The 58,898-nt window shown below is 29.5% G+C and overlaps 12 non-coding genes across 12 annotated transcripts; all 12 read left to right on the top strand.

Moving 5' to 3' along the window:
* The first annotated feature begins 2,168 nt into the window (after window positions 1–2,168).
* Window positions 2,169–2,241, top strand: TRNAR-UCG (transfer RNA arginine (anticodon UCG)). The gene has a single exon. It is a non-coding gene; the product is annotated as a tRNA-Arg (tRNA).
* Window positions 2,242–9,779: 7,538 nt separating this feature from the next.
* Window positions 9,780–9,852, top strand: TRNAR-UCG (transfer RNA arginine (anticodon UCG)). The gene has a single exon. It is a non-coding gene; the product is annotated as a tRNA-Arg (tRNA).
* An 8,472-nt stretch (window positions 9,853–18,324) lies between these two features.
* On the top strand, window positions 18,325–18,397 carry TRNAR-UCG (transfer RNA arginine (anticodon UCG)). Its single transcript has one exon. It is a non-coding gene; the product is annotated as a tRNA-Arg (tRNA).
* Window positions 18,398–23,476: 5,079 nt separating this feature from the next.
* TRNAR-UCG (transfer RNA arginine (anticodon UCG)) lies at window positions 23,477–23,549 on the top strand. Its single transcript has one exon. It is a non-coding gene; the product is annotated as a tRNA-Arg (tRNA).
* A 4,853-nt stretch (window positions 23,550–28,402) lies between these two features.
* TRNAR-UCG (transfer RNA arginine (anticodon UCG)) lies at window positions 28,403–28,475 on the top strand. Its single transcript has one exon. It is a non-coding gene; the product is annotated as a tRNA-Arg (tRNA).
* Window positions 28,476–31,525: 3,050 nt separating this feature from the next.
* Window positions 31,526–31,598, top strand: TRNAR-UCG (transfer RNA arginine (anticodon UCG)). The gene has a single exon. It is a non-coding gene; the product is annotated as a tRNA-Arg (tRNA).
* A 653-nt stretch (window positions 31,599–32,251) lies between these two features.
* On the top strand, window positions 32,252–32,324 carry TRNAR-UCG (transfer RNA arginine (anticodon UCG)). Its single transcript has one exon. It is a non-coding gene; the product is annotated as a tRNA-Arg (tRNA).
* Window positions 32,325–35,168: 2,844 nt separating this feature from the next.
* Window positions 35,169–35,241, top strand: TRNAR-UCG (transfer RNA arginine (anticodon UCG)). Its single transcript has one exon. It is a non-coding gene; the product is annotated as a tRNA-Arg (tRNA).
* A 5,291-nt stretch (window positions 35,242–40,532) lies between these two features.
* Window positions 40,533–40,605, top strand: TRNAR-UCG (transfer RNA arginine (anticodon UCG)). The gene has a single exon. It is a non-coding gene; the product is annotated as a tRNA-Arg (tRNA).
* A 3,835-nt stretch (window positions 40,606–44,440) lies between these two features.
* Window positions 44,441–44,513, top strand: TRNAR-UCG (transfer RNA arginine (anticodon UCG)). Its single transcript has one exon. It is a non-coding gene; the product is annotated as a tRNA-Arg (tRNA).
* A 5,281-nt stretch (window positions 44,514–49,794) lies between these two features.
* Window positions 49,795–49,867, top strand: TRNAR-UCG (transfer RNA arginine (anticodon UCG)). Its single transcript has one exon. It is a non-coding gene; the product is annotated as a tRNA-Arg (tRNA).
* A 1,858-nt stretch (window positions 49,868–51,725) lies between these two features.
* TRNAR-UCU (transfer RNA arginine (anticodon UCU)) lies at window positions 51,726–51,798 on the top strand. The gene has a single exon. It is a non-coding gene; the product is annotated as a tRNA-Arg (tRNA).
* The last annotated feature ends 7,100 nt before the right edge of the window (window positions 51,799–58,898 follow it).

The raw sequence follows: 58,898 nt of genomic DNA, 5'->3' as shown, positions 1-58,898 counted from the left end.
AGGATTTAACAAAATCTAGGCTATGTGAAAGTTATACTTTGTAATGTTCACTCAAAATAAATCATTAAAATATGTTGTTGGATTTCATTTTGTAATTCATATGCAAGTTTTTCCAAAACATACCTCTAGAAAAAACTTCTCACATGTTTAAAAGGAATCAATGAAATCAGAACACCCATAGTCCAATGAGAAATTGCTATAAAGCCTACATCCCTAATATTTTCATAAAACTTAAAAATTCTTTTGGAAAATGTAAGTATTTACCTGTTAACTTGTTCAATTTTGGTAATCTGTGTTGCAAAAAATTCTTTGACCAAATTGATACAATAAAGGATATTTGCATATCTGCATATAAAAATAACATGTCACATGTTTAGAAGGAATCAATGAAATCAGAACACCCATTGTTCAATGAGAAATTGCTCTAAATCCTACATCCCTAATTTTTTCATAAAACTTTATAGCATGGCTATAGAAAAGTTAAATTATTTCTCAGCTAAATTAAGGATTTAACAAAATCTAGGCTATCTGAAAGGTATACTTTGTAATGTTCACTCAAAATAAATCATTAAAATATGTTGTTGGATTTCATTTTGTAATTCATATGCAAGTTTTTCCAAAACATTCCTCTAGAAAAACTTCTAAATTTTGAATGTTATACTTGAGATTGCTATTACCACACCTTCCACAGGTTCGACATCTTCTACAGAGTTGACTGCGTGGCCTAATGGATAAGGCGTCTGACTTCGAATCGAAGATTGAGGGCTCGAGTCCCTTCGGGGTCGAGGTTTTCTTTTTGATCACTATTTAAACTATTCATGAAATAAATGGATGACAAAGTTGTAAAGAATGTACATTTCTAAATGTAATTCCTATAGGAAAATAAATACAACATAAACAATGATGTGTATGATGTACATATAGTTACAGTTTTTTTAGATTTTAGGTGGATAGTAAATGTTATCCTTTTGGAAAAGATAAGTATTCAACTGTTAACTTGTTCTATTTTGGTAATCTGTGTTGCAAAAAATTATTTGACCAAATTGATACAATAATGGATATTTGCATATCTGCATATAAAAATTATATCTCACATGTTTAAAGGAATCAATGAAATCAGAACACCCATAGTCCAATGAGAAATTGCTATAAAGCCTACATCCCTAATATTTTCATAAAACTTAAAAATCCTTTTGGAAAATGTAAGTGTTTACCTGTTAACTTGTTGGATTTTGGTAATCTGTGTTGCAAAGCAATTCTTTGACCAAATTGATACTATAATGGTTATTTGCATATCTGCATATAAAAAATACATCTCTCATGTTTAGAAGGAATCAATGAAATCAGAACACCCATAGTTCAATGAGAAATTGCTCTAAAGCCTACATCCCTAATCTTTTCGTAAAACTTTATAGCATGCCTATAGAAAAGTTAAGTAATTTCTCAGCTAAGTTAAGGATTTAACAAAATCTAGGCTATGTGAAAGTTATACTTTGTAATGTTCACTCAAAATTAATCATTAAAATATGTTGTTGGATTTCATTTTGTAATTCATATGCAAGTTTTTCCAAAACATACCTCTAGAAATAACTTCTCACATGTTTAAAAGGTATCAATGAAATCAGAACACCCATAGTCCAATGAGAAATTGCTCTAAAGCCTACATCCCTAATATTTTCATAAAACTTAAAAATCCTTTTGGAAAATGTAAGTGTTTACCTGTTAACTTGTTCGATTTTGGAATCTCTGTTGCAAAGCAATTCTTTGACCAAATTGATACTATAATGGTTATTTGCATTTTTGCATATAAAAATAACATGTCACATGTTTAGAAGGAATCAATGAAGTCAGAACACCCATTGTTCAATGAGAAAATGCTCTAAAGCCTACATCCCTAATCTTTTCATAAAACTTTATAGCATGGCTATAGAAAAGTTAAGTTATTTCTCAGCTAAATTAAGGATTTAACAAAATCTAGGCTATCTGAAAGGTATACTTTGTAATGTTCACTCAAAATAAATCATTAAAATATGTTGTTGGATTTCATTTTGTAATTCATATGCAAGTTTTTCCAAAACATTCCTCTAGAAAAACATCTAAATTTTGAATGTTATACTTGAGTTTGCTATTACCACACCTTCCACAGGTTCGACATCTTCTACATAGTTGACTGTGTGGCCTAATGGATAAGGCGTCTGACTTCGGATCAGAAGATTGAGGGTTCGAGTCCCTTTGGGGTCGAGGTTTTCTTTTCGATCACTGTTTAAACTATTCATGAAATAAATGGATGACAATGTTGTAAAGAATGTACATTTCTAAAAGTAATTCCTATAGGAAAATAAATACAACATAAACAATGATGTGTATGATGTACATGTAGTTACAGGTTTTTTAGATTTTAGGTGGATAGTAAAAGTTATCCTTTTGGAAAAGATAAGTATTTACCTGTTAACTTGTTCAATTTTGGTAATCTGTGTTGCAAAAAATTCTTTGACCAAATTGATAGAATAAAGGACATTTGCATATCTGCATATAAAAATTATATCTCACATGTTTAAAAGGAATCAATGAAATCAGAACACCCATAGTCCAATGAGAAATTGCTCTAAAGCCTACATCCCTAATCTTTTCGTAAAACTTTATAGCATGCATATAGAACAAATAAGTTATCTCTCAGCTAAGTTAAGGATTTAACAAAATCTAGGCTATGTGAAAGTTATACTTTGTAATGTTCACTCAAAATAAATCATTAAAATATGTTGTTGGATTTCATTTTGTAATTCATATGCAAATTTTTCCAAAACATACTTCTAGAAAAAACTTCTCACAGGTTTAACGGAATCAATGAAATCAGAACACCCATAGTCCAATGAGAAATTGCTATAAAGCCTACATCCCTAATATTTTCATAAAACGTAAAAATCCTTTTGGAAAATGTAAGTGTTTACCTGTTAACTTGTTGGATTTTGGTAATCTGTGTTGCAAAGCAATTCTTTGACCAAATTGATACTATAATGGTTATTTGCATATCTGCATATAAAAACTACATCTCACATGTTTAGAAGGAATCAATGAAATCAGAACACCCATAGTTCAAGGAGAAATTGCTCTAAAGCCTACATCCCTAATCTTTTCATAAAACTTTATAGCATGCCTATAGAAAAGTTAAGAAATTTCTCAGCTAAATTAAGGATTTAACAAAATCTAGGCTATGTGAAAGTTATACTTTGTAATGTTCACTCAAAATAAATCATTAAAATATGTTGTTGGATTTCATTTTGTAATTCATATGCAAGTTTTTCCAAAACATACCTCTAGAAAAAACTTCTCACATGTTTAAAAGGAATCAATGAAATCAGAACACCCATAGTCCAATGAGAAATTGCTGTAAAGCCTACATCCCTAATATTTTCATAAAACTTAAAAATTCTTTTGGAAAATGTAAGTATTTACCTGTTAACTTGTTCAATTTTGGTAATCTGTGTTGCAAAAAATTCTTTGACCAAATTGATACAATAAAGGATATTTGCATATCTGCATATAAAAATAACATGTCACATGTTTAGAAGGAATCAATGAAATCAGAACACCCATTGTTCAATGAGAAATTGCTCTAAAGCCTACATCCCTAATTTTTTCATAAAACTTTATAGCATGGCTATAGAAAAGTTAAGTTATTTCTCAGCTAAATTAAGGATTTAACAAAATCTAGGCTATCTGAAAGGTATACTTTGTAATGTTCACTCAAAATAAATCATTAAAATATGTTGTTGGATTTCATTTTGAAATTCATATGCAAGTTTTTCCAAAACATTCCTCTAGAAAAAACTTCTAAATTTTGAATGTTATACTTGAGTTTGATATTACCACACCTTCCACAGGTTCGACATCTTCTACATAGTTGACTGCGTGGCCTAATGGGTAAGGCGTCTGACTTCAGATCAGAAGATTGAGGGTTCGAGTCCCTTCGTGGTCGAGGTTTTCTTTTCGATCACTATTTAAACTATTCATGAAATAAATGGATAACAATGTTGTAAAGAATGTACATTTCTAAATGTAATTCCTATAGGAAAATAAATACAACATAAACAATGATGTGTATGATGTACATATAGTTACAGTTTTTTTAGATTTTAGGTGGATAGTAAAAGTTATCCTTTTGGAAAAGATAAGTATTTACCTGTTAACTTGTTCAATTTTGGTAATCTGTGTTGCAAAATATTCTTTGACCAAATTGATAGAATAAAGGACATTTGCATATCTGCATATAAAAATTATATCTCACATGTTTAAAAGGAATCAATGAAATCAGAACACCCATAGTCCAATGAGAAATTGCTCTAAAGCCTACATCCCTAATCTTTTCGTAAAACTTTATAGCATGCATATAGAAAAAATAAGTTATCTCTCAGCTAAGTTAAGGATTTAACAAAATCTAGGCTATGTGAAAGTTATACTTTGTAATGTTCACTCAAAATAAATCATTAAAATATGTTGTTGGATTTCATTTTGTAATTCATCTGCAAATTTTTCCAAAACATACTTCTAGAAAAAACTTCTCACATGTTTAACGGAATCAATGAAATCAGAACACCCATAGTCCAATGAGAAATTGCTATAAAGCCTACATCCCTAATATTTTCATAAAACTTAAAAATCCTTTTGGAAAATGTAAGTATTTACCTGTTAACTTGTTCAATTTTGGTAATCTGTGTTGCAAAAAATTCTTTGACCAAATTGATACAATAAAGGATATTTGCATATCTGCATATAAAAATAACATGTCACATGTTTAGAAGGAATCAATGAAATCAGAACACCCATTGTTCAATGAGAAATTGCTCTAAAGCCTACATCCCTATTTTTTTCATAAAACTTTATAGCATGGCTATAGAAAAGTTAAGTTATTTCTCAGCTAAATTAAGGATTTAACAAAATCTAGGCTATCTGAAAGGTATACTTTGTAATGTTCACTCAAAATAAATCATTAAAATATGTTGTTGGATTTCATTTTGTAATTCATATGCAAGTTTTTCCAAAACATTCCTCTAGAAAAACTTCTAAATTTTGAATGTTATACTTGAGATTGCTATTACCACACCTTCCACAGGTTCGACATCTTCTACAGAGTTGACTGCGTGGCCTAATGGATAAGGCGTCTGACTTCGAATCGAAGATTGAGGGCTCGAGTCCCTTCGGGGTCGAGGTTTTCTTTTTGATCACTATTTAAACTATTCATGAAATAAATGGATGACAAAGTTGTAAAGAATGTACATTTCTAAATGTAATTCCTATAGGAAAATAAATACAACATAAACAATGATGTGTATGATGTACATATAGTTACAGTTTTTTTAGATTTTAGGTGGATAGTAAATGTTATCCTTTTGGAAAAGATAAGTATTCACCTGTTAACTTGTTCTATTTTGGTAATCTGTGTTGCAAAAAATTATTTGACCAAATTGATACAATAATGGATATTTGCATATCTGCATATAAAAATTATATCTCACATGTTTAAAGGAATCAATGAAATCAGAACACCCATAGTCCAATGAGAAATTGCTATAAAGCCTACATCCCTAATATTTTCATAAAACTTAAAAATCCTTTTGGAAAATGTAAGTGTTTACCTGTTAACTTGTTGGATTTTGGTAATCTGTGTTGCAAAGCAATTCTTTGACCAAATTTATACTATAATGGTTATTTGCATATCTGCATATAAAAAATACATCTCTCATGTTTAGAAGGAATCACTGAAATCAGAACACCCATAGTTCAATGAGAAATTGCTCTAAAGCCTACATCCCTAATCTTTTCGTAAAACTTTATAGCATGCCTATAGAAAAGTTAAGTAATTTCTCAGCTAAGTTAAGGATTTAACAAAATCTAGGCTATGTGAAAGTTATACTTTGTAATGTTCACTCAAAATTAATCATTAAAATATGTTGTTGGATTTCATTTTGTAATTCATATGCAAGTTTTTCCAAAACATACCTCTAGAAATAACTTCTCACATGTTTAAAAGGTATCAATGAAATCAGAACACCCATAGTCCAATGAGAAATTGCTCTAAAGCCTACATCCCTAATATTTTCATAAAACTTAAAAATCCTTTTGGAAAATGTAAGTGTTTACCTGTTAACTTGTTCGATTTTGGAATCTCTGTTGCAAAGCAATTCTTTGACCAAATTGATACTATAATGGTTATTTGCATTTTTGCATATAAAAATAACATGTCACATGTTTAGAAGGAATCAATGAAGTCAGAACACCCATTGTTCAATGAGAAAATGCTCTAAAGCCTACATCCCTAATCTTTTCATAAAACTTTATAGCATGGCTATAGAAAAGTTAAGTTATTTCTCAGCTAAATTAAGGATTTAACAAAATCTAGGCTATCTGAAAGGTATACTTTGTAATGTTCACTCAAAATAAATCATTAAAATATGTTGTTGGATTTCATTTTGTAATTCATATGAAAGTTTTTCCAAAACATTCCTCTAGAAAAACTTCTAAATTTTGAATGTTATACTTGAGTTTGCTATTACCACACCTTCCACAGGTTCGACATCTTCTACATAGTTGACTGTGTGGCCTAATGGATAAGGCGTCTGACTTCGGATCAGAAAATTGAGGGTTCGAGTCCCTTTGGGGTCGAGGTTTTCTTTTCGATCACTGTTTAAACTATTCATGAAATAAATGGATGACAATGTTGTAAAGAATGTACATTTCTAAAAGTAATTCCTATAGGAAAATAAATACAACATAAACAATGATGTGTATGATGTACATGTAGTTACAGGTTTTTTAGATTTTAGGTGGATAGTAAAAGTTATCCTTTTGGAAAAGATAAGTATTTACCTGTTAACTTGTTCAATTTTGGTAATCTGTGTTGCAAAAAATTCTTTGACCAAATTGATAGAATAAAGGACATTTGCATATCTGCATATAAAAATTATATCTCACATGTTTAAAAGGAATCAATGAAATCAGAACACCCATAGTCCAATGAGAAATTGCTCTAAAGCCTACATCCCTAATCTTTTCGTAAAACTTTATAGCATGCATATAGAACAAATAAGTTATCTCTCAGCTAAGTTAAGGATTTAACAAAATCTAGGCTATGTGAAAGTTATACTTTGTAATGTTCACTCAAAATAAATCATTAAAATATGTTGTTGGATTTCATTTTGTAATTCATATGCAAATTTTTCCAAAACATACTTCTAGAAAAAACTTCTCACAGGTTTAACGGAATCAATGAAATCAGAACACCCATAGTCCAATGAGAAATTGCTATAAAGCCTACATCCCTAATATTTTCATAAAACTTAAAAATCCTTTTGGAAAATGTAAGTGTTTACCTGTTAACTTGTTAGATTTTGGTAATCTGTGTTGCAAAGCAATTCTTTGACCAAATTGATACTATAATGGTTATTTGCATATCTGCATATAAAAACTACATCTCACATGTTAAGAAGGAATCAATGAAATCAGAACACCCATAGTTCAAGGAGAAATTGCTCTAAAGCCTACATCCCTAATCTTTTCATAAAACTTTATAGTATGCCTATAGAAAAGTTATGAAATTTCTCAGCTAAGTTAAGGATTTAACAAAATCTAGGCTATGTGAAAGTTATACTTTGTAATGTTCACTCAAAATAAATCATTAAAATATGTTGTTGGATTTCATTTTGTAATTCATATGCAAGTTTTTCCAAAACATACCTCTAGAAAAAACTTCTCACATGTTTAAAAGGAATCAATGAAATCAGAACACCCATAGTCCAATGAGAAATTGCTATAAAGCCTACATCCCTAATATTTTCATAAAACTTAAAAATTATTTTGGAAAATGTAAGTATTTACCTGTTAACTTGTTCAATTTTGGTAATCTGTGTTGCAAAAAATTCTTTGACCAAATTGATACAATAAAGGATATTTGCATATCTGCATATAAAAATAACATGTCACATGTTTAGAAGGAATCAATGAAATCAGAACACCCATTGTTCAATGAGAAATTGCTCTAAAGCCTACATCCCTAATTTTTTCATAAAACTTTATAGCATGGCTATAGAAAAGTTAAGTTATTTCTCAGCTAAATTAAGGATTTAACAAAATCTAGGCTATCTGAAAGGTATACTTTGTAATGTTCACTCAAAATAAATCATTAAAATATGTTGTTGGATTTCATTTTGTAATTCATATGCAAGTTTTTCCAAAACATTCCTCTAGAAAAAACTTCTAAATTTTGAATGTTATACTTGAGTTTGCTATTACCACACCTTCCACAGGTTCGACATCTTCTACATAGTTGACTGCGTGGCCTAATGGATAAGGCGTCTGACTTCGAATCGAAGATTGAGGGGTCGAGTCCCTTCGTGGTCGAGGTTTTCTTTTTGATCACTATTTAAACTATTCATGAAATAAATGGATGACAAAGTTGTAAAGAATGTACATTTCTAAATGTAATTCCTATAGGAAAATAAATACAACATAAACAATGATGTGTATGATGTACATATAGTTACAGTTTTTTTAGATTTTAGGTGGATAGTAAATGTTATCCTTTTGGAAAAGATAAGTATTCACCTGTTAACTTGTTCTATTTTGGTAATCTGTGTTGCAAAAAATTCTTTGACCAAATTGATACAATAATGGATATTTGCATATCTGCATATAAAAATTATATCTCACATGTTTAAAGGAATCAATGAAATCAGAACACCCATAGTCCATTTAGAAATTGCTATAAAGCCTACATCCCTAATATTTTCATAAAACTTAAAAATCCTTTTGGAAAATGTAAGTGTTTACCTGTTAACTTGTTGGATTTTGGTATTCTGTGTTGCAAAGCAATTCTTTGACCAAATTGATACTATAATGGTTATTTGCATATCTGCATATAAAAAATACATCTCTCATGTTTAGAAGGAATCAATGAAATCAGAACACCCATAGTTCAATGAGAAATTGCTCTAAAGCCTACATCCCTAATCTTTTCGTAAAACTTTATAGCATGCCTATAGAAAAGTTAAGTAATTTCTCAGCCAAGATAAGGATTTAACAAAATCTAGGCTATGTGAAAGTTATACTTTGCAATGTTCACTCAAAATTAATCATTAAAATATGTTGTTGGATTTCATTTTGTAATTCATATGCAAGTTTTTCCAAAACATACCTCTAGAAATAACTTCTCACATGTTTAAAAGTTATCAATGAAATCAGAACACCCATAGTCCAATGAGAAATTGCTATAAAGCCTACATCCCTAATATTTTCATAAAACTTAAAAATCCTTTTGGAAAATGTAAGTGTTTACCTGTTAACTTGTTCGATTTTGGTAATCTGTGTTGCAAAGCAATTCTTTGACCAAATTGATACTATAATGGTTATTTGCATTTTTGCATATAAAAATAACATCTCACATGTTTAGAAGGAGTCAATGAAATCAGAACACCCATTGTTCAATTAGAAATTGCTCTAAAGCCTACATCCCTAATCTTTTCATAAAACTTTATAGCATGGCTATAGAAAAGTTAAGTTATTTCTCAGCTAAGTTAAGGATTTAACAAAATCTAGGCTATGTGAATGGTATACTTTGCAATGTTCACTCAAAATAAATCATTCAAATATGTTGTTGGATTTCATTTTGTAATTCATATGCAAGTTTTTCCAAAACATTCCTCTAGAAAAAACTTCTAAATTTTGAATGTTATACTTGAGGTTGTTATTACCACACCTTCCACAGCTTTGACATCTTCTACATAGTTGACTGCGTGGCCTAATGGGTAAGGCGTCTGACTTCGGATCAGAAGATTGAGGGTTCGAGTCCCTTCGTGGTCGAGGTTTTCTTTTCGATCATTTTTAAACTATTCATGAAATAAATGGATAACAATGTTGTAAAGAATGTACATTTCTAAATGTAATTCCTGTAGGAAAATAAATACAACATAAACAATGATGTGTATGATGTACATATAGTTACAGTTTTTTTAGATTTTAGGTGGATAGTAAAAGTTATCCTTTTGGAAAAGATAAGTATTTACCTGTTAACTTGTTCAATTTTGGTAATCTGTGTTGCAAAAAATTCTTTGACCAAATTGATACAATAAAGGATATTTGCATATCTGCATATAAAAATTATATCTCACATGTTTAAAGGAATCAATGAAATCAGAACACCCATAGTCCAATGAGAAATTGCTCTAAAGCCTACATCCCTAATCTTTTTGTAAAACTTTATAGCATGCATATAGAACAAATAAGTTATCTCTTAGCTAAGTTAAGGATTTAACAAAATCTAGGCTATGTGAAAGTTATACTTTGTAATGTTCACTCAAAATAAATCATTAAAATATGTTGTTGGATTTCATTTTGTAATTCATGTGCAAGTTTTTCCAAAACATTCCTCTAGAAAAAACTTCTAAATTTTGAATGTTATACTTGAGTTTGCTATTACCACACCTTCCACAGGTTCGACATCTTCTACATAGTTGACTGTGTGGCCTAATGGATAAGGCGTCTGACTTTGGATCAGAAGATTGAGGGTTCGAGTCTCTTCGTGGTTGATGTTTTCTTTTCGATCACTATTTAAACTATTCCTGAAATAAAAGGATGACAATGTTGTAAAGAATGTACATTTCTAAAAGTAATTCCTAAAGGAAAATAAATACAACATAAACAATGATGTGTATGATGTACATATAGTTACAGTTTTTATAGATTTTAGGTGGATAGTAAAAGTTATCCTTTTGGAAAAGATAAGTATTTACCTGTTAACTTGTTCAATTTTGGTAATCTGTGTTGCAAAAAATTCTTTGACCAAATTGATAGAATAAAGGACATTTGCATATCTGCATATAAAAATTATATTTCACATGTTTAAAAGGAATCAATGAAATCAGAACACCCATAGTCCAATGAGAAATTGCTCTAAAGCCTACATCCCTAATCTTTTCGTAAAACTTTATAGCATGCATATAGAAAAAATAAGTTATCTCTCAGCTAAGTTAAGGATTTAACAAAATCTAGGCTATGTGAAAGTTATACTTTGTAATGTTCACTCAAAATAAATCATTAAAATATGTTGTTGGATTTCATTTTGTAATTCATCTGCAAATTTTTCCAAAACATACTTCTAGAAAAAACTTCTCACATGTTTAACGGAATCAATGAAATCAGAACACCCATAGTCCAATGAGAAATTGCTATAAAGCCTACATCCCTAATATTTTCATAAAACTTAAAAATCCTTTTGGAAAATGTAAGTATTTACCTGTTAACTTGTTCAATTTTGGTAATCTGTGTTGCAAAAAATTCTTTGACCAAATTGATACAATAAAGGATATTTGCATATCTGCATATAAAAATAACATGTCACATGTTTAGAAGGAATCAATGAAATCAGAACACCCATTGTTCAATGAGAAATTGCTCTAAAGCCTACATCCCTAATTTTTTCATAAAACTTTATAGCATGGCTATAGAAAAGTTAAGTTATTTCTCAGCTAAATTAAGGATTTAACAAAATCTAGGCTATCTGAAAGGTATACTTTGTAATGTTCACTCAAAATAAATCATTAAAATATGTTGTTGGATTTCATTTTGTAATTCATATGCAAGTTTTTCCAAAACATTCCTCTAGAAAAACTTCTAAATTTTGAATGTTATACTTGAGATTGCTATTACCACACCTTCCACAGGTTCGACATCTTCTACAGAGTTGACTGTGTGGCCTAATGGATAAGGCGTCTGACTTCGAATCGAAGATTGAGGGCTCGAGTCCCTTCGGGGTCGAGGTTTTCTTTTTGATCACTATTTAAACTATTCATGAAATAAATGGATGACAAAGTTGTAAAGAATGTACATTTCTAAATGTAATTCCTATAGGAAAATAAATACAACATAAACAATGATGTGTATGATGTACATATAGTTACAGTTTTTTTAGATTTTAGGTGGATAGTAAATGTTATCCTTTTGGAAAAGATAAGTATTCACCTGTTAACTAGTTCTATTTTGGTAATCTGTGTTGCAAAAAATTCTTTTACCAAATTGATACAATAATGGATATTTGCATATCTGCATATAAAAATTATATCTCACATGTTTAAAGGAATCAATGAAATCAGAACACCCATAGTCCAATGAGAAATTGCTATAAAGCCTACATCCCTAATATTTTCATAAAACTTAAAAATCCTTTTGGAAAATGTAAGTGTTTACCTGTTAACTTGTTGGATTTTGGTAATCTGTGTTGCAAAGCAATTCTTTGACCAAATTGATACTATAATGGTTATTTGCATATCTGCATATAAAAAATACATCTCTCATGTTTAGAAGGAATCAATGAAATCAGAACACCCATAGTTCAATGAGAAATTGCTCTAAAGCCTACATCCCTAATCTTTTCGTAAAACTTTATAGCATGCCTATAGAAAAGTTAAGTAATTTCTCAGCTAAGTTAAGGATTTAACAAAATCTAGGCTATGTGAAAGTTATACTTTGTAATGTTCACTCAAAATTAATCATTAAAATATGTTGTTGGATTTCATTTTGAAATTCATATGCAAGTTTTTCCAAAACATACCTCTAGAAATAACTTCTCACATGTTTAAAAGGTATCAATGAAATCAGAACACCCATAGTCCAATGAGAAATTGCTCTAAAGCCTACATCCCTAATATTTTCATAAAACTTAAAAATCCTTTTGGAAAATGTAAGTGTTTACCTGTTAACTTGTTCGATTTTGGAATCTCTGTTGCAAAGCAATTCTTTGACCAAATTGATACTATAATGGTTATTTGCATTTTTGCATATAAAAATAACATGTCACATGTTTAGAAGGAATCAATGAAGTCAGAACACCCATTGTTCAATGAGAAAATGCTCTAAAGCCTACATCCCTAATCTTTTCATAAAACTTTATAGCATGGCTATAGAAAAGTTAAGTTATTTCTCAGCTAAATTAAGGATTTAACAAAATCTAGGCTATCTGAAAGGTATACTTTGTAATGTTCACTCAAAATAAATCATTAAAATATGTTGTTGGATTTCATTTTGTAATTCATATGCAATTTTTTCCAAAACATTCCTCTAGAAAAAACTTCTAAATTTTGAATGTTATACTTGAGTTTGCTATTACCACACCTTCCACAGGTTCGACATCTTCTACATAGTTGACTGTGTGGCCTAATGGATAAGGTGTCTGACTTCGGATCAGAAGATTGAGGGGTCGAGGTTTTCTTTTCGATCACTGTTTAAACTATTCATGAAATAAATGGATGACAATGTTGTAAAGAATGTACATTTCTAAAAGTAATTCCTATAGGAAAATAAATTCAACATAAACAATGATGTGTATGATGTACATGTAGTTACAGGTTTTTTAGATTTTAGGTGGATAGTAAAAGTTATCCTTTTGGAAAAGATAAGTATTTACCTGTTAACTTGTTCAATTTTGGTAATCTGTGTTGCAAAAAATTCTTTGACCAAATTGATAGAATAAAGGACATTTGCATATCTGCATATAAAAATTATATCTCACATGTTTAAAAGGAATCAATGAAATCAGAACACCCATAGTCCAATGAGAAATTGCTCTAAAGCCTACATCCCTAATCTTTTCGTAAAACTTTATAGCATGCATATAGAAAAAATAAGTTATCTCTCAGCTAAGTTAAGGATTTAACAAAATCTAGGCTATGTGAAAGTTATACTTTGTAATGTTCACTCAAAATAAATCATTAAAATATGTTGTTGGATTTCATTTTGTAATTCATATGCAAATTTTTCCAAAACATACTTCTAGAAAAAACTTCTCACAGGTTTAACGGAATCAATGAAATCAGAACACCCATAGTCCAATGAGAAATTGCTATAAAGCCTACATCCCTAATATTTTCATAAAACTTAAAAATCCTTTTGGAAAATGTAAGTGTTTACCTGTTAACTTGTTGGATTTTGGTAATCTGTGTTGCAAAGCAATTCTTTGACCAAATTGATACTATAATGGTTATTTGCATATCTGCATATAAAAACTACATCTCACATGTTTAGAAGGAATCAATGAAATCAGAACACCCATAGTTCAAGGAGAAATTGCTCTAAAGCCTACATCCCTAATCTTTTCATAAAACTTTATAGCATGCCTATAGAAAAGTTTAGAAATTTCTCAGCTAAGTTAAGGATTTAACAAAATCTAGGCTATGTGAAAGTTATACTTTGTAATGTTCACTCAAAATAAATCATTAAAATATGTTGTTGGATTTCATTTTGTAATTCATATGCAAGTTTTTCCAAAACATACCTCTAGAAAAAACTTCTCACATGTTTAAAAGGAATCAATGAAATCAGAACACCCATAGTCCAATGAGAAATTGCTATAAAGCCTACATCCCTAATATTTTCATAAAACTTAAAAATTCTTTTGGAAAATGTAAGTATTTACCTGTTAACTTGTTCAATTTTGGTAATCTGTGTTGCAAAAAATTCTTTGACCAAATTGATACAATAAAGGATATTTGCATATCTGCATATAAAAATAACATGTCACATGTTTAGAAGGAATCAATGAAATCAGAACACCCATTGTTCAATGAGAAATTGCTCTAAAGCCTACATCCCTAATTTTTTCATAAAACTTTATAGCATGGCTATAGAAAAGTTAAGTTATTTCTCAGCTAAATTAAGGATTTAACAAAATCTAGGCTATCTGAAAGGTATACTTTGTAATGTTCACTCAAAATAAATCATTAAAATATGTTGTTGGATTTCATTTTGTAATTCATATGCAAGTTTTTCCAAAACATACCTCTAGAAAAAACTTCTAAATTTTGAATGTTATACTTGAGTTTGCTATTACCACACCTTCCACAGGTTCGACATCTTCTACATAGTTGACTGCGTGGCCTAATGGATAAGGCGTCTGACTTCGAATCGAAGATTGAGGGGTCGAGTCCCTTCGTGGTCGAGGTTTTCTTTTTGATCACTATTTAAACTATTCATGAAATAAATGGATGACAAAGTTGTAAAGAATGTACATTTCTAAATGTAATTCCTATAGGAAAATAAATACAACATAAACAATGATGTGTATGATGTACATATTGTTACAGTTTTTTTAAATTTTAGGTGGATAGTAAATGTTATCCTTTTGGAAAAGATAAGTATTCACCTGTTAACTTGTTCTATTTTGGTAATCTGTGTTGCAAAAAATTCTTTGACCAAATTGATACAATAATGGATATTTGCATATCTGCATATAAAAATTATATCTCACATGTTTAAAGGAATCAATGAAATCAGAACACCCATAGTCCATTTAGAAATTGCTATAAAGCCTACATCCCTAATATTTTCATAAAACTTAAAAATCCTTTTGGAAAATGTAAGTGTTTACCTGTTAACTTGTTATATTTTGGTATTCTGTGTTGCAAAGCAATTCTTTGACCAAATTGATACTATAATGGTTATTTGCATATCTGCATATAAAAAATACATCTCTCATGTTTAGAAGGAATCAATGAAATCAGAACACCCATAGTTCAATGAGAAATTGCTCTAAAGCCTACATCCCTAATCTTTTCGTAAAACTTTATAGCATGCCTATAGAAAAGTTAAGTAATTTCTCAGCCAAGTTAAGGATTTAACAAAATCTAGGCTATGTGAAAGTTATACTTTGCAATGTTCACTCAAAATTAATCATTAAAATATGTTGTTGGATTTCATTTTGTAATTCATATGCAAGTTTTTCCAAAACATACCTCTAGAAATAACTTCTCACATGTTTAAAAGTTATCAATGAAATCAGAACACCCATAGTCCAATGAGAAATTGCTATAAAGCCTACATCCCTAATATTTTCATAAAACTTAAAAATCCTTTTGGCAAATGTAAGTGTTTACCTGTTAACTTGTTCGATTTTGGTAATCTTTGTTGCAAAGCAATTCTTTGACCAAATTGATACTATAATGGTTATTTGCATATCTGCATATAAAAAATACATCTCACATGTTTAGAAGGAATCTATGAAATCAGAACACCCATAGTTCAAGGAGAAATTGCTCTAAAGCCTACATCCCTAATCTTTTCATAAAACTTTATAGCATGCATATAGAAAAGTTAAGTAATTTCTCAGCTAAGTTAAGGATTTAACAAAATCTAGGCTATGTGAAAGTTATACTTTGTAATGTTCACTCAAAATAAATCATTAAAATATGTTGTTGGATTTCATTTTGTAATTCATATGCAAGTTTTTCCAAAACATACCTCTAGAAAAAACTTCTCACATGTTTAAAAGGAATCAATGAAATCAGAACACCCATAGTCCAATGAGAAATTGCTATAAAGCCTACATCCCTAATATTTTCATAAAACTTAAAAATCCTTTTGGAAAATGTAAGTATTTACCTGTTAACTTGTTCAATTTTGGTAATCTGTGTTGCAAAAAATTCTTTGACCAAATTGATACAATAAAGGATATTTGCATATCTGCATATAAAAATAACATGTCACATGTTTAGAAGGAATCAATGAAATCAGAACACCCATTGTTCATTGAGAAATTGCTCTAAAGCCTACATCCCTATTTTTTTCATAAAACTTTATAGCATGGCTATAGAAAAGTTAAGTTATTTCTCAGCTAAATTAAGGATTTAACAAAATCTAGGCTATCTGAAAGGTATACTTTGTAATGTTCACTCAAAATAAATCATTAAAATATGTTGTTGGATTTCATTTTGTAATTCATATGCAAGTTTTTCCAAAACATTCCTCTAGAAAAACTTCTAAATTTTGAATGTTATACTTGAGATTGCTATTACCACACCTTCCACAGGTTCGACATCTTCTACAGAGTTGACTGCGTGGCCTAATGGATAAGGCGTCTGACTTCGAATCGAAGATTGAGGGCTCGAGTCCCTTCGGGGTTGAGGTTTTCTTTTTGATCACTATTTAAACTATTCATGAAATAAATGGATGACAAAGTTGTAAAGAATGTACATTTCTAAATGTAATTCCTATAGGAAAATAAATACAACATAAACAATGATGTGTATGATGTACATATAGTTACAGTTTTTTTAGATTTTAGGTGGATAGTAAATGTTATCCTTTTGGAAAAGATAAGTATTCACCTGTTAACTTGTTCTATTTTGGTAATCTGTGTTGCAAAAAATTCTTTGACCAAATTGATACAATAATGGATATTTGCATATCTGCATATAAAAATTATATCTCACATGTTTAAAGGAATCAATGAAATCAGAACACCCATAGTCCAATGAGAAATTGCTATAAAGCCTACATCCCTAATATTTTCATAAAACTTAAAAATCCTTTTGGAAAATGTAAGTGTTTACCTGTTAACTTGTTGGATTTTGGTAATCTGTGTTGCAAAGCAATTCTTTGACCAAATTGATACTATAATGGTTATTTGCATATCTGCATATAAAAAATACATCTCTCATGTTTAGAAGGAATCAATGAAATCAGAACACCCATAGTTCAATGAGAAATTGCTCTAAAGCCTACATCCCTAATCTTTTCGTAAAACTTTATAGCATGCCTATAGAAAAGTTAAGTAATTTCTCAGCTAAGTTAAGGATTTAACAAAATCTAGGCTATGTGAAAGTTATACTTTGTAATGTTCACTCAAAATTAATCATTAAAATATGTTGTTGGATTTCATTTTGTAATTCATATGCAAGTTTTTCCAAAACATACCTCTAGAAATAACTTCTCACATGTTTAAAAGGTATCAATGAAATCAGAACACCCATAGTCCAATGAGAAATTGCTCTAAAGCCTACATCCCTAATATTTTCATAAAACTTAAAAATCCTTTTGGAAAATGTAAGTGTTTACCTGTTAACTTGTTCGATTTTGGAATCTCTGTTGCAAAGCAATTCTTTGACCAAATTGATACTATAATGGTTATTTGCATTTTTGCATATAAAAATAACATGTCACATGTTTAGAAGGAATCAATGAAGTCAGAACACCCATTGTTCAATGAGAAAATGCTCTAAAGCCTACATCCCTAATCTTTTCATAAAACTTTATAGCATGGCTATAGAAAAGTTAAGTTATTTCTCAGCTAAATTAAGGATTTAACAAAATCTAGGCTATCTGAAAGGTATACTTTGTAATGTTCACTCAAAATAAATCATTAAAATATGTTGTTGGATTTCATTTTGTAATTCATATGCAAGTTTTTCCAAAATATTCCTCTAGAAAAAACTTCTAAATTTTGAATGTTATACTTGAGTTTGCTATTACCACACCTTCCACAGGTTCGACATCTTCTACATAGTTGACTGTGTGGCCTAATGGATAAGGCGTCTGACTTCGGATCAGAAGATTGAGGGTTCGAGTCCCTTCGGGGTCGAGGTTTTCTTTTCGATCACTGTTTAAACTATTCATGAAATAAATGGATGACAATGTTGTAAAGAATGTACATTTCTAAAAGTAATTCCTATAGGAAAATAAATACAACATAAACAATGATGTGTATGATGTACATGTAGTTACAGGTTTTTTAGATTTTAGGTGGATAGTAAAAGTTATCCTTTTGGAAAAGATAAGTATTTACCTGTTAACTTGTTCAATTTTGGTAATCTGTGTTGCAAAAAATTCTTTGACCAAATTGATAGAATAAAGGACATTTGCATATCTGCATATAAAAATTATATCTCACATGTTTAAAAGGAATCAATGAAATCAGAACACCCATAGTCCAATGAGAAATTGCTCTAAAGCCTACATCCCTAATCTTTTCGTAAAACTTTATAGCATGCATATAGAACAAATAAGTTATCTCTCAGCTAAGTTAAGGATTTAACAAAATCTAGGCTATGTGAAAGTTATACTTTGTAATGTTCACTCAAAATAAATCATTAAAATATGTTGTTGGATTTCATTTTGTAATTCATATGCAAATTTTTCCAAAACATACTTCTAGAAAAAACTTCTCACAGGTTTAACGGAATCAATGAAATCAGAACACCCATAGTCCAATGAGAAATTGCTATAAAGCCTACATCCCTAATATTTTCATAAAACTTAAAAATCCTTTTGGAAAATGTAAGTGTTTACCTGTTAACTTGTTGGATTTTGGTAATCTGTGTTGCAAAGCAATTCTTTGACCAAATTGATACTATTATGGTTATTTGCATATCTGCATATAAAAACTACATCTCACATGTTTAGAAGGAATCAATGAAATCAGAACACCCATAGTTCAAGGAGAAATTGCTCTAAAGCCTACATCCCTAATCTTTTCATAAAACTTTATAGCATGCCTATAGAAAAGTTTAGAAATTTCTCAGCTAAGTTAAGGATTTAACAAAATCTAGGCTATGTGAAAGTTATACTTTGTAATGTTCACTCAAAATAAATCATTAAAATATGTTGTTGGATTTCATTTTGTAATTCATATGCAAGTTTTTCCAAAACATACCTCTAGAAAAAACTTCTCACATGTTTAAAAGGAATCAATGAAATCAGAACACCCATAGTCCAATGAGAAATTGCTATAAAGCCTACATCCCTAATATTTTCATAAAACTTAAAAATTCTTTTGGAAAATGTAAGTATTTACCTGTTAACTTGTTCAATTTTGGTAATCTGTGTTGCAAAAAATTCTTTGACCAAATTGATACAATAAAGGATATTTGCATATCTGCATATAAAAATAACATGTCACATGTTTAGAAGGAATCAATGAAATCAGAACACCCATTGTTCAATGAGAAATTGCTCTAAAGCCTACATCCCTAATTTTTTCATAAAACTTTATAGCATGGCTATAGAAAAGTTAAGTTATTTCTCAGCTAAATTAAGGATTTAACAAAATCTAGGCTATCTGAAAGGTATACTTTGTAATGTTCACTCAAAATAAATCATTAAAATATGTTGTTGGATTTCATTTTGTAATTCATATGCAAGTTTTTCCAAAACATTCCTCTAGAAAAAACTTCTAAATTTTGAATGTTATACTTGAGTTTGCTATTACCACACCTTCCACAGGTTCGACATCTTCTACATAGTTGACTGCGTGGCCTAATGGATAAGGCATCTGACTTCGAATCGAAGATTGAGGGGTCGAGTCCCTTCGTGGTCGAGGTTTTCTTTTTGATCACTATTTAAACTATTCATGAAATAAATGGATGACAAAGTTGTAAAGAATGTACATTTCCAAATGTAATTCCTATAGGAAAATAAATACAACATAAACAATGATGTGTATGATGTACATATAGTTACAGTTTTTTTAGATTTTAGGTGGATAGTAAATGTTATCCTTTTGGAAAAGATAAGTATTCACCTGTTAACTTGTTCTATTTTGGTAATCTGTGTTGCAAAAAATTCTTTGACCAAATTGATACAATAATGGATATTTGCATATCTGCATATAAAAATTATATCTCACATGTTTAAAGGAATCAATGAAAATCAGAACACCCATAGTCCATTTAGAAATTGCTATAAAGCCTACATCCCTAATATTTTCATAAAACTTAAAAATCCTTTTGGAAAATGTAAGTGTTTACCTGTTAACTTGTTATATTTTGGTATTCTGTGTTGCAAAGCAATTCTTTGACCAAATTGATACTATAATGGTTATTTGCATATCTGCATATAAAAAATACATCTCTCATGTTTAGAAGGAATCAATGAAATCAGAACACCCATAGTTCAATGAGAAATTGCTCTAAAGCCTACATCCCTAATCTTTTCGTAAAACTTTATAGCATGCCTATAGAAAAGTTAAGTAATTTCTCAGCCAAGTTAAGGATTTAACAAAATCTAGGCTATGTGAAAGTTATACTTTGCAATGTTCACTCAAAATTAATCATTAAAATATGTTGTTGGATTTCATTTTGTAATTCATATGCAAGTTTTTCCAAAACATACCTTTAGAAATAACTTCTCACATGTTTAAAAGTTATCAATGAAATCAGAACACCCATAGTCCAATGAGAAATTGCTATAAAGCCTACATCCCTAATATTTTCATAAAACTTAAAAATCCTTTTGGCAAATGTAAGTGTTTACCTGTTAACTTGTTCGATTTTGGTAATCTTTGTTGCAAAGCAATTCTTTGACCAAATTGATACTATAATGGTTATTTGCATATCTGCATATAAAAAATACATCTCACATGTTTAGAAGGAATCTATGAAATCAGAACACCCATAGTTCAAGGAGAAATTGCTCTAAAGCCTACATCCCTAATCTTTTCATAAAACTTTATAGCATGCCTATAGAAAAGTTAAGTAATTTCTCAGCTAAGTTAAGGATTTAACAAAATCTAGGCTATGTGAAAGTTATACTTTGTAATGTTCACTCAAAATAAATCATTAAAATATGTTGTTGGATTTCATTTTGTAATTCATATGCAAGTTTTTCCAAAACATACCTCTAGAAAAAACTTCTCACATGTTTAAAAGGAATCAATGAAATCAGAACACCCATAGTCCAATGAGAAATTGCTATAAAGCCTACATCCCTAATATTTTCATAAAACTTAAAAATCCTTTTGGAAAATGTAAGTATTTACCTGTTAACTTGTTCAATTTTGGTAATCTGTGTTGCAAAAAATTCTTTGACCAAATTGATACAATAAAGGATATTTGCATATCTGCATATAAAAATAACATGTCACATGTTTAGAAGGAATCAATGAAATCAGAACACCCATTGTTCATTGAGAAATTGCTCTAAAGCCTACATCCCTATTTTTTTCATAAAACTTTATAGCATGGCTATAGAAAAGTTAAGTTATTTCTCAGCTAAATTAAGGATTTAACAAAATCTAGGCTATCTGAAAGGTATACTTTGTAATGTTCACTCAAAATAAATCATTAAAATATGTTGTTGGATTTCATTTTGTAATTCATATGCAAGTTTTTCCAAAACATTCCTCTAGAAAAACTTCTAAATTTTGAATGTTATACTTGAGATTGCTATTACCACACCTTGCACAGGTTCGACATCTTCTACAGAGTTGACTGCGTGGCCTAATGGATAAGGCGTCTGACTTCGAATCGAAGATTGAGGGCTCGAGTCCCTTCGGGGTTGAGGTTTTCTTTTTGATCACTATTTAAACTATTCATGAAATAAATGGATGACAAAGTTGTAAAGAATGTACATTTCTAAATGTAATTCCTATAGGAAAATAAATACAACATAAACAATGATGTGTATGATGTACATATAGTTACAGTTTTTTTAGATTTTAGGTGGATAGTAAATGTTATCCTTTTGGAAAAGATAAGTATTCACCTGTTAACTTGTTCTATTTTGGTAATCTGTGTTGCAAAAAATTCTTTGACAAAATTGATACAATAATGGATATTTGCATATCTGCATATAAAAATTATATCTCACATGTTTAAAGGAATCAATGAAATCAGAACACCCATAGTCCAATGAGAAATTGCTATAAAGCCTACATCCCTAATATTTTCATAAAACTTAAAAATCCTTTTGGAAAATGTAAGTGTTTACCTGTTAACTTGTTGGATTTTGGTAATCTGTGTTGCAAAGCAATTCTTTGACCAAATTGATACTATAATGGTTATTTGCATATCTGCATATAAAAAATACATCTCTCATGTTTAGAAGGAATCAATGAAATCAGAACACCCATAGTTCAATGAGAAATTGCTCTAAAGCCTACATCCCTAATCTTTTCGTAAAACTTTATAGCATGCCTATAGAAAAGTTAAGTAATTTCTCAGCTAAGTTAAGGATTTAACAAAATCTAGGCTATGTGAAAGTTATACTTTGTAATGTTCACTCAAAATTAATCATTAAAATATGTTGTTGGATTTCATTTTGTAATTCATATGCAAGTTTTTCCAAAACATACCTCTAGAAATAACTTCTCACATGTTTAAAAGGTATCAATGAAATCAGAACACCCATAGTCCAATGAGAAATTGCTCTAAAGCCTACATCCCTAATATTTTCATAAAACTTAAAAATCTTTTTGGAAAATGTAAGTGTTTACCTGTTAACTTGTTCGATTTTGGAATCTCTGTTGCAAAGCAATTCTTTGACCAAATTGATACTATAATGGTTATTTGCATTTTTGCATATAAAAATAACATGTCACATGTTTAGAAGGAATCAATGAAGTCAGAACACCCATTGTTCAATGAGAAAATGCTCTAAAGCCTACATCCCTAATCTTTTCATAAAACTTTATAGCATGGCTATAGAAAAGTTAAGTTATTTCTCAGCTAAATTAAGGATTTAACAAAATCTAGGCTATCTGAAAGGTATACTTTGTAATGTTCACTCAAAATAAATCATTAAAATATGTTGTTGGATTTCATTTTGTAATTCATATGCAAGTTTTTCCAAAATATTCCTCTAGAAAAAACTTCTAAATTTTGAATGTTATACTTGAGTTTGCTATTACCACACCTTCCACAGGTTCGACATCTTCTACATAGTTGACTGTGTGGCCTAATGGATAAGGCGTCTGACTTCGGATCAGAAGATTGAGGGTTCGAGTCCCTTCGGGGTCGAGGTTTTCTTTTCGATCACTGTTTAAACTATTCATGAAATAAATGGATGACAATGTTGTAAAGAATGTACATTTCTAAAAGTAATTCCTATAGGAAAATAAATACAACATAAACAATGATGTGTATGATGTACATGTAGTTACAGGTTTTTTAGATTTTAGGTGGATAGTAAAAGTTATCCCTTTGGAAAAGATAAGTATTTACCTGTTAACTTGTTCAATTTTGGTAATCTGTGTTGCAAAAAATTCTTTGACCAAATTGATAGAATAAAGGACATTTGCATATCTGCATATAAAAATTATATCTCACATGTTTAAAAGGAATCAATGAAATCAGAACACCCATAGTCCAATGAGAAATTGCTCTAAAGCCTACATCCCTAATCTTTTCGTAAAACTTTATAGCATGCATATAGAACAAATAAGTTATCTCTCAGCTAAGTTAAGGATTTAACAAAATCTAGGCTATGTGAAAGTTATACTTTGTAATGTTCACTCAAAATAAATCATTAAAATATGTTGTTGGATTTCATTTTGTAATTCATATGCAAATTTTTCCAAAACATACTTCTAGAAAAAACTTCTCACAGGTTTAACGGAATCAATGAAATCAGAACACCCATAGTCCAATGAGAAATTGCTATAAAGCCTACATCCCTAATATTTTCATAAAACTTAAAAATCCTTTTGGAAAATGTAAGTGTTTACCTGTTAACTTGTTGGATTTTGGTAATCTGTGTTGCAAAGCAATTCTTTGACCAAATTGATACTATTATGGTTATTTGCATATCTGCATATAAAAACTACATCTCACATGTTTAGAAGGAATCAATGAAATCAGAACACCCATAGTTCAAGGAGAAATTGCTCTAAAGCCTACATCCCTAATCTTTTCATAAAACTTTATAGCATGCCTATAGAAAAGTTTAGAAATTTCTCAGCTAAGTTAAGGATTTAACAAAATCTAGGCTATGTGAAAGTTATACTTTGTAATGTTCACTCAAAATAAATCATTAAAATATGTTGTTGGATTTCATTTTGTAATTCATATGCAAGTTTTTCCAAAACATACCTCTAGAAAAAACTTCTCACATGTTTAAAAGGAATCAATGAAATCAGAACACCCATAGTCCAATGAGAAATTGCTATAAAGCCTACATCCCTAATATTTTCATAAAACTTAAAAATTCTTTTGGAAAATGTAAGTATTTACCTGTTAACTTGTTCAATTTTGGTAATCTGTGTTGCAAAAAATTCTTTGACCAAATTGATACAATAAAGGATATTTGCATATCTGCATATAAAAATAACATCTCACATGTTTAGAAGGAATCAATGAAATCAGAACACCCATTGTTCAATGAGAAATTGCTCTAAAGCCTACATCCCTAATTTTTTCATAAAACTTTATAGCATGGCTATAGAAAAGTTAAGTTATTTCTCAGCTAAATTAAGGATTTAACAAAATCTAGGCTATCTGAAAGGTATACTTTGTAATGTTCACTCAAAATAAATCATTAAAATATGTTGTTGGATTTCATTTTGTAATTCATATGCAAGTTTTTCCAAAACATTCCTCTAGAAAAAAATTCTAAATTTTGAATGTTATACTTGAGTTTGCTATTACCACACCTTCCACAGGTTCGACATCTTCTACATAGTTGACTGCGTGGCCTAATGGATAAGGCGTCTGACTTCGAATCGAAGATTGAGGGGTCGAGTCCCTTCGTGGTCGAGGTTTTCTTTTTGATCACTATTTAAACTATTCATGAAATAAATGGATGACAAAGTTGTAAAGAATGTACATTTCCAAATGTAATTCCTATAGGAAAATAAATACAACATAAACAATGATGTGTATGATGTACATATAGTTACAGTTTTTTTAGATTTTAGGTGGATAGTAAATGTTATCCTTTTGGAAAAGATAAGTATTCACCTGTTAACTTGTTCTATTTTGGTAATCTGTGTTGCAAAAAATTCTTTGACCAAATTGATACAATAATGGATATTTGCATATCTGCATATAAAAATTATATCTCACATGTTTAAAGGAATCAATGAAAATCAGAACACCCATAGTCCATTTAGAAATTGCTATAAAGCCTACATCCCTAATATTTTCATAAAACTTAAAAATCCTTTTGGAAAATGTAAGTGTTTACCTGTTAACTTGTTATATTTTGGTATTCTGTGTTGCAAAGCAATTCTTTGACCAAATTGATACTATAATTGTTATTTGCATATCTGCATATAAAAAATACATCTCTCATGTTTAGAAGGAATCAATGAAATCAGAACACCCATAGTTCAATGAGAAATTGCTCTAAAGCCTACATCCCTAATCTTTTCGTAAAACTTTATAGCATGCCTATAGAAAAGTTAAGTAATTTCTCAGCCAAGTTAAGGATTTAACAAAATCTAGGCTATGTGAAAGTTATACTTTGCAATGTTCACTCAAAATTAATCATTAAAATATGTTGTTGGATTTCATTTTGTAATTCATATGCAAGTTTTTCCAAAACATACCTCTAGAAATAACTTCTCACATGTTTAAAAGTTATCAATGAAATCAGAACACCCATAGTCCAATGAGAAATTGCTATAAAGCCTACATCCCTAATATTTTCATAAAACTTAAAAATCCTTTTGGCAAATGTAAGTGTTTACCTGTTAACTTGTTCGATTTTGGTAATCTTTGTTGCAAAGCAATTCTTTGACCAAATTGATACTATAATGGTTATTTGCATATCTGCATATAAAAAATACATCTCACATGTTTAGAAGGAATCTATGAAATCAGAACACCCATAGTTCAAGGAGAAATTGCTCTAAAGCCTACATCCCTAATCTTTTCATAAAACTTTATAGCATGCCTATAGAAAAGTTAAGTAATTTCTCAGCTAAGTTAAGGATTTAACAAAATCTAGGCTATGTGAAAGTTATACTTTGTAATGTTCACTCAAAATAAATCATTAAAATATGTTGTTGGATTTCATTTTGTAATTCATATGCAAGTTTTTCCAAAACATACCTCTAGAAAAAACTTCTCACATGTTTAAAAGGAATCAATGAAATCAGAACACCCATAGTCCAATGAGAAATTGCTATAAAGCCTACATCCCTAACATTTTCATAAAACTTAAAAATCCTTTTGGAAAATGTAAGTGTTTACCTGTTAACTTGTTCGATTTTGGTAATCTGTGTTGCAAAGCAATTCTTTGACCAAATTGATACTATAATGGTTATTTGCATTTTTGCATATAAAAATAACATCTCACATGTTTAGAAGGAGTCAATGAAATCAGAACACCAATTGTTCAATGAGAAAATGTCTAAAGCCTACATCCCTAATCTTTTCATAAAACTTTATAGCATTGCTATAGAAAAGTTAAGTTATTTCTCAGCTAAATTAAGGATTTAACAAAATCTAGGCTATCTGAAAGGTATACTTTGTAATGTTCACTCAAAATAAATCATTAAAATATGTAGTTGGATTTCATTTTGTAATTCATATGCAAGTTTTTCCAAAACATTCCTCTAGAAAAAACTTCTAAATTTTGAATGTTATACTTGAGTTTGCTATTACCACACCTTCCACAGGTTCAACATCTTCTACGTAGTTGACTGTGGGCCTAATGGATAAGGCATCTGACTTCGGATCAGAAGATTGAGGGTTCGAGTCCCTTCGGGGCCGAGGTTTTCTTTTCGATCACTATTTAAACTATTCATGAAATAAATGGATGACAATGTTGTAAAGAATGTACATTTCTAAAAGTAATTCCTATAGGAAAATAAATACAACATAAACAATGATGTGTATGATGTACATATAGTTACAGTTATTTTAGATTTTAGGTGGATAGTCAAAGTTATCCTTTTGGAAAAGATAAGTATTTACCTGTTAACTTGTTCAATTTTGGTAATCTGTGTTGCAAAAAATTCTTTGACCAAATTGATACAATAAAGGATATTTGCATATCTGCATATAAAAATTATATCTCACATGTTTAAAGGAATCAATGAAATCAGAACACCCATAGTCCAATGAGAAATTGCTCTAAAGCCTACATCCCTAATCTTTTCGTAAAACTTTATAGCATGCATATAGAACAAATAAGTTATCTCTCAGCTAAGTTAAGGATTTAACAAAATCTAGGCTATGTGAAAGTTATACTTTGTAATGTTCACTCAAAATAAATCATTAAAATATGTTGTTGGATTTCATTTTGTAATTCATATGCAAATTTTTCCAAAACATACTTCTAGAAAAAACTTCTCACAGGTTTAACGGAATCAATGAAATCAGAACACCCATAGTCCAATGAGAAATTGCTATAAAGCCTACATCCCTAATATTTTCATAAAACTTAAAAACCCTTTTGGAAAATGTAAGTGTTTACCTGTTAACTTGTTGGATTTTGGTAATCTGTGTTGCAAAGCAATTCTTTGACCAAATTGATACTATAATGGTTATTTGCATATCTGCACATAAAAAATACATCTCACATGTTTAGAAGGAATCAATGAAATCAGAACACCCATAGTTCAAGGAGAAATTGCTCTAAAGCCTACATCCCTAATTTTTTCATAAAACTTTATAGCATGGCTATAGAAAAGTTAAGTTATTTCTCAGCTAAGTTAAGGATTTAACAAAATCTAGGCTATGTGAATGGTATACTTTGCAATGTTCACTCAAAATAAATCATTCAAATATGTTGTTGGATTTCATTTTGTAATTCATATGCAAGTTTTTCCAAAACATTCCTCTAGAAAAAACTTCTAAATTTTGAATGTTATACTTGAGGTTGTTATTACCACACCTTCCACAGCTTTGACATCTTCTACATAGTTGACTGCGTGGCCTAATGGGTAAGGCGTCTGACTTCGGATCAGAAGATTGAGGGTTCGAGTCCCTTCGTGGTCGAGGTTTTCTTTTTGATCACTATTTAAACTATTCATGAAATAAATGGATGACAAAGTTGTAAAGAATGTACATTTCTAAATGTAATTCCTATAGGAAAATAAATACAACATAAACAATGATGTGTATGATGTACATATAGTTACAGTTTTTTTAGATTTTAGGTGGATAGTAAATGTTATCCTTTTGGAAAAGATAAGTATTCACCTGTTAACTTGTTCTATTTTGGTAATCTGTGTTGCAAAAAATTCTTTGACCAAATTGATACAATAATGGATATTTGCATATCTGCATATAAAAATTATATCTCACATGTTTAAAGGAATCAATGAAATCAGAACACCCATAGTCCATTTAGAAATTGATATAAAGCCTACATCCCTAATATTTTCATAAAACGTAAAAATCCTTTTGGAAAATGTAAGTGTTTACCTGTTAACTTGTTCGATTTTGGTAATCTGTGTTGCAAAGCAATTCTTTGACCAAATTGATACTATAATGGTTATTTGCATTTTTGCATATAAAAATAACATCTCACATGTTTAGAAGGAGTCAATGAAATCAGAACACCCATTGTTCAATGAGAAAATGTCTAAAGCCTACATCCCTAATCTTTTCATAAAACTTTATAGCATGGCTATAGAAAAGTTAAGTTATTTCTCAGCTAAATTAAGGATTTAACAAAATCTAGGCTATCTGAAAGGTATACTTTGTAATGTTCACTCAAAATAAATCATTAAAATATGTAGTTGGATTTCATTTTGTAATTCATATGCAAGTTTTTCCAAAACATTCCTCTAGAAAAAACTTCTAAATTTTGAATGTTATACTTGAGTTTGCTATTACCACACCTTCCACAGGTTCGACATCTTCTACATAGTTGACTGCGTGGCCTAATGGATAAGGCGTCTGACTTCGAATCGAAGATTGAGGGGTCGAGTCCCTTCGTGGTCGAGGTTTTCTTTTTGATCACTATTTAAACTATTCATGAAATAAATGGATGACAAAGATGTAAAGAATGTACATTTCTAAATGTAATTCCTATAGGAAAATAAATACAACATAAACAATGATGTGTATGATGTACATATAGTTACAGTTTTTTTAGATTTTAGGTTGATAGTAAATGTTATCCTTTTGGAAAAGATAAGTATTCACCTGTTAACTTGTTCTATGTTGGTAATCTGTGTTGCAAAAAATTCTTTGACCAAATTGATACAATAATGGATATTTGCATATCTGCATATAAAAATTATATCTCACATGTTTAAAGGAATCAATGAAATCAGAACACCCATAGTCCATTTAGAAATTGCTATAAAGCCTACATCCCTAATATTTTCATAAAACTTAAAAATCCTTTTGGAAAATGTAAGTGTTTACCTGTTAACTTGTTCGATTTTGGTAATCTGTGTTGCAAAGCAATTCTTTGACCAAATTGATACTATAATGGTTATTTGCATTTTTGCATATAAAAATAACATCTCACATGTTTAGAAGGAGTCAATGAAATCAGAACACCCATTGTTCAATTAGAAATTGCTCTAAAGCCTACATCCCTAATCTTTTCATAAAACTTTATAGCATGGCTATAGAAAAGTTAAGTTATTTCTCAGCTAAATTAAGGATTTAACCAAATCTAGGCTATGTGAAAGGTATACTTTGCAATGCTCACTCAAAATAAATCATTCAAATATGTTGTTGGATTTCATTTTGTAATTCATATGCAAGTTTTTCCAAAACATTCCTCTAGAAAAAACTTCTAAATTTTGAATGTTATACTTGAGGTTGTTATTACCACACCTTCCACAGGTTCGACATCTTCTACATAGTTGACTGCGTGGCCTAACGGATAAGGCGTCTGACTTCGGATCCGAAGATTGAGGGTTCGTGGTCGAGGTTTTCTTTTCGATCACTATTTAAACTATTCATGAAATAAATGGATGACAATGTTGTAAAGAATGTACATTTCTAAATGTAATTCCTATAGGAAAATAAATACAACATAAACAATGATGTGTATGATGTACATATAGTTACATTTTTTTTAGATTTTAGGTGGATAGTAAAAGTTATCCTTTTGGAAAAGATAAGTATTTACCTGTTAACTTGTTCAATTTTGGTAATCTGTGTTGCAAAAAATTCTTTGACCAAACTGATACAATAAAGGATATTTGCATATCTGCATATAAAAATTATATCTCACATGTTTAAAAGGAATCAATGAAATCAGAACACCCATAGTCCAATGAGAAATTGCTCTAAAGCCTACATCCCTAATCTTTTCATAAAACTTTATAGCATGCATATAGAACAAATAAGTTATCTCTCAGCTAAGTTAAGGATTTAACAAAATCTAGGCTATGTGAAAGTTATACTTTGTAATGTTCACTCAAAATAAATCATTAAAATATGTTGTTGGATTTCATTTTGTAATTCATATGCAAATTTTTCCAAAACATACTTCTAGAAAAAACTTCTCACATGTTTAACGGAATCAATGAAATCAGAACACCCATAGTCCAATGAGAAATTGCTATAAAGCCTACATCCCTAATATTTTCATAAAACTTAAAAATCCTTTTGGAAAATATGTGTTTACCTGTTAACTTGTTGGATTTTGGTAATATGTGTTGCAAAGCAATTCTTTGACCAAATTGATACTATAATGGTTATTTGCATATCTGCATATAAAAATTACATCTCACATGTTTAGAAGGAATCAATGAAATGAGAACACCCATAGTTCAATGAGAAATTGCTCTAAAGCCTACATCCCTAATCTTTTCATAAAACTTTATAGCATGCCTATAGAAAAGTTAAGTAATTTCTCAGCTAAGTTAAGGATTTAACAAAATCTAGGCTATGTGAAAGTTATACTTTGTAATGTTCACTCAAAATAAATCATTAAAATATGTTGTTGGATTTCATTTTGTAATTCATATGCAAGTTTTTCCAAAAAATTCCTCTAGAAAAAACTTCTAAATTTTGAAGGTTATACTTGAGTTTGCTATTACCACACCTTCCACAGGTTCGACATCTTCTACATAGTTGACTGCGTGGCCTAATGGATAAGGTGTCTGACTTCGGATCAGAAGATTGAGGGTTCGAGTCCCTTCGTGGTCGAGGTTTTCTTTTCGATCACTATTTAAACTATTTATGAAATAAATGGATGACAATGTTGTAAAGAATGTACATTTCTAAATGTAATTCCTATAGGAAAATAAATACAACATAAACAATGATGTGTATGATGTACATATAGTTACAGTTTTTTTAGATTTTAGGTGGATAGTAAAGTTATCCTTTTGGAAAAGATAAGTATTTACCTGTTAACTTGTTCAATTTTGGTAATCTGTGTTGCAAAAAATTCTTTGACCAAATTGATACAATAAAGGATATTTGCATATCTGCATATAAAAATTATATCTCACATGTTTAAAAGTAATCAATGAAATCAGAACACCCATAGTCCAATGAGAAATTGCTCTAAAGCCTACATCCCTAATCTTTTCATAAAACTTTATAGCATGGCTATAGAAAAGTTAAGTTATTTCTCAGCTAAATTAAGGATTTAACCAAATCTAGGCTATGTGAAAGGTATACTTTGCAATGTTCACTCAAAATAAATCATTCAAATATGTTGTTGGATTTCATTTTGTAATTCATATGCAAGTTTTTCCAAAACATTCCTCTAGTAAAAACTTCTAAATTTTGAAAGTTATACTTGAGGTTGTTATTACCACACCTTCCACAGGTTCGACATCTTCTACATAGTTGACTGCGTGGCCTAATGGATAAGGCGTCTGACTTCGGATCAGAAGATTGAGGGTTCGAGTCCCTTCATGGTCGAGGTTTTCTTTTCGATCACTATTTAAACTATTCATGAAATAAATGGATGACAATGTTGTAAAGAATGTACATTTCTAAATGTAATTCCTATAGGAAAATAAATACAACATAAACAATGATGTGTATGATGTACATATAGTTACATTTTTTTTAGATTTTAGGTGGATAGTAAAAGTTATCCTTTTGGAAAAGATAAGTATTTACCTGTTAACTTGTTCAATTTTGGTAATCTGTGTTGCAAAAAATTCTTTGACCAAACTGATACAATAAAGGATATTTGCATATCTGCATATAAAAATTATATCTCACATGTTTAAAAGGAATCAATGAAATCAGAACACCCATAGTCCAATGAGAAATTGCTCTAAAGCCTACATCCCTAATCTTTTCGTAAAACTTTATAGCATGCATATAGAACAAATAAGTTATCTCTCAGCTAAGTTAAGGATTTAACAAAATCTAGGCTATGTGAAAGTTATACTTTGTAATGTTCACTCAAAATAAATCATTAAAATATGTTGTTGGATTTCATTTTGTAATTCATATGCAAATTTTTCCAAAACATACTTCTAGAAAAAACTTCTCACATGTTTAACGGAATCAATGAAATCAGAACACCCATAGTCCAATGAGAAATTGCTATAAAGCCTACATCCCTAATATTTTCATAAAACTTAAAAATCCTTTTGGAAAATATGTGTTTACCTGTTAACTTGTTGGATTTTGGTAATATGTGTTGCAAAGCAATTCTTTGACCAAATTGATACTATAATGGTTATTTGCATATCTGCATATAAAAAATACATCTCACATGTTTAGAAGGAATCAATGAAATCAGAACACCCATAGTTCAATGAGAAATTGCTCTAAAGCCTACATCCCTAATCTTTTCATAAAACTTTATAGCATGCCTATAGAAAAGTTAAGTAATTTCTCAGCTAAGTTAAGGATTTAACAAAATCTAGGCTATGTGAAAGTTATACTTTGTAATGTTCACTCAAAATAAATCATTAAAATATGTTGTTGGATTTCATTTTGTAATTCATATGCAAGTTTTTCCAAAACATACCTCTAGAAAAAACTTCTCACATGTTTAAAGCCTACATCACTAATATTTTCATAAAACTTAAAAATCCTTTTGGAAAATGTAAGTATTTACCTGTTAACTTGTTCAATTTTGGTAATCTGTGTTGCAAAAAATTCTTTGACCAAATTGATACAATAAAGGATATTTGCATATCTGCTTATAAAAATAACATGTCACAATTTTAGAAGGAATCAATGAAATCAGAAAACCCATTGTTCAATGAGAAATTGCTCTAAAGCCTATATCCCTAATTTTTTCAAAAAACTTTATAGCATGGCCATAGAAAAGTTAAGTTATTTCTCAGCTAAATTAAGGATTTAACAAAATCTAGGCTATCTGAAAGGTATACTTTGTAATGTTCACTCAAAATAAATCATTAAAATATGTTGTTGGATTTCATTTTGTAATTCATATGCAAGTTTTTCCAAAAAATTCCTCTAGAAAAATTATATCTCACATGTTTAAAGGAATCAATGAAATCAGAACACCCATAGTCCAATGAGAAATTGCTATAAAGCCTACATCCCTAATATTTTCATAAAACTTAAAAATCCTTTTGGAAAATGTAAGTGTTTACCTGTTAACTTGTTGGATTTTGGTAATCTGTGTTGCAAAGCAATTCTTTGACCAAATTGATACTATAATGGTTATTTGCATATCTGCATATAAAAAATACATCTCTCATGTTTAGAAGGAATCAATGAAATCAAAACACCCATAGTCCAATGAGAAATTGCTCTAAAGCCTACATCCCTAATCTTTTCGTAAAACTTTATAGCATGCATATAGAAAAAATAAGATATCTCTCAGCTAAGTTAAGGATTTAACAAAATCTAGGCTATGTGAAAGTTATACTTTGTAATGTTCACTCAAAATAAATCATTAAAATATGTTGTTGGATTTCATTTTGTAATTCATATGCAAATTTTTCCAAAACATACTTCTAGAAAAAACTTCTCACATGTTTAACGGAATCAATGAAATCAGAACACCCATAGTCCAATGAGAAATTGCTATAAAGCCTACATCCCTAATATTTTCATAAAACTTAAAAATCCTTTTGGAAAATGTAAGTATTTACCTGTTAACTTGTTCAATTTTGGTAATCTGTGTTGCAAAAAATTCTTTGACCAAATTGATACAATAAAGGATATTTGCATATCTGCATATAAAAATTACATCTCACATGTTTAAAAGGAATCAATGAAATCAGATCACCCATAGTCCAATGAGAAATTGCTATAAAGCCTACATTCCTAATATTTTCATAAAAGTTAAAAATCCTTTTGGAAAATGTTAGTGTTTACCTGTTAACTTGTTTGATTTTGGTAATCTGTGTTGCAAAGCAATTCTTTGACCAAATTGATACTATAATGGTTATTTGCATATTTGCATATAAAAATAACATCTCACATGTTTAGAAGGAATCAATGAATTCAGAAAACCCATAGTTCAATGAGAAATTGCTCTAAAGCCTACATCCCTAATTTTTTCATAAAATTTATAGCATGGCTAGAGAAAAGTTAAGTTATTTCTCAGCTAAATTAAGAATTTAACAAAATCTAGGCTATCTGAAAGGTATACTTTGTAATGTTCACTCAAGATAAATCATTAAAATATGTTGTTGGATTTCATTTTGTAATTCATATGCAAGTTTTTCCAAAAAATTCCTCTAGAAAAAACTTCTAAATTTTGAAGGTTATACTTGAGTTTGCTATTACCACACCTTCCACAGGTTCGACATCTTCTACATAGTTGACTGCGTGGCCTAATGGATAAGGCGTCTGACTTCGGATCAAAAGATTGAGGGTTCGAGTCCCTTCGTGGTCAAGGTTTTCTTTTCGATCACTATTTAAACTATTCATGAAATAAATGGATGACAATGTTGTACAGAATGAACATTTCTAAATGTAATTCCTATAGGAAAATAACAACAACATAAACAATGATGTGTATGATGTACATATAGTTACAGTTTTTTTAGATTTTAGGTGGATAGTAAAAGTTATCCTTTTGGAAAAGATAAGTATTTACCTGTTAACTTGTTCAATTTTGGTAATCTGTGTTGCAAAAAATTCTTTGACCAAATTGATACAATAAAGGATATTTGCATATCTTCATATAAAAATTATATCTCACATGTTTAAAAGGAATCAATGAAATCAGAACACCCATAGTCCAATGAGAAATTGCTCTAAAGCCTACATCCCTAATCTTTTCGTAAAACTTTATAGCATGCATATAGAAAAAATAAGTTATCTCTCAGCTAAGTTAAGGATTTAACAAAATCTAGGCTATGTGAAAGTTATACTTTGTTATGTTCACTCAAAATAAATCATTAAAATATGTTGTTGGATTTCATTTTGTAATTCATATGCAAATTTTTCCAAAACATACTTCTAGAAAAAACTTCTCACATGTTTAAAGGAATCAATGAAATCAGAACACCCATAGTCCAATGAGAAATTGCTATAAAGCCTACATCCCTAATATTTTCATAAAACTTAAAAATCCTTTTGGAAAATGTAAGTGTTTACCGATTAAATTGTTCGATTTTGGTAATCTATGTTGCAAAGCAATTCTTTGACCAAATTGATACTATAATGGTTATTTGCATTTTTGCATATAAAAATAACATCTCACATGTTTAGAAGGAATCAATGAAATCAGAACACCCATAGTTCAATGAGAAATTGCTCTAAAGCCTACATCCCTAATCTTTTCATAAAACTTTATAGCATGGCTATAGAAAAGTTAAGTTATTACTCAGCTAAATTAAGGATTTAACAAAATCTAGGCTATCTGAAAGGTATACTTTGTAATGTTCACTCAAAATAAATCATTAAAATATGTTGTTGGATTTCATTTTGTAATTCATATGCAAGTTTTTCCAAAACATTCCACTAGAAAAACTTCTAAATTTTGAATGTTATACTTGAGTTTGCTATTACCACACCTTCCACAGGTTCGACACCTTCTGCATGGCCTAATGGATAAGGCGTCTGACTTTGAATCAAAAGATTGAGGGTTCGAGTCCCTTCGTGGTTGAGGTTTTCTTTTCGATCACTATTTAAACTATTCATGAAATAAATGGATGACAATGTTGAAAAGAATGTACATTTCTAAATATAATTCCTATAGGAAAATAAATACAACATAAACAATGATGTGTATGATGTACATATAGTTACAGTTTTTTTAGATTTTAGGTGGATAGTAAATGTTATCCTTTTGGAAAAGATAAGTATTTACCTGTTAACTTGTTGGATTTTGGTAATCTGTGTTGCAAAGCAATTCTTTGACCAAATTGATACTATAATGGTTATTTGCATATCTGCATATAAAAAATACATCTCACATGTTTAGAAGGAATCAATGAAATCAGAACACCCATAGTTCAATGAGAAATTGCTCTAATGCCTACATCCCTAATCTTTTCATAAAACTTTATAGCATGCCTATAGAAAAGTTAAGTAATTTCTCAGCTAAGTTAAGGATTTAACAAAATCTAGGCTATGTGAAAGTTATACTTTGTAATGTTCACTCAAAATAAATCATTAAAATATGTTGTTGGATTTAATTTTGTAATTCATATGCAAGTTTTTCCAAAACATACCTCTAGAAAAAACTTCTCACATGTTTAAGAGGAATCAATGAAATCAGAACACCCATAGTCCAATGAGAAATTGCTATAAAGCCTACATCCCTAATATTTTCATAAAACTTAAAAATCCTTTTGGAAAATGTAAGTATTTACCTGTTAACTTGTTCAATTTTGGTAATCTGTGTTGCAAAAAATTCTTTGACCAAATTGATACAATAAAGGATATTTGCATATCTGCATAAAAAAATTACATCTCACATGTTTAAAAGGAATCAATGAAATCAGAACACCCATAGTCCAATGAGAAATTGCTATAAAGCCTACATTCCTAATATTTTCATAAAAGTTAAAAATCCTTTTGGAAAATGTAAGTGTTTACCGATTAAATTGTTCGATTTTGGTAATCTATGTTGCAAAGCAATTCTTTGACCAAATTGATACTATAATGGTTATTTGCATTTTTGCATATAAAAATAACATCTCACATGTTTAGAAGGAGTCAATGAAATCAGAACACCCATTGTTCAATGAGAAATTGCTCTAAAGCCTACATCCCTAATCTTTTCAGAAAACTTTATAGCATGGCTATAGAAAAGTTAAGTTATTTCTCAGTTAAATTAAGGATTTAACAAAATCAAGGCTATCTGAAAGGTATACTTTGTAATGTTCACTCAAAATAAATCATTAAAATATGTTGTTGGATTTCATTTTGTAATTCATATGCAAGTTTTTCCAAAACATTCCTCTAGAAAAAACTTCTAAATTTTGAATGTTATTCTTGAGTTTGCTATTACCACACCTTCCACAGGTTCGACATCTTCTACATTGTTGACTGCGTTGCCTAATGGATAAGGCATCTGACTTCGGATCAGAAGATTGAGTGTTCGAGTCCCTTCGTGGTCGATGTTTTCTTTTCGATCACTATTTAAACTATTCATGAAATAAATAGATGACAATGTTGTAAAGAATGTACATTTCTAAATGTAATTCCTATAGGAAAATAAATACAACATAAACAATGATGTGTATGATGTACATATAGTTACAGTTTTTTTAGATTTTAGGTGGATAGTAAAAGTTATCCTTTTGGAAAAGATAAGTATTTACCTGTTAACTTGTTCAATTTTGGGAATCTGTGTTGCAAAAAATTATTTGACCAAATTGATACAATAAAGGATATTTGCATATCTGCATATAAAAATTATATGTCACATGTTTTAAAAGGAATCAATGAAATCAAAACACCCATAGTCCAATGAGAAATTGCTCTAAAGCCTACATCCCTAATCTTTTCGTAAAACTTTATAGCATGCATATAGAAAAAATAAGATATCTCTCAGCTAAGTTAAGGATTTAACAAAATCTAGGCTATGTGAAAGTTATACTTTGTAATGTTCACTCAAAATAAATCATTAAAATATGTTGTTGGATTTCATTTTGTAATTCATATGCAAATTTTTCCAAAACATACTTCTAGAAAAAACTTCTCACATGTTTAACGGAATGAATGAAATCAGAACACCCATAGTCCAATGAGAAATTGCTATAAAGCCTACATCCCTAATATTTTCATAAAAGTTAAAAATCCTTTTGGAAAATGTAAGTGTTTACCTGTTAACTTGTTGGATTTTGGTAATCTGTGTTGCAAAGCAATTCTTTGACCAAATTGATACTATAATTGTTATTTGCATATCTGCATATAAAAAATATATCTCACATGTTTAGAAGGAATCAATGAAATCAGAACACCCATAGTTCAATGAGAAATTGCTCTAAAGCCTACATCCCTAATTTTTTCATAAAATTTATAGCATGGCTAGAGAAAAGTTAAGTTATTTCTCAGCTAAATTAAGAATTTAACAAAATCTAGGCTATCTGAAAGGTATACTTTGTAATGTTCACTCAAGATAAATCATTAAAATATGTTGTTGGATTTCATTTTGTAATTCATATGCAAGTTTTTCCAAAAAATTCCTCTAGAAAAAACTTCTAAATTTTGAAGGTTATACTTGAGTTTGCTATTACCACACCTTCCACAGGTTCGACATCTTCAACATAGTTGACTGCGTGGCCTAATGGATAAGGCGTCTGACTTCAGATCAAAAGATTGAGGGTTCGAGTCCCTTCGTGGTCAAGGTTTTCTTTTCGATCACTATTTAAACTATTCATGAAATAAATGGATGACAATGTTGTACAGAATGAACATTTCTAAATGTAATTCCTATAGGAAAATAACAACAACATAAACAATGATGTGTATGATGTACATATAGTTACAGTTTTTTTAGATTTTAGGTGGATAGTAAAAGTTATCCTTTTGGAAAAGATAAGTATTTACCTGTTAACTTGTTCAATTTTGGTAATCTGTGTTGCAAAAAATTCTTTGACCAAATTGATACAATAAAGGATATTTGCATATCTTCATATAAAAATTATATCTCACATGTTTAAAAGGAATCAATGAAATCAGAACACCCATAGTCCAATGAGAAATTGCTCTAAAGCCTACATCCCTAATCTTTTCGTAAAACTTTATAGCATGCATATAGAAAAAATAAGTTATCTCTCAGCTAAGTTAAGGATTTAACAAAATCTAGGCTATGTGAAAGTTATACTTTGTTATGTTCACTCAAAATAAATCATTAAAATATGTTGTTGGATTTCATTTTGTAATTCATATGCAAATTTTTCCAAAACATACTTCTAGAAAAAACTTCTCACATGTTTAAAGGAATCAATGAAATCAGAACACCCATAGTCCAATGAGAAATTGCTATAAAGCCTACATCCCTAATATTTTCATAAAACTTAAAAATCCTTTTGGAAAATGTAAGTATTTACCTGTTAACTTGTTCAATTTTGGTAATCTGTGTTGCAAAAAATTCTTTGACCAAATTGATACAATAAAGGATATTTGCATATCTGCATATAAAAATTACATCTCACATGTTTAAAAGGAATCAATGAAATCAGATCACCCATAGTCCAATGAGAAATTGCTATAAAGCCTACATTCCTAATATTTTCATAAAAGTTAAAAATCCTTTTGGAAAATGTTAGTGTTTACCTGTTAACTTGTTTGATTTTGGTAATCTGTGTTGCAAAGCAATTCTTTGACCAAATTGATACTATAATGGTTATTTGCATATTTGCATATAAAAATAACATCTCACATGTTTAGAAGGAATCAATGAATTCAGAAAACCCATAGTTCAATGAGAAATTGCTCTAAAGCCTACATCCCTAATTTTTTCATAAAATTTATAGCATGGCTAGAGAAAAGTTAAGTTATTTCTCAGCTAAATTAAGAATTTAACAAAATCTAGGCTATCTGAAAGGTATACTTTGTAATGTTCACTCAAGATAAATCATTAAAATATGTTGTTGGATTTCATTTTGTAATTCATATGCAAGTTTTTCCAAAAAATTCCTCTAGAAAAAACTTCTAAATTTTGAAGGTTATACTTGAGTTTGCTATTACCACACCTTCCACAGGTTCGACATCTTCTACATAGTTGACTGCGTGGCCTAATGGATAAGGCGTCTGACTTCGGATCAAAAGATTGAGGGTTCGAGTCCCTTCGTGGTCAAGGTTTTCTTTTCGATCACTATTTAAACTATTCATGAAATAAATGGATGACAATGTTGTACAGAATGAACATTTCTAAATGTAATTCCTATAGGAAAATAACAACAACATAAACAATGATGTGTATGATGTACATATAGTTACAGTTTTTTTAGATTTTAGGTGGATAGTAAAAGTTATCCTTTTGGAAAAGATAAGTATTTACCTGTTAACTTGTTCAATTTTGGTAATCTGTGTTGCAAAAAATTCTTTGACCAAATTGATACAATAAAGGATATTTGCATATCTTCATATAAAAATTATATCTCACATGTTTAAAAGGAATCAATGAAATCAGAACACCCATAGTCCAATGAGAAATTGCTCTAAAGCCTACATCCCTAATCTTTTCGTAAAACTTTATAGCATGCATATAGAAAAAATAAGTTATCTCTCAGCTAAGTTAAGGATTTAACAAAATCTAGGCTATGTGAAAGTTATACTTTGTTATGTTCACTCAAAATAAATCATTAAAATATGTTGTTGGATTTCATTTTGTAATTCATATGCAAATTTTTCCAAAACATACTTCTAGAAAAAACTTCTCACATGTTTAAAGGAATCAATGAAATCAGAACACCCATAGTCCAATGAGAAATTGCTATAAAGCCTACATCCCTAATATTTTCATAAAACTTAAAAATCCTTTTGGAAAATGTAAGTGTTTACCGATTAAATTGTTCGATTTTGGTAATCTATGTTGCAAAGCAATTCTTTGACCAAATTGATACTATAATGGTTATTTGCATTTTTGCATATAAAAATAACATCTCACATGTTTAGAAGGAATCAATGAAATCAGAACACCCATAGTTCAATGAGAAATTGCTCTAAAGCCTACATCCCTAATCTTTTCATAAAACTTTATAGCATGGCTATAGAAAAGTTAAGTTATTACTCAGCTAAATTAAGGATTTAACAAAATCTAGGCTATCTGAAAGGTATACTTTGTAATGTTCACTCAAAATAAATCATTAAAATATGTTGTTGGATTTCATTTTGTAATTCATATGCAAGTTTTTCCAAAACATTCCACTAGAAAAACTTCTAAATTTTGAATGTTATACTTGAGTTTGCTATTACCACACCTTCCACAGGTTCGACACCTTCTGCATGGCCTAATGGATAAGGCGTCTGACTTTGAATCAAAAGATTGAGGGTTCGAGTCCCTTCGTGGTTGAGGTTTTCTTTTCGATCACTATTTAAACTATTCATGAAATAAATGGATGACAATGTTGAAAAGAATGTACATTTCTAAATATAATTCCTATAGGAAAATAAATACAACATAAACAATGATGTGTATGATGTACATATAGTTACAGTTTTTTTAGATTTTAGGTGGATAGTAAATGTTATCCTTTTGGAAAAGATAAGTATTTACCTGTTAACTTGTTGGATTTTGGTAATCTGTGTTGCAAAGCAATTCTTTGACCAAATTGATACTATAATGGTTATTTGCATATCTGCATATAAAAAATACATCTCACATGTTTAGAAGGAATCAATGAAATCAGAACACCCATAGTTCAATGAGAAATTGCTCTAATGCCTACATCCCTAATCTTTTCATAAAACTTTATAGCATGCCTATAGAAAAGTTAAGTAATTTCTCAGCTAAGTTAAGGATTTAACAAAATCTAGGCTATGTGAAAGTTATACTTTGTAATGTTCACTCAAAATAAATCATTAAAATATGTTGTTGGATTTAATTTTGTAATTCATATGCAAGTTTTTCCAAAACATACCTCTAGAAAAAACTTCTCACATGTTTAAGAGGAATCAATGAAATCAGAACACCCATAGTCCAATGAGAAATTGCTATAAAGCCTACATCCCTAATATTTTCATAAAACTTAAAAATCCTTTTGGAAAATGTAAGTATTTACCTGTTAACTTGTTCAATTTTGGTAATCTGTGTTGCAAAAAATTCTTTGACCAAATTGATACAATAAAGGATATTTGCATATCTGCATAAAAAAATTACATCTCACATGTTTAAAAGGAATCAATGAAATCAGAACACCCATAGTCCAATGAGAAATTGCTATAAAGCCTACATTCCTAATATTTTCATAAAAGTTAAAAATCCTTTTGGAAAATGTAAGTGTTTACCGATTAAATTGTTCGATTTTGGTAATCTATGTTGCAAAGCAATTCTTTGACCAAATTGATACTATAATGGTTATTTGCATTTTTGCATATAAAAATAACATCTCACATGTTTAGAAGGAGTCAATGAAATCAGAACACCCATTGTTCAATGAGAAATTGCTCTAAAGCCTACATCCCTAATCTTTTCAGAAAACTTTATAGCATGGCTATAGAAAAGTTAAGTTATTTCTCAGTTAAATTAAGGATTTAACAAAATCAAGGCTATCTGAAAGGTATACTTTGTAATGTTCACTCAAAATAAATCATTAAAATATGTTGTTGGATTTCATTTTGTAATTCATATGCAAGTTTTTCCAAAACATTCCTCTAGAAAAAACTTCTAAATTTTGAATGTTATTCTTGAGTTTGCTATTACCACACCTTCCACAGGTTCGACATCTTCTACATTGTTGACTGCGTTGCCTAATGGATAAGGCATCTGACTTCGGATCAGAAGATTGAGTGTTCGAGTCCCTTCGTGGTCGATGTTTTCTTTTCGATCACTATTTAAACTATTCATGAAATAAATAGATGACAATGTTGTAAAGAATGTACATTTCTAAATGTAATTCCTATAGGAAAATAAATACAACATAAACAATGATGTGTATGATGTACATATAGTTACAGTTTTTTTAGATTTTAGGTGGATAGTAAAAGTTATCCTTTTGGAAAAGATAAGTATTTACCTGTTAACTTGTTCAATTTTGGGAATCTGTGTTGCAAAAAATTATTTGACCAAATTGATACAATAAAGGATATTTGCATATCTGCATATAAAAATTATATGTCACATGTTTTAAAAGGAATCAATGAAATCAAAACACCCATAGTCCAATGAGAAATTGCTCTAAAGCCTACATCCCTAATCTTTTCGTAAAACTTTATAGCATGCATATAGAAAAAATAAGATATCTCTCAGCTAAGTTAAGGATTTAACAAAATCTAGGCTATGTGAAAGTTATACTTTGTAATGTTCACTCAAAATAAATCATTAAAATATGTTGTTGGATTTCATTTTGTAATTCATATGCAAATTTTTCCAAAACATACTTCTAGAAAAAACTTCTCACATGTTTAACGGAATGAATGAAATCAGAACACCCATAGTCCAATGAGAAATTGCTATAAAGCCTACATCCCTAATATTTTCATAAAAGTTAAAAATCCTTTTGGAAAATGTAAGTGTTTACCTGTTAACTTGTTGGATTTTGGTAATCTGTGTTGCAAAGCAATTCTTTGACCAAATTGATACTATAATTGTTATTTGCATATCTGCATATAAAAAATATATCTCACATGTTTAGAAGGAATCAATGAAATCAGAACACCCATAGTTCAATGAGAAATTGCTCTAAAGCCTACATCCCTAATTTTTTCATAAAATTTATAGCATGGCTAGAGAAAAGTTAAGTTATTTCTCAGCTAAATTAAGAATTTAACAAAATCTAGGCTATCTGAAAGGTATACTTTGTAATGTTCACTCAAGATAAATCATTAAAATATGTTGTTGGATTTCATTTTGTAATTCATATGCAAGTTTTTCCAAAAAATTCCTCTAGAAAAAACTTCTAAATTTTGAAGGTTATACTTGAGTTTGCTATTACCACACCTTCCACAGGTTCGACATCTTCAACATAGTTGACTGCGTGGCCTAATGGATAAGGCGTCTGACTTCGGATCAAAAGATTGAGGGTTCGAGTCCCTTCGTGGTCAAGGTTTTCTTTTCGATCACTATTTAAACTATTCATGAAATAAATGGATGACAATGTTGTACAGAATGAACATTTCTAAATGTAATTCCTATAGGAAAATAACAACAACATAAACAATGATGTGTATGATGTACATATAGTTACAGTTTTTTTAGATTTTAGGTGGATAGTAAAAGTTATCCTTTTGGAAAAGATAAGTATTTACCTGTTAACTTGTTCAATTTTGGTAATCTGTGTTGCAAAAAATTCTTTGACCAAATTGATACAATAAAGGATATTTGCATATCTTCATATAAAAATTATATCTCACATGTTTAAAAGGAATCAATGAAATCAGAACACCCATAGTCCAATGAGAAATTGCTCTAAAGCCTACATCCCTAATCTTTTCGTAAAACTTTATAGCATGCATATAGAAAAAATAAGTTATCTCTCAGCTAAGTTAAGGATTTAACAAAATCTAGGCTATGTGAAAGTTATACTTTGTTATGTTCACTCAAAATAAATCATTAAAATATGTTGTTGGATTTCATTTTGTAATTCATATGCAAATTTTTCCAAAACATACTTCTAGAAAAAACTTCTCACATGTTTAAAGGAATCAATGAAATCAGAACACCCATAGTCCAATGAGAAATTGCTATAAAGCCTACATCCCTAATATTTTCATAAAACTTAAAAATCCTTTTGGAAAATGTAAGTGTTTACCGATTAAATTGTTCGATTTTGGTAATCTATGTTGCAAAGCAATTCTTTGACCAAATTGATACTATAATGGTTATTTGCATTTTTGCATATAAAAATAACATCTCACATGTTTAGAAGGAATCAATGAAATCAGAACACCCATAGTTCAATGAGAAATTGCTCTAAAGCCTACATCCCTAATCTTTTCATAAAACTTTATAGCATGGCTATAGAAAAGTTAAGTTATTACTCAGCTAAATTAAGGATTTAACAAAATCTAGGCTATCTGAAAGGTATACTTTGTAATGTTCACTCAAAATAAATCATTAAAATATGTTGTTGGATTTCATTTTGTAATTCATATGCAAGTTTTTCCAAAACATTCCACTAGAAAAACTTCTAAATTTTGAATGTTATACTTGAGTTTGCTATTACCACACCTTCCACAGGTTCGACACCTTCTGCATGGCCTAATGGATAAGGCGTCTGACTTTGAATCAAAAGATTGAGGGTTCGAGTCCCTTCGTGGTCGAGGTTTTCTTTTCGATCACTATTTAAACTATTCATGAAATAAATGGATGACAATGTTGAAAAGAATGTACATTTCTAAATATAATTCCTATAGGAAAATAAATACAACATAAACAATGATGTGTATGATGTACATATAGTTACAGTTTTTTTAGATTTTAGGTGGATAGTAAATGTTATCCTTTTGGAAAAGATAAGTATTTACCTGTTAACTTGTTGGATTTTGGTAATCTGTGTTGCAAAGCAATTCTTTGACCAAATTGATACTATAATGGTTATTTGCATATCTGCATATAAAAAATACATCTCACATGTTTAGAAGGAATCAATGAAATCAGAACACCCATAGTTCAATGAGAAATTGCTCTAATGCCTACATCCCTAATCTTTTCATAAAACTTTATAGCATGCCTATAGAAAAGTTAAGTAATTTCTCAGCTAAGTTAAGGATTTAACAAAATCTAGGCTATGTGAAAGTTATACTTTGTAATGTTCACTCAAAATAAATCATTAAAATATGTTGTTGGATTTAATTTTGTAATTCATATGCAAGTTTTTCCAAAACATACCTCTAGAAAAAACTTCTCACATGTTTAAGAGGAATCAATGAAATCAGAACACCCATAGTCCAATGAGAAATTGCTATAAAGCCTACATCCCTAATATTTTCATAAAACTTAAAAATCCTTTTGGAAAATGTAAGTATTTACCTGTTAACTTGTTCAATTTTGGTAATCTGTGTTGCAAAAAATTCTTTGACCAAATTGATACAATAAAGGATATTTGCATATCTGCATAAAAAAATTACATCTCACATGTTTAAAAGGAATCAATGAAATCAGAACACCCATAGTCCAATGAGAAATTGCTATAAAGCCTACATTCCTAATATTTTCATAAAAGTTAAAAATCCTTTTGGAAAATGTAAGTGTTTACCGATTAAATTGTTCGATTTTGGTAATCTATGTTGCAAAGCAATTCTTTGACCAAATTGATACTATAATGGTTATTTGCATTTTTGCATATAAAAATAACATCTCACATGTTTAGAAGGAGTCAATGAAATCAGAACACCCATTGTTCAATGAGAAATTGCTCTAAAGCCTACATCCCTAATCTTTTCAGAAAACTTTATAGCATGGCTATAGAAAAGTTAAGTTATTTCTCAGTTAAATTAAGGATTTAACAAAATCAAGGCTATCTGAAAGGTATACTTTGTAATGTTCACTCAAAATAAATCATTAAAATATGTTGTTGGATTTCATTTTGTAATTCATATGCAAGTTTTTCCAAAACATTCCTCTAGAAAAAACTTCTAAATTTTGAATGTTATTCTTGAGTTTGCTATTACCACACCTTCCACAGGTTCGACATCTTCTACATTGTTGACTGCGTTGCCTAATGGATAAGGCATCTGACTTCGGATCAGAAGATTGAGTGTTCGAGTCCCTTCGTGGTCGATGTTTTCTTTTCGATCACTATTTAAACTATTCATGAAATAAATAGATGACAATGTTGTAAAGAATGTACATTTCTAAATGTAATTCCTATAGGAAAATAAATACAACATAAACAATGATGTGTATGATGTACATATAGTTACAGTTTTTTTAGATTTTAGGTGGATAGTAAAAGTTATCCTTTTGGAAAAGATAAGTATTTACCTGTTAACTTGTTCAATTTTGGGAATCTGTGTTGCAAAAAATTATTTGACCAAATTGATACAATAAAGGATATTTGCATATCTGCATATAAAAATTATATCTCACATGTTTTAAAAGGAATCAATGAAATCAAAACACCCATAGTCCAATGAGAAATTGCTCTAAACCTACATCCCTAATCTTTTCGTAAAACTTTATAGCATGCATATAGAAAAAATAAGATATCTCTCAGTTAAGTTAAGGATTTAACAAAATCTAGGCTATGTGAAAGTTATACTTTGTAATGTTCACTCAAAATAAATCATTAAAATATGTTGTTGGATTTCATTTTGTAATTCATATGCAAATTTTTCCAAAACATACTTCTAGAAAAAACTTCTCACATGTTTAACGGAATGAATGAAATCAGAACACCCATAGTCCAATGAGAAATTGCTATAAAGCCTACATCCCTAATATTTTCATAAAAGTTAAAAATCCTTTTGGAAAATGTAAGTGTTTACCTGTTAACTTGTTGGATTTTGGTAATCTGTGTTGCAAAGCAATTCTTTGACCAAATTGATACTATAATTGTTATTTGCATATCTGCATATAAAAAATATATCTCACATGTTTAGAAGGAATCAATGAAATCAGAACACCCATAGTTCAATAAGAAATTGCTCTAAAGCCTACATCCCTAATCTTTTCATAAAACTTTATAGCATGCCTATAGAAAAGTTAAGTTATTACTCAGCTAAATTAAGGATTTAACAAAATCTAGGCTATCTGAAAGGCATACTTTGTAATGTTCACTCAAAATAAATCATTAAAATATGTTGTTGGATTTCATTTTGTAATTCATATGCAAGTTTTTCCAAAACATTCCACTAGAAAAACTTCTATATTTTGAATGTTATACTTGAGTTTGCTATTACCACACCTTCCACAGGTTCGACACCTTCTGCATGGCCTAATGGATAAGGCGTCTGACTTTGAATCAAAAGATTGAGGGTTCGAGTCCCTTCGTGGTTGAGGTTTTCTTTTCGATCACTATTTAAACTATTCATGAAATAAATGGATGACAATGTTGTAAAGAATGTACATTTCTAAATATAATTCCTATAGGAAAATAAATACAACATAAACAATGATGTGTATGATGTACATATAGTTACAGTTTTTTTAGATTTTAGGTGGATAGTAAATGTTATCCTTTTGGAAAAGATAAGTATTTACCTGTTAACTTGTTCTATTTTGGTAATCTGTGTGGCAAAGTAATTCATTGACCAAATTGACACTATAATGGTTATTTGCATATCTGCATATAAAAAATACATCTCACATGTTTAGAAGGAATCAATGAAATCAGAACACCCATAGTTCAATGAGAAATTGCTCTAAAGCCTACATCCCTAATCTTTTCGTAAAACTTTATAGCATGCCTATAGAAAAGTTAAGTAATTTCTCAGCAAAGTTAAGGATTTAACAAAATCTAGGCTATGTGAAAGTTATACTTTGTAATGTTCACTCAAAATAAATCTTTAAAATATGTTGTTGGATTTCATTTTGTAATTCATATGCAAATTTTTCCAAAACATACTTCTAGAAAAAAACTTCTCACATGTTTAACGGAATCAATGAAATCAGAACACCCATAGTCCAATGAGAAATTGCTATAAAGCCTACATCCCTAATATTTTCATAAAACTTAAAAATCCTTTTGGAAAATGTAAGTATTTACCTGTTAACTTGTTCAATTTTGGTAATCTGTGTTGCAAAAAATTCTTTGACCAAATTGATACAATAAAGGATATTTGCATATCTGCATATAAAAATTACATCTCACATGTTTAAAAGGAATCAATGAAATCAGATCACCCATAGTCCAATGAGAAATTGCTATAAAGCCTACATTCCTAATATTTTCATAAAAGTTAAAAATCCTTTTGGAAAATGTTAGTGTTTACCTGTTAACTTGTTTGATTTTGGTAATCTGTGTTGCAAAGCAATTCTTTGACCAAATTGATACTATAATGGTTATTTGCATATATGCATATAAAAATAACATCTCACATGTTTAGAAGGAATCAATGAAATCAGAAAACCCATAGTTCAATGAGAAATTGCTCTAAAGCCTACATCCCTAATTTTTTCATAAAACTTTATAGCATGGCTATAGAAAAGTTAAGTTATTTCTCAGCTAAATTAAGAATTTAACAAAATCTAGGCTATCTGAAAGGTATACTTTGTAATGTTCACTCAAGATAAATCATTAAAATATGTTGTTGGATTTCATTTTGTAATTCATATGCAAGTTTTTCCAAAAAATTCCTCTAGAAAAAACTTCTAAATTTTGAAGGTTATACTTGAGTTTTCTATTACCACACCTTCCACAGGTTCGACATCTTCTACATAGTTGACTGCGTGACCTAATGGATAAGGTGTCTGACTTCGGATCAGAAGATTGAGGGTTCGAGTCCCTTCGTGGTCGAGGTTTTCTTTTCGATCACTATTTAAACTATTCATGAAATAAATGGATGACAATGTTGTACAGAATGAACATTTCTAAATGTAATTCCTATAGGAAAATAACAACAACATAAACAATGATGTGTATGATGTACATATAGTTACAGTTTTTTTAGATTTTAGGTGGATAGTAAAAGTTATCCTTTTGGAAAAGATAAGTATTTACCTGTTAACTTGTTCAATTTTGGTAATCTGTGTTGCAAAAAATTCTTTGACCAAATTGATACAATAAAGGATATTTGCATATCTTCATATAAAAATTATATCTCACATGTTTAAAAGGAATCAATGAAATCAGAACACCCATAGTCCAATGAGAAATTGCTCTAAAGCCTACATCCCTAATCTTTTCGTAAAACTTTATAGCATGCATATAGAAAAAATAAGTTATCTCTCAGCTAAGTTAAGGATTTAACAAAATCTAGGCTATGTGAAAGTTATACTTTGTTATGTTCACTCAAAATAAATCATTAAAATATGTTGTTGGATTTCATTTTGTAATTCATATGCAAATTTTTCCAAAACATACTTCTAGAAAAAACTTCTCACATGTTTAAAGGAATCAATGAAATCAGAACACCCATAGTCCAATGAGAAATTGCTATAAAGCCTACATCCCTAATATTTTCATAAAACTTAAAAATCCTTTTGGAAAATGTAAGTGTTTACCGATTGAATTGTTCGATTTTGGTAATCTATGTTGCAAAGCAATTCTTTGACCAAATTGATACTATAATGGTTATTTGCATTTTTGCATATAAAAATAACATCTCACATGTTTAGAAGGAATCAATGAAATCAGAACACCCATAGTTCAATGAGAAATTGCTCTAAAGCCTACATCCCTAATCTTTTCATAAAACTTTATAGCATGGCTATAGAAAAGTTAAGTTATTACTCAGCTAAATTAAGGATTTAACAAAATCTAGGCTATCTGAAAGGTATACTTTGTAATGTTCACTCAAAATAAATCATTAAAATATGTTGTTGGATTTCATTTTGTAATTCATATGCAAGTTTTTCCAAAACATTCCACTAGAAAAACTTCTAAATTTTGAATGTTATACTTGAGTTTGCTATTACCACACCTTCCACAGGTTCGACACCTTCTGTATGGCCTAATGGATAAGGCGTCTGACTTTGAATCAAAAGATTGAGGGTTCAAGTCCCTTCGTGGTCGATGTCTTCTTTTCGATCACTATTTGAACTCTTCATGAAATAAATGGATGTCAATGTTGTAAAGAATGTAATTCCTATAGGAAAATAAATACAACATAAACAATGATGTGTATGATGTACATATAGTTTCAGTTTTTTTAGATTTTAGGTGGATAGTAAATGTTATCCTTTTAGAAAAGATAAGTATTTACCTGTTAACTTGTTCAATTTTGGTAATCTGTGTTGCAAAAAATTATTTGACGAAATTGATACAATAAAGGATATTTGCATATCTGCATATAAAAATTATGTCTCACATGTTTAAAAGGAATCAATGAAATCAGAAAACCCATAGTCCAATGAGACATTGCTCTAAAGCCTACATCCCTAATCTTTTTGTAAAACTTTATAGCATGCATATAGAAAAGTTAAGTTATTTCTCAGCTATGTTAAGGATTTTACAAAATCTAGGCTATGTGAAAGGCATACTTTGTAATGTTCACTCAAAATATATCATTAAAATATATTGTAGGATTTCATTTTGTAATTCATATGCAAGTTTTTCCAAAACATACCTCTAGAAAAAACTTCTAAATTTTGAATGTTATACTTGAGGTTACTATTACCACACCTTCCACAGGTTCGAGAACGTCTACATAGATGACCATGTGGTCTAATGGATAAGGCGTCTGACTTCTGATCAGAAGATTGAGGGTTCGAGTCCCTTCGTGGTCGAAGTTTTCTTTTTGTCACAATTTGAAATCTTCAAACTCTGCATGAATTCAATGGATCACAAAGTTGAAAAGAATGTACATTTCTCAATGTAATTCCCATAGGAAAATAAATACAACATAAACAATGAAGTGTATGACGTACACATAGTTACAGTTTTTTTAGGTTTTTGGTGGATAGTAAAAGGTATCCTTTTGGAAAAGGTAAGTATTTAACTGTTAACTTGTTCAATTTTGGCAATCTGTGTTAAAAACAATTCTTTGACCAAATTGATACTATAATGGTTATTTGCATATTTGCATATAAAAATTACATCTCACATGTTTAGAGGGAATCAATGAAATCAGAACACCCATAGTTCAATGAGAAATTGCTCTAAAGCCTACATCCCTAATATTTTCATAAAACTGTATAGCATGCCTATAGAAAAGTTAAGCAATTTCTCAGCTAAGTTAAGGATTTAACAAAATCTAGGCTATGTGAAAATTATACTTTGTAATGTTCACTCAAAATAAATCATTAAAATTTGTTGTTGGAATTCATTTTGTATTTCATATGCAAGTTTTATCAAAACATACCTCTAGAAAAAACTTCTCACATGTTTAAAAGGAATCAATGAAATCAGAGCACCCATAGTCCAATGAGAAATTAATATAAAGCCTACATCCCTAATATTTTCATAAAACTTAAAAATCCTTTTGGAAAATGTAAGTGTTTACCTGTTAACTTGTTTGATTTTGGTAATCTGTGTTGCAAAGCAATTCTTTGACCAAATTGATACTATAATGGTTATTTGCATATTTGCATATAAAAATAACATCTCACATGTTTAGAAGGAATCAATGAAATCAGAACACCCATTGTTCAATGAGAAATTTCTCTAAATCCTACATCCCTTATCTTTTCATAAAACTTTATAGCATGGCTATAGAAAAGTTGAGTTATTTCTCAGCTAAATTCAGGATTTAACAAAATCTAGGCAATGTGAAAGGTATACTTTGTAATGTTCACTCAAAATAAATCATTCAAATATGTTGTTGGATTTCATTTTGTAATTCATATGCAAGTTTTTCCAAAACATTCCTCTAGAAAAAACTTCTAAATTTTGAATGTTATACTTGAGGTTGCTATTACCACACCTTCCACAGGTTCGACATCTTGTATATAGTTGACTGCGTGGCCTAATGGATAAGGCGTCAGACTTCGGATCAGAAAATTGAGGGTTCGAGTCCCTTCGTGGTTGAGGTTTTCTTTTCGATCACTATTTAAACTATTCATGAAATAAATGGATGACAATGTTGTAAAGAATGTACATTTCTAAATGTAATTCCTATAAGATAATAAATACAACATAAACAATGATGTGTATGATGTACATATAGTTACAGTTTTTTTAGATTTTAGGTGGATAGTAAAAGTTATCCTTTTGGAAAAGATAAGTATTTACCTGTTAACTTGTTAAATTTTGGTAATCTGCATTGCAAAAAATTCTTTGACCAAATTGATACAATAAAGGATATTTGCATATCTGCATATAAAAATTATATATCACATATTTAAAAGGAATCAATGAAATCAGAACACCCATAGTCCAATGAGAAATTGCTATAAAGCCTACATCCCTAATCTTTTCGTAAAACTTTATAGCATGCATATAGAAAAAATAAGTTATCTCTCAGCTAAGTTAAGGATTTAACAAAATCTAGGCTATGTGAAAGTTATACTTTGTAAAGTTCACTCAAAATAAATCATTAAAATATGTTGTTGGATTTCATTTTGTAATTCATATGCAAGTTTTTCCAAAATATACTTCTAGAAAAAACTTCTCACATGTTTAAAGGAATCAATTAAATCAGAACACCCATAGTCCAATGAGAAATTGCTATAAAGCCTACATCCCTAATATTTTCATAAAACTTAAAAATCCTTTTGAAAAATGTAAGTGTTTACCTGTTAACTTGTTGGATTTTGGTAATCTGTGTTGCAAAGCAATTCTTTGACCAAATTGATACTATAATGGTTATTTGCATATCTGCATATAAAAAATACATCTCACATGTTTAGAAGGAATCAATGAAATCAGAACACCCATAGTTCAATGAGAAATTGCTCTAATGCCTACATCCGTAATCTTTTCATAAAACTTTATAGCATGCATATTGAAAAGTTAAGTTATTTCTCAGCTAAGTTAAGGATTTAACAAAATCTAGGCTATGTGAAATGTATACTTTGTTGTGTTCACTCAAAATAAATCATTAAAATATGTTGCTGAATTTCATTTTTTAATTCATATGCAAGTTTTTCCAAAACATACCTCTAGAAAAAACTTCTAAATTTTGAATGTTATACTTGAGGTTGCTATTACCACACCTTCCACAGGTTCGACATCTTCTACATAGTTGACTGCTTGGCCTAATGGAAAAGGCATCTGATTACAGATCAGAAGATTGAGGGTTCGAGTCCCTTCGTGGCCGAGGTCTTCTTTTCGATCACTATTAGAACTCTTCATGAAATAAATGGATGTCAATGTTGTAAAGAATGTAATTCCTATAGGAAAATAAATACAACATAAACAATGATGTGTATGATGTACATATAGTTACAGTTTTTTTAGATTTTAGGTGGATAGTAAAAGTTATCCTTTTAGAAAAGATAAGTATTTACCTGTTAACTTGTTCAATTTTGGTAATCTGTGTTGCAAAAAATTCTTTGACGAAATTGATACAATAAAGGATATTTGCATATCTGCATATAAAAATTATATCTCACATATTTAAAAGGAATCAATGAAATCAGAACACCCATAGTCCAATGAGAAATTGCTATAAAGCCTACATCCCTAATCTTTTCATAAAACTTAAAAATCCTTTTCAAAAATGTAAGTGTTTACCTGATAACTTGTTGGATTTTGGAAATCTGTGTTGCAAAGAAATTCTTTGACCAAATTGATACTATAATGGTTATTTGCATATCTGCATATAAAAAATACATCTCACATGTTTAGAAGGAATCAATGAAATCAGAACACCCATAGTTCAATGAGAAATTGCTCTAATGCCTACATCCCTAATCTTTTCATAAAACTTTATAGCATGCATAGAGAAAAGTTAAGTTATTTCTCGGCTAAGTTAAGGATTTAACAAAATCTAGGCTATGTGAAAGGTATACTTTGTAATGTTCACACAAAAAAAAAAATTAAAATATGTTGTTGGATTTCATTTTGTAATTCATATGCAAGTTTTTCCAAAACATACCTCTAGAAAAAACTTCTAAATTTTGAATGTTATACTTGAGGTTACTATTACCACACCTTCCACAGGTTCGAGAACTTCTACATAGATGACCATGTGGTCTAATGGATAAGGCGTCTGACTTCAGATCAGAAGATTGAGGGTTCGAGTCCCTTCGTGGTCAAAGTTTTCTTTTTGTCACTATTTGAAATCTTCAAACTCTGCATGAATTCAATGGATCACAAAGTTGTAAAGAATGTACATTTCTCAATGTAATTCCCATAGGAAAATAAATACAACATAAACAATGATGTGTATGACGTACACATAGTTACAGTTTTTTTAGGTTTTTGGTGGATAGTAAAAGGTATCCTTTTGGAAAAGGTAAGTATTTAACTGTTAACTTGTTCAATTTTGGCAATCTGTGTTAAAAACAATTCTTTGACCAAATTGATACTATAATGGTTATTTGCATATTTGCATATAAAAATTACATCTCAAATGTTTAGAGGGAATCAATGAAATCAGAACACCCATAGTTCAATGAGAAATTGCTCTAAAGCCTACATCCCTAATATTTTCATAAAACTTTATAGCATGCCTATAGAAAAGTTAAGTAATTTCTCAGCTAAGTTAAGGATTTAACAAAATCTAGGCTATGTGAAAACTATACTTTGTAATGTTCACTCAAAATAAATCATTAAAATATGTTGTTGGAATTCATTTTGTAATTCATATGCAAGTTTTTCCAAAACATTCCTCTAGAAAAAACTTCTAAATTTTGAATGTTATACTTGAGGTTGCTCTTACCACACCTTCCACAGGTTCGACATCATCTACATAGTTGACTGCGTGGCCTAATGGATAAGACATCTGACTTCAGATCAGAAGATTGAGGGTTCGAGTCCCTTTGTGATTGAGGTTTTCTTTTCGATCACTATTTAAACTATTCATGAAATAAATGGATTACAATGTTGTAAAGAATGTACATTTCTAAATGTAATTCCTATAGGACAATAAATACAACATAAACAATGATGTGTATGATGTACATATAGTTACAGTTTTTTTAGATTTTAGGTGGATAGTAAAAGTTATCCTTTTGGAAAAGATAAGTATTTACCTGTTAACTTGTTCAATTTTGGTAATCTACATTGCAAAAAATTCTTTGACCAAATTGATACAATAAAGGATAATTGCATATCTGCATATAAAAATTATTTCTCACATGTTTAAAAGGAATCAATGAAATCAGAACACCCATAGTCCAATGAGAAATTGCTATAAAGCCTACATCCCTAATCTTTTCGTAAAACTTTATAGCATGCATATAGAAAAAATAAGTTATCTCTCAGCTAAGTTAAGGATTTACCAAAATCTAGGCTATGTGAAAGTTATACTTTGTAAAGTTCACTCAAAATAAATCATTAAAATATGTTGTTGGATTTCATTTTGTAATTCATATGCAAGTTTTTCCAAAATATACTTCTAGAAAAAACTTCTCACATGTTTAAAGGAATCAATGAAATCAGAACACCCATAGTCCAATGAGAACTTGCTATAAAGATTACATCCCTAATATTTTCATAAAACTTAAAAATCCTTTTGAAAAATGTAAGTGTTTACCTGTTAACTTGTTGGATTTTGGTAATCTGTGTTGCAAAGCAATTCTTTGAGCAAATTGATACTATAATGGTTATTTGCATATCTGCATATAAAAAATACATCTCACATGTTTAGAAGGAATCAATGAAATCAGAACACCCATAGTTCAATGAGAAATTGCTCTAATGCCTACATCCCTAATCTTTTCATAAAACTTTATAGCATGCATAGAGAAAAGTTAAGTTATTTCTCAGCTAAGTTAAGGATTTAACAAAATCTCGGCTATGTGAAAGGTATACTTTGTAATGTTCACTCAAAAAAAAACATTAAAATATGTTGTTGGATTTCATTTTGTAATACATATGCAAGTTATTCCAAAATATACTTCTAGAAAAATCTACTCACATGTTTAAAGGAATCAATGAAATCAGAACACCCATAGTCCAATGAGAAATTGCTATAAAGCCTATTTCCCTAATATTTTCATAAATCTTAAAAATCCTTTTGAAAAATGTAAGTGTTTACCTGTTAACTTGTTGGATTTTGGTAATCTGTGTTGCAAAGCAATTCTTTGACCAAATTGATACTATAATGGTTATTTGCATATCTGCATATAAAAATTACATCTCACATGTTAGAAGGAATCAATGAAATCAGAACACCCATAGTTCAATGAGAAATTGCTCTAATGCCTACATCCCTTATCTTTTCATAAAACTTTATAGCATGCATATAGAAAAGTTAAGTTATTTCTCAGCTAAGTTAAGGATTTAACAAAATCTAGGCTATGTGAAAGGTATACTTTGTAATGTTCACTCAACATAAATCACTAAAATATGTTGGATTTCATTTTGTAATTCATATGCAAGTTTTTCCAAAACATACCTCTAGAAAATGCTTCTAAATTTTGAATGTTATACTTGAGGTTACTATTACCACAACTTCCACAGGTTTGACAATTTCGACATAGATGACAGCATGGCATAATGGATGAGGCGTCTGACTTCTGATCAGAAGATTGAGGGTTCGTGTCCCTTCATGGTCAAGTCATTCTTTTTGTCACTATTTGAAATCTTCAAACTCTGCATGAATTCAATGGATGACAATGTTGTAAAGAATGCACATTTCTAAATGTAATTCCCATAGGAAAATAAATACAACATAAACAATGATGTGCATGATGTACACATAGTTATAGGTTTTTTAGGTTTTTGGTGGATAGTAAAAGGTATCCTTTTGGAAAAGGTAAGTATTTAACTGTTAACTTGTTCAATTTTGGCAATCTGTGTTAAAAACAATTCTTTGACCAAATTGATACTATAATGGTTATTTGCATATTTGCATATAAAAATGACTTCTCACATGTTTAGAGGGAATCAATGAAATCAGAACACCCATAGTTCAATGAGAAATTGCTCTAAAGCCTACATCCCTAATATTTTCATAAAACTTTATAGCATGCCTATAGAAAAGTTAAGTAATTTCTCAGCTAAGTTAAGGATTTAACAAAATCTAGGCTATGTGAAAGTAATACTTTGTAATGTTCACTCAAAATAAATCATTAAAATATGTTGTTGGAATTCATTTTGTAATTCATATGCAAGTTTTTCCAAAATATACTTCTAGAAAAAACTTCTCACATGTTTAAAGGAATCAATGAAATCAGAACACCCATAGTCCAATGAGAAATTGCTATAAAGCCTACATCCCTAATATTTTCATAAAACTTAAAAATCCTTTTGGAAAATGTAAGAGTTTACCTGTTAACTTGTTGGATTTTGGTAATCTGTGTTGCAAAGCAATTCTTTGACCAAATTGATACTATAATGGTTATTTGCATATTTGCATATAAAAATAACATCTCACATGTTTAGAAGGAATCAATGAAATCAGAACACCCATAGTTCAATGAGAAATTGCTCTAAAGCCTACATCCCTAATATTTTCATAAAACTTTATAGCATGCCTATAGAAAAGTTAAGCAATTTCTCAGCTAAGTTAAGGATTTAACAAAATCTAGGCTATGTGAAAATTATACTTTGTAATGTTCACTCAAAATAAATCATTAAAATTTGTTGTTGGAATTCATTTTGTATTTCATATGCAAGTTTTATCAAATCATACCTCTAGAAAAAACTTCTCACATGTTTAAAAGGAATCAATGAAATCAGAGCACCCATAGTCCAATGAGAAATTAATATAAAGCCTACATCCCTAATATTTTCATAAAACTTAAAAATCCTTTTGGAAAATGTAAGTGTTTACCTG

Source organism: Taudactylus pleione, unplaced genomic scaffold (assembly GCF_031769625.1).
Source record: "Taudactylus pleione unplaced genomic scaffold, aTauple2 ptg000914l, whole genome shotgun sequence".
In the NCBI taxonomy this organism is placed as follows: domain Eukaryota; kingdom Metazoa; phylum Chordata; class Amphibia; order Anura; family Myobatrachidae; genus Taudactylus; species Taudactylus pleione.
Note: the sequence above shows the minus strand (reverse complement) of the source record. Positions and strands in the feature narration are given on the sequence as shown.